General features: G+C 50.9%; 1 protein-coding gene and 1 long non-coding RNA gene across 2 annotated transcripts; both read left to right on the top strand.

The window, feature by feature from the left end:
• The first annotated feature begins 29,304 nt into the window (after nt 1-29,304).
• On the top strand, nt 29,305-38,588 carry LOC142269309 (uncharacterized). The gene is made up of 5 exons (XR_012734809.1): nt 29,305-29,492; nt 34,575-34,700; nt 34,784-34,862; nt 34,965-35,082; nt 38,469-38,588. It is a non-coding gene; the product is annotated as an uncharacterized LOC142269309 (long non-coding RNA).
• A 109-nt stretch (nt 38,589-38,697) lies between these two features.
• LOC142269308 (uncharacterized) lies at nt 38,698-48,783 on the top strand. The gene is made up of 9 exons (XM_075332404.1): nt 38,698-38,750; nt 38,853-38,970; nt 40,251-40,376; nt 40,461-40,533; nt 40,636-40,753; nt 42,034-42,159; nt 42,244-42,316; nt 46,419-46,488; nt 47,062-48,783. Exon 9 carries the CDS (start codon nt 47,079-47,081, stop codon nt 48,711-48,713), a length of 1,635 nt encoding a protein of 544 aa, XP_075188519.1. The 5' UTR covers nt 38,698-38,750; nt 38,853-38,970; nt 40,251-40,376; nt 40,461-40,533; nt 40,636-40,753; nt 42,034-42,159; nt 42,244-42,316; nt 46,419-46,488; nt 47,062-47,078; the 3' UTR covers nt 48,714-48,783.
• The last annotated feature ends 23,306 nt before the right edge of the window (nt 48,784-72,089 follow it).

Genomic DNA, 72,089 nt, shown 5'->3' with positions numbered 1-72,089 from the left:
AAAACCCGTAACGGAGTGGACTTGATTGTTGTAGGCCCACACTAGATCCGGGAGGAATTGGGGCCATTGGTCTTTCTTGTCATCGGCTAAGGTGCGGATCAACTGGAGTAGAGTCCGGTTAAAGCGCTCACACGCACCATTCCCCTGTGGGTGGTAAGGGGTGGTTCTGGACTTCTGGATCCCATACATCCGATGCAGCTCCTCGATAATTTGACCTTCAAAACAAGTCCCCTGATCAGAGTGCAACCTCTCCGGACACCCATAGACCTGGATGAACTGTCGACAGATGGTCCGCGCAGCTGACTCGGCAGTCTGATCTTTGGTAGCAACAGCAACTGCGAATTTTGTGAAATGGTCTACCATAACCAGACAGTATTGGTAGCCACCACTCACCGTCCCAATCGACAGGTAGTCCACCATCAACAGCTCAAGGGGCTGGGATGTCTCAACTGTTTGGACAGGTGCACGCTGTTCAGCGGACTTGTAAAGCTCACAGGTGCGACAGGCTTGGCAGACATCTTCAACCAGCTTGCGGAGTCCCGGACAGTAGATGGACTGTTGGACCCACCAGAAGGTCTTGTCTATTCCAAAGTGGCCGTTCCTCTTGTGTGCTTCTCCCATCATCTCACGGGCCATTTGGGCTGGCACTACAAGCTGTAGGCACTCCTCCAGCATGTGGGATAGGAAGATCCTCCGGTATAGCACTCCTTCTCTCAGAATCAGATGATCCCATTGGCTGAGCAGGGTCAGGGTACTGGTGGACAGTCGTGACCGCGTGTCAGAGGACAGCTTCTGCTGCTGCTTCACCCATTGTTTGAGTAGGGCACATTCAGCATTCCAGTCCTGGATTCTGCACCATTCCTGTGGGGACAGTGGGGACCCTACTGAAGTGCCAGCCTCATCCACAGCATACTGGCGGCAATCCATCATCTGCCGGGCTAATCTTGCGAAGTCAGGCATCTCGTCTCCTTCCAGCTCTTCGTCCTGGTCCTTAGTGGGCGAGGGGGATGTCTTTCTGGACAGGCTGTCCGCATTCTGATTTTCAGCCCCAGCTCTATATTTAATCTTGTAGTTAAACTTGGAGAGCCGAGCCATCCCTCGCTGCTCCATAGCCCCAAGTTTCGCATTTTCTAAATGGGCCAAAGGGTTGTTGTCCGTCAGGACTAGTACTTCTGTCCCCGTCAGATATCCGGCAAATTTCTCAGTCATTGCCCACATCAAGGCCAACAGCTCCATCCGGAATGAACTGTAATTGGTGGGATTCTTTTCACCTTCATGTAGGGACCTACTGGCATAGGCTACAACACGTTCCTTGCCTTCTTGTACCTGTGAGAGTACTGCCCCCAGACCCTGTAGGCTGGTGTCAGTATGTAATTGAAAGGGTAGGGTGTAATCTGCATATGCCAGGATGGGGGACGACGTCAAGGCACCCTTTAGAGCTTGGAAGGACTCTTCTTGGGTAGGCCTCCAATTGATGCGGCGTCCCCTGGGACTGTTGGTATTCCCTCGAAGCAGGTCGTGCACTGGTGCGGCAAGCCGGGCGAAGTTCTTGACGAACCGGCGGTAGTAGCCTGCCAGTCCCAAGAAAGCCCTGACCCCCTTGACAGTTGTGGGTTGGGGCCAGTCCCGTACGGCGGCTATTTTCTCCGGCGATGGTGGAACACCTTCGACCGAGATCCTGTGGCCCATGTAATCAATCTCCTGCTGTAGAAGACGGCACTTGCTGGGTTTCAACTTCAAGCCATGTTCCCTTAACCTCTGGAACACGCGGCCCAGCTTCTGTAGATGTTCTTCGAACGTGGCTGAATAGACCACAATGTCATCAAGGTAGATGACGGTGAAGTCTCCCAAGCAGCGCTCCATCTGCCTCTGGAAAGTTCTTGGCGCGTTGTTCAGGCCGAAGGGCATCCTGTCAAACTCGTACAGGCCCATGGGTAGGATGAAAGCGGTTTTTTCTCTGTCCTTTTTGCTCATGGGTACCTGCCAATAGCCGCTGGCCAGATCAAGGGAGGAAAAATACTTGGCTTTCTTCAGAGCCGTCAGGGATTCTTCGATCCTTAGCTAAGGGTATGAGTCCCGGGTGGTGCAAGCATTCAGGCTCCACACAGAACCTCAGGGATCCGTCTTTCTTTTTAACTATTACCACCGGTGCAGCCCAGGGGCTCTGGCTCTCTCGTACCACTCCGCATGGAGCATGGAATTCAGGAGGCTTTTCACTTCTTGGTATTGCTGGGGTGGTATCTGCCAGTATCTCTCACAGATAGGAGAAGCGTTACCCGTAGGGATCTCGTGTTCGATACTGGTGTTGCATCCAAAGTCGGTGTCATGCCGGGCAAAGGACGCCTGGTGTTCCTGTAGTAGTTTTTCCACCTGTGACACTTCCTGTTTAGAGTATTGGGGTGTATCCAGCTGACACTTCTCTAGCAGCTCTTTTCCAGCTTCAGTGTCATCTGTGGCGGTGGCCATGTCGGTGACAGTCACTGTCCAGTCTCCCTCTGTCGATGGGGCAAACTGGAGGGGGCCCCTGGGATTCACCTCTGTAGGTAGGGCGAGCTGTGTCCCCGCTTCTAGGTCGGCGCCTACACTTGCCGTATTGCTCAGATGGACAGGGATTCTTCCCCTCCTCACGACAGCCAGAGTGCGAGCGACTAATGGGTTCAGTTTTCCCTCCCTCGGGGTTCGCGGCTCAATCAGTACCTCCATGCCTTCAAGCGGCCTTGTGGTGCTAAGGGGTAGCGAGATAATTGTCTCCTTTTCAGCCGGTAAGGTGATCCTAGTGTGGCGAGGCACGGTGATAGTGTGGCGCCCTGGACAAGCCAGGTCGTCACAGAAACTACACCAACACACCCCACACCCCGGCTAGGCACACCGAAGTCAAACAAAAATCCTTGTTGCCTCCCTCCAGGGGCTGATGTCCACACCAGGGGGTGGGCCAGATCGAGGAGTTCACAGTCCTGGAGGCGGGAAAAGGAGTGAGAGGAGGTTAGTTTAGAGAGAGAGTTTGAAGTTGGAGGAAGTGAAGTGGTAGAGGAGCAGTCTGACGGCGTCCGGGTGTGTGGCCCGGACGGTACAGCAAGGTTGGCTGCAGGAGAGGCTAATTGGAGCGAACCGTAAGGACCGTGGATGGGCGGTGGCCCGATGGTACCGGATCGGAGAGCAAAGAGAAGCCAGCACCATTCGGCAGGGCTTACGGACCCCGACCAGGCTTGGAGTCGCCGTAAAACCGGTCAAATCCGTTAGCGAAGGGAACCTCCAGGGTTTCCCAGCAGTCAAGACCCGATTGAAGGCAACAGCTCAAAACCGTGAAGGGAAACACAGTCACCGCCAAGGCTACAGTTCCCAGGGCCAAAGCCTGCGGGCAAAAGGGGCTCCCTCAGCATCTATCCAAGCTGGGGAGCGGGTTACCGGTGGGAAGCTATCAGTACCAAAACATTCTACAGGTGCAGGGAAAGGCAGAAACCACCGCAGCCGTCAGTGGGCCCCGTCCATCCAGCCGTGTGTTTTACCAAGGACTTTGCCTTCGTCATTGGCTGAGTGAGTACTACCGTGCCGTGCGGCACAGCGCTGCCCCCGCGACCCTGCACCTCACCAGGCCCCGTAACCTGCCTGCCATCCCTAACCCTCACCGGGCCCGGGACAACCAACCCCCCTACCCACGGAGGGGAGAACCAACATCCGAGCTGCTCCCAGTCATCGCTCCTGGGATCCCCGTCCAGAACAGCGGTGGTGTCACAACCTCACCACAACCGGTGGTGTCACGGACAATCAAATCCCCAAAACCAATCCCCTTTTCACTCACGGGCGAGGAGCGCCGCTCGAGGCCCCGGTTCCGGCCCGCCGCTCGAGCCACCGAGCAGCGAGCAAACGAAGCAGTAGCCATGCCGGACCCGAGCAGTGGGTGAGCGCAGTGCCCTCCCCGCCTTCGACAATAGTGGCTATGGGCCATTGTTCCTCTGCCATTTGCTGTAGGCTGCAGGCCCGAACCACTCTTCGGAATGCTCGGCGGGTGGCCCCGTGTGTGGTAACTTCCTGCCAGTACTTGGGTCCCCGCTTGGTAAACAATACCAGGTCCAGGTCTTTCAGGATGTTCATCCCAATAATCATGGGCATTTCCGAACCGAAGCCTTCTTTGACCACGATTATCCCCCTCTTCCGGAGGTCCTGTCTACATATTTCGGTGTTCATCCAAGCTACTCCCGTTACTGGAATGGGTAGATTATTGGCCGCTTTGATTTTGATGACGGTATTCGGGTCATAGGCCGCCCGTGGTTGTAGATATTTCTCGTAAAACTGCTCTGAGATGGTGGACACCTGGGATCCAGTATCCATTAGTCCTTGGACAGCAACTCCCTCTAACATTACTTTCAGTGTAGGGCTGTTTGATGCAAGCTTGCTCCTTTGTTGGCTCCTTTTTCTTTGGCCTTCCCGGTCGGGTGAGCCTCCTCAGCCGGGGTGTCTAGTTTAAAGGTGGCTGCTGTTGAGAGGCACGGCTTGGCGGTTCTAGTGAATAGGCCTGGGGCTCCAACCGCTGTTTCGAGTGAAACTCCGCTTGCTGGGGTGTTTGAGAGTCCATTCGATGGAACGGCTGCGGATCGGGTTGGAAGGAGTTCTGGGGGAAACGGTTTGCTCTGTGACGGGGATCACCACATGTCCAGCACTTTCCCATAGGCCGGCTAGGTTGCCGTCTCACTTGCCCATCTGCCTGTCGGTTTAGTGTGAGCTGCAGCACCTGCTTCTGTAAGTCTGCTGTGGCGCCCTAGACAAGCCAGGTCGTCACAGGACTACACCAACACACCCCACACCCCGGTTAGGCACACCTAAGCCAAACACAAAAACCCTTGTTGCCTCCCTCCAGGGGCTGATGTCCACACCAGGGGGTGGGCCAGGCGGTTGGCCCCGCCCACCGAGGAGTTCACAGTCCTGAAGGCAGGAAAAAGGAGCAGTTTAGTTTTGGAGTTTGAGAAGTGAGGAGTGAAGTGGCAAGAGAGCAGCTGACTGACGGCGTCCGGGTGTGTGGCTCGGACGGTACAGCAAGGTTGGCAGACGGTGGTGACCGTCTGCAGGAGAGGCCGATTGGAGCGAACTGTAAGGACCGTGGACGGGCGGTAGCCTGACGGTACCGGACCGGCAAGCAAAGAGAAGCCAGCACCATCCGGCAGGGCTTACGGACCCCGACAAGGCTAGGAGTCGCCGTCAAATTTGTCAAATCCGTTAGCGAAGGGAACCTCCGGGGTTTCCCAGCAGTCAAGTCCCGATTGAAGGCGACAGCTCAAACCGCAAAGGGAAACACAGTCACCGCCAAGGCTACAGTTCCCAGGGCCAGAGCCTGCAGGCAAAAGGGGCTCCCTCAGCATCCATCCAAGCTGGGGAGCGGGTTACCGGTGGGAAGCCATTGGAACCGTAACACAACACAGGTGCAGTATTGGGACAGGGAGCCGACACCGCTGGGCCTGGAGATTGCTGAGAGGGAAAGAAGGAAGGCGGAGCTGGTGGCCCGCACCATTGAAGAAAAGGAGCGCCTCCGAAGAGCCACCTTCCGTGTGCGGGGCCCGAGATACGAGGGACAGGTCCGGCGATTTGATACCCGAAGGGGGTATGGCTTCATTTATGAACCGGGCCTGGAGGTCGAAGTTTTCGTGGCCCGGAGAGATGTGAATGATCAAATACCGGAAGACCATCCCAGCCGCAATCTGCTCCCCGGTGACCTCGTCAATTACACCCGACATTGTTGGGAGAGGGGATGGTACGCCCTGGGTGTCCGGTTGAGAGTAGGCCAGGGGCTTCAAGCGCCCGTTCAGCCCTCTACCCCGGTCGGCGAGCTGGATCTGAAGTGAAGTCGGCGGGTCCTCCGCCTAAAAGTTGTCCCCGTTGGGACCACCAGCAAAGCTGTGTGTTGAGAGTACCGTTTAGAAAGTTTTGAATGCTAAGATTGATTATCCGAAGATGTCACTTGATTGAGCTGTGATTGAACCGGTCATTGCCGGCAACTGTTGTCCCCGTGGGGACTGTTTACAACCATTGCATAGAAACTGCTACGGACAAGCCCGAGAACTAGCAGGGCAACCACGAACTTGTGGTATGTAAATAAATATTTGTTGGCTTGAAACCGTGACCGCCTCCGGAGAGGCAGATTGGAGGAAGGGCCCACAGTGGAGTAGGCTGGGGCCCAGCCACCACCGAAACCGGTGGCGATCCTCCGGGGGGTTCAGGGGTCCCCATGGACGTGGGTCCCCTGAAAGGGACAGAACCCGATCGGGCAACTTGGTGCTGGACTGGGGTGGTCAAGGGGTGCTGCCCATTTGCTTAGGGGCAGCATCAGGGCCAGGTTGTTTGGGTGGGAGAGAGCGGAAGCCATACTGTTTTAATAAAAATGTACCATTTTGCAACGTTTAAGAGATGCACCTCCCGATGTGGGAAGATTTGAAAATGCTTATGTTTACTGTTTTATCTTTTGCAGTTAACCAAAAATAAAACCGGTGATGGACGGGAAGCCCGCGGACGGTCTGCATTTTACTAAGGGGGAATGTGGCGCCCTGGACAAGCCAGGTTAGGCACACCTAAGCCAAACACAAAAACCCTTGTTGCCTCCCTCCAGGGGCTGATGTCCACACCAGGGGGTGGGCCAAGCGGTTGGCCCCGCCCACTGAGGAGTTCACAGTCCTGGAGGCGGGAAAAAGGAGCAGTTTAGTTTTGGAGTTTGAGAAGTGAGGAGTGAAGTGGCAAGAGAGCAGCTGACTGACGGCGTCCGGGTGTGTGGCCCGGACGGTACAGCAAGGTTGGCAGGCGGTGGTGACCGTCTGCAGGAGAGGCCGATTGGAGCGAACCATAAGGACCGTGGACGGGCGGTGGCCCGACGGTACCGGACCGAGCAAAGAGAAGCCAGCACCATCCGGCAGGGCTTATGGACCCCGACAAGGCTAGGAGTCTCCGTCAAATTTGTCATATCCATTAGCGAAGGGAACATCCGGGGTTTCCCAGCAGTCAAGTCCCGATTGAAGGCAACAGCTCAAACCGCGAAGGGAAACACAGTCATCGCCAAGGCTACAGTTCCCAGGGCCAGAGCCTGTGGGCAAAAGGGGCTCCCTCAGCATCCATCCAAGCTGGGAAGCGGTTTACCGGTGGGAAGCCATTGGAACCGTAACACAACACAGGTGTAGGGAAAGGCAGTCACCATCAACCTACCGGGAGCAGAAACCACCGCAGCCGTCAGTGGGCCCCGTCCATCCAGCTGTGTGTTTTACCAAGGACATTGGCTGACTGAGTACTACTGTGCCGTGCGGCACCGCGCTGCCCCCGCGACCCTGCACCTCACCAGGCCCCGTAACCCGCCTGCCATCCCTAACCCTCACCGGGTCCTGGGACCACAAAACCCCCTACCCACGGAGGGGAGAAATTAACAGCCAAGCTGCTCCCAGTCATTGCTCCCGGGATCCCCGTCCAGAGCAGCGGTGGTGTCATCAACCTCACCACAACCGTGGGTGGCGTCACGGACAATATCCCTAAACCCAAACCACCCCCTTTCACTCACGGGCGAGGAGCGCCGCTCGGGTCCCCGGGATCCGGCCCACCGCTCGAGCCACCACAGAGCAGCAGCAGCAGCCGGACCCGAGCGGTGGGTGAGCGCAGCGCCCTCCCCGCCCGCGACACCGCCACCATCTGCTTCAGTTCCTCCGTGTCGCTGTTCGGAGTATTTGTTTTGTACATGGATCTGCAAGTAGCGGTATAAGTCTCTGTTCCCGTAACAGGTCCCCTAGAATGTTCTATGGCTTCTTGTTTAACCTCAGCAAACATAAGGGCTGGATTCATCCTGAGTAAGTCCTGCAATGAGCGGTTGAGATACGGATCTCTCAGTCCTATTACAAATTGGTCCCTCAGCACAAGGTCGCGGGAGGATGTACCAGCTAGATTTTCTCCATTTTTGCAGGCTTGTTCCAGCAGTACTTGGAGGGCGTTCGCATATTGGGAAATGTCCTCCCACTCGAGCTGTGTACGCTGGAAGAACATGTAGCGCAGTTTTCCCAGGTATCTGGTCGGCCCATAGGTGTTCTCTAGCACCCGTATCAAGTCATCTAATGTACGTTGGCCCCTAACCGTCTCCAGTCTGATGGTCGTCCATGCCTCCCCCCCTAACGTCAGCATAGCCATTTCCACTAAGGTCTTAGGGTCAGCATTATACATTTCCCCCACTATCCTAAGTTGTTCCGCCCATTCAGGTACAGGGTAATTCCGTCCATTAAACTTTCTCACTTGATTTACAACAGACGCCGGAGGAGCTGTCTGACTATAAGCTACCACCAGGAGGGGATTTTGTTGGTCACAGATCCTGCCGACTACGCCAGATGAAGTGGCCTCGGGTAAGACCGCGGCTGAGTTCCCATAATCTGCGCCAACAAAATCCCCATGCTCAGATTTTATGCAAGGGTACATTTCTTTACTGGTAACCATCTCAATGTCACACGCAGTTGGCTTAGCAGCACACATAACCAGAGTTTGCTATCCGGATCTTTAACTTCAGACACACGGCGCAGAACACAAAAAAAACAGCAATGATAAACAAGAATTCTGTCCCCGACTTGCCCTATGGGTTATATTACCAGTCCAAAACACAAGGAGGGAGGGCTCCCACGTAGCAGGCCTGGACTCCAGGTAAACGACGGCGACTCCAAGGAGCAGAGATGGAGAAATCTTCAGCCCTCTCACCAGAGGACTAGCTTACAGTCTCTTGGAATGGAGGAAGGAGACGGTCCGGAGGTCCCTTGAGTCCAGTATCACGTCTGCAGCAGTTCTGGCAATCCCTCACACTTCAGCGATGAGGGCAGTCCGAGGCAGGTCTGTTCAGGTGCAGCTCCAGTAGCTCAGTGTCTTTTTTCCCGCACTTTTTTCCTGTACAACCCGTGCCTGGGGGAGGGGATCAGATTTTACAGCGTCCGCCCCTCGAGCAATTTCAGCACTTGTCCACAAGGTGGCAGCACCATCCTGTGTAATGTCAGTCTCCATGTCTTTTTCAGTCATAAAACAGTCAGAGCTGCTCGCCTCGTTACATGTGTATTGTAGATATGGTTTATGATATATTCTGTGTGCGGCCACTAGATGGCCACATGGGGTGAGCTACTTTCCTTGGTGCTCTCAGGCTAAGGAGAGCTAATGGCAGGGACGAGCTTGGTGAGTAAAAAGCCTAGGAAGGCAGGAAATGGGAGGAGAGTCCCAGAGAGCAGTGTAGAGAGACCCACACCTGTGGGAGGTGTGAGGAGAAGCCCCCAGGAGAAGTGATTTGACTTGTGTACCGCCCCGCGGCCTCGGCTGCGACCGCCTAGCCGCTCGGATCCGTGCTCACGTTCTGCGGGTGGTGGCTCGAGCCTCTCACGGACCCGGGAGTCACGTCGCTCTGCAAGGGAGGTTGGCGCTACGCGCGGGGGGATGCGGGTATTTGGTTTTAGGATGGTTATTCGTGACGCCACCCACGGGTTGTGGTGATGGTGGACACCACCGCTGCGGTGAAAGTACGGGACTCCCGGGCTTTGGTTCCTGTCGTACTTCCCAGGGCAACCGGTCTGATGCTTGCTGATCTTTGGGCCGTCCATGGCAAGCCTCCACGGGTCACTTCTCATAGGCATCTACAATGGGCTCCACCACCGATGTCGGGGGTAGGGATTCGGGTGGAGCGGTAGCAACGACCATTGCGGGCAATGGAGGAAGTGGTATGGTCGGCAGGAGCAGACTGGGTCCCTCAGCCGCAGCGGCCGGTCCCTCAGGGACATAGGGGCATGGGTCGCCTTCCCACCTTTCCAAAACCACCATCCTCTCGCGCGCCCGCACGGCGGCCGCTATCCCCTCCATCTCCACCGCCCAGTGCTCAAGCCAGAGGTGCACCTGTGTTTGGAGGCGGCAACACATCTCCGCGGTCCGGGCCTCCACCCACGCCGCTGTTACGGGCGCAGGCATCAGGGCTTCGGGTTGCTCGGACGGGGTGGACATGGTGCTGCACCTTCGGGTTCCATGAACAAAACGGGTCTAGAGTCCTGGCGTCCCTGCTTCTTATCCCCGGGATCACATGGGGCCAGCTCTTCACCCGGCCCCCTTGGTTTTCTTCGGCACTTCCTTCTTTAGGGGGCGGGGCTTCACTTTCGCACCTTCACTGCTCGGGGAAGACGACTCGAGCGGGAAACTTTCGCGCCCAATATGGCGGATCTTCAGATTTTTCAGCGGGACGCCACTGACGGGAACCACAAGGCGCACTTCTACTGGTAAGTAGACTGAGACGATACTGTTCGTGACACCAGAAGAGTCGATGTGTACCGCCCCGCGGCCTCGGCTGCGACCGCCGAGCCGCTCGGATCCGTGCTTGCGTTCTACGGGTGGTGACTCGAGCCTCTCACGGACCTGGGGGTCACGTCGCTCTGCAAGGGAGGTTGGCGCTACGTGCTGGGGGATGGGGGTATTTGGTTTTAGGATGGTTATTCGTGACGCCACCCACGGGTTGTGGTGATGGTGGACACCACCGCTGTGGTGAAGGTACGGGGACTCCCGGGAGTGGTGTACTGGTGCAGCTAGGTGTTGACCCCTCCGTGGGTAGGGGCAGTTGGTCCCGGGGCCCGTTTGGGGAGATGCAGGGCGTAGTGCTGTGGTGTGGCGCGGTGCCAGAGGGCACAAGTGTACTCACGATTGAATCACACAGAGTCACTGGTAAACCAAACGGAGTGATGGATGGGGCCCGCAGCCGGCTGCAGCTTCCTAGTCGGGTTGGCAATGTCCGCCTTTCTCCTGCACCTGTGTTTGTAGTTTGACCACTGTGCCTGAGCACTGGTAGTCCGCTCCCCGGCGTGTATATGTCATAGGAGCCCCTTTGCCCACAGACGCTGGCCCTTGGATCTCTGGCCTTTGGCGGTGGCTACTATCCGGACGGGTGGAGCTGTTGCCTTCAATCGGGACTTTGGTGGGAATGAACCCCTGAGGTCCAGACCGCAATCAGTTAATTCGACTATGGTGGTGGCATATAGCCTAGTTCAAGGTCTGAGTACCCTTCCTGGTGCTCCGGTATCCTGTTGGCTCCCCGGTTCGGTTCCAGCGGGCCGCTACCCTGTCCCGGTCCCTTACGGTTCCACTGGTCGTGTTCCCGGTCTCCTGCAGGCGGCCACTGCCGTCTGCCTGCCTGACTGTTTGGGGGGTCCTAGGCTCCAACCCAGGCCCCGCGAAGAACTGTGCTTCACTACTCTCCACTCCACTGCACTGTACTCCACCAACTTTGTACTGTTTTCCTGCCTCCAGCCAGCAGACTCCTCGGAGGGCGTGTCTTTCTGCCTGACTCCGCCCACCTGGTGTGCCTGTCTGACTCTGAGGGAGGCAATGAGGTCTTTGTGGTTGACGGGTGGTACCTTCCTAGTGTGGGGGGGTGTATGTGGTGAATGTAGTGATCTGTGACCCCTGGATGTCCAGGGTGTCACACTCGCTGGGTCATATCCCGACACCAGACACATGGGGCCCTGGTGAGAGGCGGGCTGACCGAACCATGTCCCAAAAGCATACCTCCCAACCGTCCCGGATACAGCGGGACTATCACGCTTTGCATTGTTTGTCCCGTTGCCACGAGCGGGACGGCCGTCTCCCGGGCTCCGCCCACCCACTCTCTCCCCGCCTCCCTGCTTTTCCCTCCTACCATCCTAACACGTGAACAGAGAGGAGCGCGCTGCCCGAAACTAGTCTCTGTCTCTGTGCTGCTGCTAACGTATGTAGAATCTCCCCAGCGCTGATTCCCCTCCCCTCCCCTCCCCTCCCGGCCAGAGCCTCTCTGTGCGGTCGGCCGGCCACCTGTCTGTGCGTGCGGCCGGCCGCCTGTCTGTGCGGTCGGCCGGCCGCCTGTCTGTGCGGTCGGCCGGCCGCCTGTCTCTGTGGGCTGACGGCCGCCTCTCTGTGCGGGCGGCCCGCCTTCTCACTGTGCGTGCGGCCGGCCGCCTCTCTGTTCGGGCGGCCCGCGCCTGTCTGTGCGGGCGCCCCCAGCCGCCTGTCTGTCCGGGCGCCCCCCTCCGCCTGTCTGTGCGGGCGCCCCCCGCCGCCTGTCTGTGCTGGAGGCCCGCCGGCTGCCTGCGTGTCCCTGCTGGAGGCCCGCCGGCCGCCTGCGTGTCCATGCTGGAGGCCCGCCGGCCGCCTGCGTGTCCATGCTGGAGGCCCGCCGGCTGCCTGCATGTCCATGCTGGAGGCCCGCAGGTTGCCTGCGTGTCCATGCTGAATGGGTGTGGATGGGGAGTGGAAATGGGTGTGGTTAGGGGGCGTGGCCTAAAAACGCGCGCCGCAAACTTTGTCACTCTTTTCCTTCTTTAAAAGTTGGGAGGTATGCAAAAGGGTAAAGTCCGGATGGATTGGGTGGTGGCTGCCCCCTGGCGTATACCCAACAAACTCCCTGTCCAGGCTGAAGGTCAGTGGGCTCCGCAGGAGGAGTAGATCCTGATAAACTGGGACAATAGAATGCCATCCCCAGGGACCCCTGTCACGACTTATAGCTATCTCTGTGGGTGGGAGAAGGACCCCCGTACGGACCATATGAATCTGTCTGAAAGTATGAAGATGAGGGAGTGGATGAGAAGCTCTAGGAACAGAGAACCAGGGAAGTGGCTGGCCGGTAAATTGAGAGTAACTCCGGTTGCTAATGGTGACCACAGTGAAGAACCGGAGTAGAAATCCAGAGGACTGTGTAATTTGAAGTGTCTACCCGCTGTAACAGAAATAAGATGTGCCTGCCACTGGCGAGATGAACAATCAAAAAGACTGCTGGAACACCATTTCAAATGTGAACAGGGTGCTAGCTAAAAAATACACAATCTACAGTACAGATCAAAAGTTCTAGAGATGAAAAGGTGTGTCCAAACAACTGTTAAGAGGAGACTGTGTGCAGCAGGCCTTCATGGTAAAATATCTGCTAGGAAACCACTGCTAATGACAGGCAACAAGCAGAAGAGACTTGTTTGGGCTAAAGACCACAAGGAATGGACATTAGACCAGTGGAAATCTGTGCTTTGGTCTGATGAGTCCAAATATGAGATTTTTGGATCCAACCACCATGTCTTTGTAGAAAAGGTTTCTACATGGCTGGTTCCCACAGTGAAGCATGGAGGAGGAGGTGTGATGGTGTGGGGGTGCTTTGTTGGTGACACTGTTGGGGATTTATATACAATTGAAGGCATACTGAACCAGCATGGCTACCACAGCATCTTGCAGCGGCATGCTATTCCATCCGGTTTGCGTTTAGTTGAACCATCATTTATTTTTCAAAAGGAAAATGACCCCAAACACACCTCCAGGCTGTGTAAAGGCTATTTGACTAAGAAGGAGAGAGATGGGGTGCTACACCAGATGACCTGGTCTCCACAGTCACCAGACCTGAACCCAATCGAGATGGTTTGGGGTGAGCTGGACCGCAGAGTGAAGGCAAAAGGGCCAACAAGTGCTAAGCATCTCTGGGAACTCCTTCAAGACTGTTGGAAAACCATTTCCGGTGACTACCTCTTGAACCTCATCAAGAGAATGCCAAGAGTCTGCAAAGTAGTAATGAAAGCAAAAGGTGGCTACTTTGAAGAACCTAGAATATAAGACGTATTTTCAGTTGTTTCACACCTTTTTAAGTATTTCATTCCATATGTTTTAATTCATAGTTTTGATGCCTTCAAAGTGAATCTACAATTTTCAGAGTCCTGAAAATAAAGAAAACTCTTTGAATGAGAAGGTGTGTCCAAACTTTTGGTCTGTACTGTATATAAAGTGAAATCTGCACACCAAATTCAGAGAAATATGAATAAGCATAACTGCTCTATAATACATAAAGAAATGAAAAACACAATTAGCCATATGAAAAACTGGAAAAATTGAAAAATATGACTTTGCATGACTGCTAAGGATTATTTGAAAATAAGAGATATTTTGCAAATATATTGATCAATTTGTTACTGCCCGATACCACTTCATGGTAATCTCAGAGGTAACATTTGGTTAGGGACCTGATAAATAAGAGATTACCGTGAAGTGGTGATTTGGCAGTAATGAATTGATCAATATATTAGCAAAATATCTCTTTTTTTTTCAAATAATCCTTAGAAGTTATGCAATGTCATATTTTTCAATTTTTCCAATTCTTCATATCGCTAATTGTGTTTTTCATTTCTTTATGTATTATAGAGCAGTTATGCTTATTCATATTTCTCTTAATTTGATGTGCAGCTTTCACTTTATAAAGCTGGCGAGATGTAAGACCGTTTATGACTATGTTCAGTAAAGAGAAAGTTTTGGTTCAGAAGAATCTCGTCTGTGTGTGGTGTTTGAGGACACTGGGGCCTGCTGCAGTCGGCAGCTGTGAGACGGCCCCGAAGAAGCTAAAACCAGTCCTGGCCTTTGGCCTGGAAGTGGGTGTCCCGCACCACAGGTCCCAGCAACCCTTCCCCTGTAGTGGAATGGAGTGGAAAGTGCTGATCCAGGGCTGCGCAGCGGCCATACAGCAGTACCCGCTGCGACCACCCCCGCACCCCACCGTCCCTTCTACACAAGTATAGGAATTTACTTTATTTTTTTACCTATCAGATCCCAGAGCATAATAAGGGACATTAAATTTGCTGATAATTTTTTCAAATTGTGCCTGATGCGCTCATCTTTACCTTATACAGGTATTTTGGTGATAGACAACTACCGGTTATGATCCAGCACTGTCTTGATTAATCTGCCTGGTCCAGGTCCTGGATTTTGATAACATATTAATTCAGGTCATCGATTTCAGATCAGTGGGGTCCGACATCAGAGACCTCCAGTGGTCAGATGTTAGTAGGTCCCTGATAGCAGAATTCATTCAGTGTATGGAGCTGGAGCAGCACAGCTCCGCACATTGTGTAGTAGCCGTTCATATTCTGATGGTCAAGTAATCGGTTTTGCATGTGAATTTCGGATTGCAATTCTGCCACAAAGACTATACTTAAAGGGCTGGTTCACCAATATTTATTATTAGCCACATTGATATTATGTTGAGAAACAATGTTTCTCTCAAATACCTTGTGTTGCCAATAATGTCTGTGAGTTATTGTGCTCCACTCACCTCCTTCGTGTGACTCCCGGGGTCCGTGACCTCTGGGATCCGGGGATGTCACGTCAACTGAGGCCGGCCGCAGTCTCCGTTGGTGACTGGCCTGTGGGCGAAGTTTCACTGCTCAGCACAGCTCAGCGTCACAGCCCATCATCTCCCTGTCCTCTCCTCCTCCACAGCAGTGCCCTGCAAGCAGGAGACACAGACCAGTGATTCACGGAGACTGGAGCCGGCCGCGGTGATGTCACATGATCAGGAAGTTGACGTGACCTCACCTGATCTCAGAGGTCACGGAGCCGGGGGTCAGGTGATAGGGTGGAGCGGTCTGCAGTAGCGCCACTCACAGGCACTATTGGCAACACAAGGTATTTGAGAGAAATCTTGATTCTCAACATAATATCGATGTGGCCAATAATAAATATGGGTGATCAAATTATGTGAGCCTATCTGTCAATAACAAGTCAATCTCTTCAGATGGGATCCTACATTAACAGACTTACCATATTTTTTGGACTATAAAATGTACTTTTTTCCCTAAAATTTGATTATTAAAGACCGGATGTACCTGGCTAGCTGGTCGGGGGTGAGCGGTCTTGACAACGCAGCGGGGTAATAGACTTGTATGGGGCACCATTCACACGTTTCCTCTTTTTGGTGCTATTTTTTATATCAGTATACCGACTCGCAAGACATGAGGGACCTTTGGCGTTGGGTTGCGAGCTTGTGTATTTTGGCCAAAAAATTAACCACTACCTCATATATTTTTTTGCACATTATATTTTATACGCGATGCAGCCAGGCCCTTTAATACAGGCCTTGTAAACTGGGGTCTCTGTTCCTGGGTAGTGCACTTGTGACGCCCTGGCCTATCAGGTCGTCACAGGGTATTGTGCAATCTGCCCTTCTGCAAAGTATCCACCCTCCTTGGTTACGGGTCCTGGTCCTTTGGTGTTGCCAACAGCTGAGCCAATCAAAATCCTAGAGACACTTTACACTGTACCCACCAGACACACCATTGGGGGGCCTGAAGGGAATAGGGCCGCCCATATGGGGGGTTGGTAGGGGAAAGTGGAAAAAGTGAGAGTCGAGCAGAAGGTGTCGAGCAGAGCAGAGTGAAAGGAGAGGTGGAGGAGAGTGACCCTCGTGAGGAGAGGTCAGGGAGCAGGGCTCCTGTAGTTACTAGGTGGCAGACGTTGGTCTGGGCCTGGTAGGAGCTGGAACCCTGGTCGCAGGGGATTGTGTCAAGGGGCACGGACTGCCGAGGACAGCCGGTGGCCTTGAGCTATCACTGGGCAGGGGCCAGGGCACGATGGGGTACGTGGACCCTAGGCCGGGAAGTAGCTTCACGCGTCCTGGTAATTTACCCGACGGGGGGTGAAGACTTCAAGTGTCATCCCCAACCCGCTCCAAAATCGGGGTACTAGCACACCGATGGGATAGGACTTTCCCAATACAGTCCAAAGAAATCCTACGTGTGAACCCTGAGAGCAAGCTCACTCCATTAGCCATATGGGTGAGCGGGACCTGAAAAATTTCAGACTTGAGGGTCCAAAGAGAAACAGAGCTGCCAAGGAAAGGGCCACAGACTAACCGCAACACCAAGGACACAGACCCAAGCGTGCTCCCTCTAAGCTGCAGTGGTGCTCAGAACTCTGGTTTACAAGCTGTCGGTGTGGTTATTGCTGTACTGAGTGAGTATGTGACGCCCTGGCCAGCCAGGTAGTCACAGATAGGGCCCCACACTACACCGTTCCATAACAAGGTGTCAGCAGCCAAACATTTAAAACCCTAGTCAATCCCCCCAGTGCTTGATGGACACACCAGGGGGCGGAACCAGGCGGTTGGAAGATGCCCAACAAGGAGTCTCAGACAGCCTGGGGCTGGAAAGTTTAGTCTAGTCCTAAAGTTCAAGTCTAGAGGTCAGGATGAGAGGTGCGTGGGCTGGAGCTGTGTGCAGCCCCAGCACAGCAGTGACCCAAACTGAACCGGTGCCAGGGTAGGAGCCCTGGTACTGCTGGCTAGGAGGCAGACGGAGGCCTCTGTCTGCAGGAGCCGGGAAGACGGCTCGGTGGAACCAAGGTGGACCGGGACAGGATAGTGGCCCGCCGGTACCGACCCGGGGAACCGACCCGGAAACCGGAGCACAAAGGGGGGTACTCAGAAACTGTAGCTAGGTCCAGCAGCTACTGGGGGCTAGCTAATTAACTGATTGTGGCCAGGACTAGAGGTCCTGTCCCACCCAAAGTCCCAACTGAAGACAACAGCCCAACAAGGGCGATAGAAAGCTACCGCCACGACAGAGAGATCCCACGGGCCAGCATCTGCGGGCAAAGGGCTCCTAAGGCAACCACAAGCTGGGAGCGGACTCCTGAAGTTGCAAGCGCAGGTAGTCCACCATCACAAACAGGTGCAGGAGAAAGACAGAGCCCACCAGCCGGGTGGGGATCCAGACTGCAGCCGGCTGCGGGCACCGACCACCATCACCTTGATTTACCACAGACTCGTGTGTGTTTACTAATCGTGAGTACAACAGTGCCCTCCGACCGCCCTTCTCCCTGCACCGCCAACTACCCCCCAACGGGTCCCGGGGTCAACATCCCTGCCAACGGAGGGGTTAACAACTTGCTGTGCAACATTTCCTCCGGGTGCCCCGTAACTGCAGCAATGGTGTTCACATTCACCACATCCCGTGGGTGGCGTCACAAACTTAAAACATGGCTCCGGCCGTTCACCTACATCCCCGAACCGCCAATCCCCTTTTTGATCGACGTGACCGCAGGACCCACGGGTCCGGAGACCCTCGAGCCACCCACTGAAGGTCCAAATCCGAGCGGCTCGGCTGCTGAGCCCGTGGCGGCACACCTCGATTTCTGGCGTCACGAACAGGATACTTACCCATCCACTTACCTTGTGGAAGTGCGCCTTGAAGTGAAGTCAGCGGTGATCCGTTGTAAAGTTTTCAAAATCTGCCATCTTGCCGCCATCTTTTGGCGCGAAGATTCCCGCCAGAGTCTTCTTCCCCGCAAAAAGAGTGCGAAAGCTGAGGCCCCGCCCCCTGGGAACACGGCCGTAAAGGAAAGCCGGAAGTCGCAAAACGAAACTTACCGGCCGGCCAGAGGAGTGCCGCGAAAAGACCAAGGGGGAGAAGCAGGAAGATGTCCGCACCTAACCCCGACGGTGGAGCGGCGCCGGCTGCGAGAGCGGCGGCGCCTGCGGATGCGCTTGATGATGGGAATGTGGCGGCGGCCACTCCGGTCACACAAGCGGGAGAGGCCGTGGCTCCGTGGGTCACCCAGGTAATGCCAATCTCCTTGCCCTACGTGCCCGGTGCTGCCTGGCTACCCTAGTACGATGGGAAGCCTGATGCTTTGCAGGTGTTCCGGAAGAAAATATGCACGATCCTCGATTTATATGCCATGACCGGCAAGCAGCGTGCAGCGGTAGTGCTGGGGCAGCTGACCGGCGCCGCCGAGCAGGAGGTGGAGACCTGGGCAGACGCGGACCGGGCCTCGGTAACCGCCATTTTTTAAAAGCTCCAGATCGCATTTGAAACCCACAAAGAAGCAGAGTTGCGGATGCAATTTTATCACTGTCGGCAGCGGCCGAAGGACAGTATCCAAGACTATGCCTTGCGGCTGCAGACGGCCTTGCATACACTGAGGCAGGTGGACCCCATCAACGAGACTGACAGTAACAAAATGCTAGTAGAGCAGTTCCTGCAGAGACTGGGGTCCGCTGAAGATCGCAAACAACTGCGGCTGTGGTCTCTAGAGCACGCCGACCTGGACTTTGCAGTACTCAAAGAGCGGGCCATCAAAGCCCTACAGGCACCGGATGTTGGTGCCCCCGATCCACCATCCTGGCTGGCTGACACCGCTCCCGTCTCGGTAGTGCCCCCCTTGTTGGCCCTGCCAGCCCCTGCTGCAGCCACCGGAGCTCCGGAAGACCTGTCGTCGCAAGTCCGGTGCCTGAACGATGATGTCACCAGGATCCTCGCTGCCCTGCAGCTATCGACGAAAGTCAAGCCAGCGGAGAAGATACAGTTCGCCGACAGCCCGGAGGACATCCCCTGGATGCAGCGGAGGAGGAACGATTCTCGGTATGGACCGCCTGTTTGCTACAAATGTAATAAGACCAGCCACTACTCCAGACGGTGTCCGTTAAACGAGCAACCCCTGAGGCCAAGGGCCAATCCTCAGGAGTAGATCCTCAAGGCCCAGCTGATTGGCGGGATCAGTATGTTGGAGGTCGCCCCATCATCTTCCTGACGGTGGATGGTATCCCGACCGTGGCCCTTCTCGACACCGGATCGCAGGTAATGACTATGACTTACATGTTGTACCAACGGTATTGGTCTGATAGAGAACTTGCCCCTCCGGACGATAGTTTAACCATTATTGCAGCCAATGGACTCCCTATGACCCAGGTGGGGTTGAAGGAAGTGACTTTGACCATGGGGCGAACGGAGCTGAAACATCAGGGGATGATTGTAGTGCTGAATGATTCCAGTGATCGTAACCCAAAGGTGGTCCTTGGGACCAACGTGATTGAGAACTGCATGGGGGAGGTGTTGAGCCTGTTGCAATTGTTTGCCACTGCGGAAGGGGGTCAGCAGAGGGCTCTGCAACGTGAAATCCGGGCCCTCCTTCAGCGGTAGCAGGTGAACATGACAGATGGAGAAATTGGTGGCGTACGGGTGATGGACGCAGTGCTTTTGGTGGTACCGCCGTGGAGCAAGATGATGATTTGGTGTAGGGCAGCAGTAGGTCCCCAGGATTACCCGGCGATGATAGAGCCCTTGCCTTCGGAGCATTGGCCCACAGTAATGGCAGCCAGAGGGGTGATTGATGTCAAGAAGGGGAGAGTGGCTGTGAGAGTGATGAATTGTGGAGAGGAAGAGGTCAGGCTCCCCCGCTACGCCACCATAGCCAAATTATTCACTGTAGAGGCACATGCTATCCACGAAACAACCCCCACGACCACCACATCACTTTTGGGAAGCGACCCTCCACCCAAACAGTTAGAGGAGAGGTGCCGGGAATTGCATGTCGGCACCGAGTCCACACCCTTGCATCACAAGGAAGGGGTATACCGGGTAGTGCAGGAGTACAGGCAGGTTTTCAGCAAGCACCCGTTAGAATTTGGGAGAGTTAAAGGGGTTCAGCACCACATCCCCACGGGAACACATCCACCCATTAAAGAGAGGTACAGGCCAATCCCACCTGCACACTACCAGTGCGCCAAGGACATGTTGAGGAACATGAAGGAGGCAGGGGTCATCCGGGATAGTTATAGTCCCTGGGCAGCTCCGTTGGTGCTGGTGAAGAATAAGGATGGTACCATGAGAATGTGTGTGGATTACCGGAAGATTGACCAGATAACGCATAAAGATGCATACCCTGTCCCCCGCATTGAAGAGTGACGGGCTGCGCTGAAGACTGCTAATTATTTCTCTACCCTTGACCTTACTAGTGGCTACTGGCAGGTGGCGGTTGCAAAAGAAGACCGCAAGAAGACTGCATTTGCTACTACAATGGGACTCTGCGAGTTCAACAGTATGCCGTTTGGGCTGTGCAATGCCCCGGGGACCTTCCAGAGGCTCATGGAATGCTGTTTGGGACACCTCAACTTCGAGACTGTTCTGCTGTATTTAGACAACGTGATTGTGTATTCCAAGACATATGAAGCTCACCTGGAGCACCTGCTAGAAGTGTTCGCGGCCCTCTCCACGTACAGAATGAAATTTAAGCCCTCTAAGTGCCACCTGTTGAAACCCAAAGTGCAGTACCTCGGGCATGTGGTGAGTGCGGAAGGCGTGGCCCCGGATCCCGAATAGATTACCATTATCCAGAGCTGGCCGCAGCTGACCACCGTGAAGGAGGTGAGACAGTTCCTGGGCCTGGTGGGCTACTACCGTCGCTTTATCAAGGGATACACGAAGATGGCCGCGCCCATGCAAGACCTCCTGGGACAGACCAAGAATGGTAGGACTCCTGGCCCCCCGTTTGTCTGGGGTGAGAAGCATGAGGAGTCCTTCCAGCAGCTGAAGTCGGCCCTGACAGGAGAGGAAATCTTGGCTTACCCTGACTATGGCCTTCCGTTCATTCTTTATACTGATGCCAGCAATGTGGGCCTAGGTGCGGTCCTGTCCCAGGTACAAGATGGAAGGGAGAAGGTGATCGCCTACGCCAACAGGAAGCTCCGACCGACGGAGAGGAATCCCGAGAATTATAGCTCCTTCAAGCTGGAGTTCTTGACCCTCGTTTGGGCAATAACAAAAAGGTTTAAACATTACCTAGCGGCGGCGAGGTTCACTGCTTACTCGGACAACAACCCATTGACACATTTGGACACGGCCAAGCTGGGTGCCCTGGAGCAGCAGTGGATGTCTCAACTATCCAACTACAACTTCACCATCAAATACAGGGCTGGCCGTAAGAACACCAACGCGGATGCACTGTCTTGAATGCAACAGTTGCCCGATGAAGGAATAGAGGAAGACGGTCTGGAGGAGATTGAGCTACCCAAATTCCATCATCCAAAGGACGAGAAACCCTGTGTTGGCCAACAGCAGGCGAACCTTGACCCGATGCACAGCCAGGGGTGGCAAGAAGCCCAGGACCAGGAGCCCGCAATTCAGCTGGTCAAAATGATGATTGCCCAAGGCTCTTCCAGGCTGGACCCTACAGCCCCCTCTGAAGCTCAGCGGTTGTGGAAAGAGAGAGACCGCCTCTACCTGCATCAAGGGAAGCTTATAGGGGGTTAGTCAACCCGATGACACACGAAAAGTCCGATAGCTGGTGGTGCCCCAGGCCTGTGTGCCCAAGGTCCTGCAGGCCTACCATGACGGCGCAGGACACTTCGGCTGGAAGAAGCTAGAGATGCTGCTGAGGGAGCGCTTCTACTGGAGTGGGATGCGGGAGTCCGTAGAAGCCTGGTGCCGAGAGTGTGGTCCCTGTGCGCTGAAAAGACGGGACGAAACCAGTCAGAAGGAAACGCTGCAGCTGATTGTCAACCACCAGCCGTTGGAGTTGGTCGCTCTGAACATGTCAAGCTCACGCCCAGTCGGAGCGGGTACACCTACGCCTTGACCATTGTAGACCACTACTCAAGATTCATGGTGGTTGTCCCCGTCAAAGATTTAACATGCTGCACTGCAGCCAGGGCCTTCCAGGCCTACTTTTGCCGGCCGCATGGCTACCCAGAGAAGGTGCTCACAGATCAGGGTCTAGCCTTTGAAGCAGAGGTGTTTCAAGAGTTCTGTCACTTTTACGGGTGCAAGAAGATCCGGACCACAGCCTACCATGCCCAAATGAATGGGATGTGTGAGAAGATGAACCATCTGGTCCTTAATCTCCTCAAGACACTACCTTTGGAAATGCGGAATTTGTGGCCTGAGAAGCTGCCCGACTTGGTGGACATGTACAATAACATCCCCTGAAGCTCCACCAAGTGCACACCTACGTACCTGATGAGAGCTCGGCTGGGGCGGCTGCCAGTGGACCTAGAAATGGACGTAGAGGTACCTGAAGCTCTTTCCCACACTGCCAATTGGGATGCCAAGCGACAGGCGCAGTACCGACAGATCCAAGAGTATGTGGAAAGGAATCTGCGTCAAAGCCGGGAGAGGTAAGAACAGCGCTTCAACAAGCGGGCTCAGGCTGCCCCTTTCGGACCTGGATATGTGGTGCTGAAGCGTAAAAGGAGGACGCACAAGCTCGACGATCAATGGGAAAGGACCCCCTACGTCATACCGCCTACCGGATGGGAAAATGAGAAGACATATCTGATTAGTCGCGACCAGGGGAAGACCACAGCCACCCTTTCCAGGGACCACCTGAAGAGATGCCCAGGTCCCCTGAAGCTGACAAACGAGGTCCCCGTTCCCACGCCGAGCGTGGAAAAGAAGAAAGAGGTGATCGATACATTGATGGGTGACTTTCTAGCTGACTGGCCTATGCAGAATGGCGCGGTGATTGTTTTCGTGATAATGTTCCCACAACCCGTGGAAGAAATGGAGCCAGAGGTGTCTGTCAGCGAGCCACTCGAGCAAGCGCCCAGGGATGCACCTATACCACGCCCCCGCAGGTCTCTGCCCGCCATACCTGACGATCGGGAAGAGGGACCTGTCGTCCCCTCTGCCCCATTGCCCCCACCTGAGAGTATTGGGCCCAGGAGGTCCACACACCCTAATCTAGGTCAGCCCCCGCTTAAATACAGGGAGACCGCAATCTAGGGGTGTTGCATGTTGACTGTGTACATATGCGTGAATGAATGCCAATTAACCGAGATTCTCACCTGATTAAGAAGAAGACTGCTGAATAGGTAGTGGTTCCCAGCTACCTTCCTCCTGCCCCCATTGGGACCTTGTTGATTCCTGTTGTTTACCCCCATTTATACAAAAAGAGAAGGCCGAGAACTTGCAGGCCAACCCCAAAAACTATTGGGCTTTGTAAATACTCCCTGACCACCCTTTTTCATTGTCCTGCAGTCTCCGGAGAGGCTGGTTGGAGGAAGGGCCTGCGGGAAATTGAAGGCCGAGGTCTTGTCACCATTGAGACTGGTGACTTACCTCCAGGCCAGAGGTCCCCTGGACGTGGGGCCTCTGAGAGAGACTGCCGGGTAAGGAACTTATTACCCGGCCCGTGTGGGCAACACCCGGACCCGAACCCGTTTCCTGGACTGGGAAAAAGGGGTGCTGACCTGGTTTTTAGAGGCAGCATCAGGGCTAGGTTTGCTTGGGTGGGCAAAATGGAAAGGGTTCCGGTCCCGTCCCGTTCCCGGTTAATAAAAATGTTTTTCATATTGCAACGTTCAAGCAACCAGCCTCCCGCAAGGGAAGAAATCTAAAATATGCTTGATTGTACAAATGTTATTATGCTTGTAAATATGTTCTTATCTTTTTGAGTTAAAGCAAAAATAAACCGGTGGTGGTTGAACAGCCCGCGGACGGTCTGTGGTTAACCAAGAGGGAGTGTGACGCTCTGGCCAGCCAGGTAGTCACAGATAGGGCACCGCACTACACCGTTCCCTAACAAGGTGTCACAGCCAAACATTTAAAACCCTAGTCACCCCCCCAATGCTTGATGGACACACCAGGGGGCGGAACCAGGTGGTTGAAAGACGCCCACCAAGGAGTCTCAGACAGGCTGGGGTGGGAAAGTTTAGTCTAGTCCTAAAGTTCAAGTCTAGAGGTCAGGATGAGAGGTGCGTGGGCTGGAACTGTGTGCAGCCCCAGCACAGGAGTGACCCAAACTGAACCAGTGCCAGGGTAGGAGCCCTGGTACTGCTAGCTAGGAGGCAGACGGAGGCCTCTGTCTGCAGGAGCTGGAAAGACGGCTCGGTGGAACCGAGGTGGATTGGGACAGGGTAGTGGCCCGCCGGTACCGACTCGGGGAACCGACCCAGAAACCGGAGCACACAGGGGGGTACGCAGACCCTGAAGCTAGGTCCAGAAGCGACTGGAACTGGTTAATTAACTGATTGAGGCCAGGACTAGAGGTCCTGTCCCACCCAAAGTCCCGATTGAAGGCAAAAGACCACCGAGGGCGAGAACAGGTCACTGCTAGGGCTCAGAGATCCCACAGGCCAACATTTGCGGGCAAGGGCTCCTTAGGCCACATCCAGCTGGGAGCGGACTCCTGAAGTTGCAAGCACAGGCAGTCCACCATCACACAAAAGTGCAGGAGAAAGACAGAGACCACCAGCCGGGTGATACTGATACTTACTGAAGTGACCCTTGGCCCGGATCTGAGTACCCCTATCCCTGGGCGGCACACAGCGGAAATGTGCCTGCGGGGCAGCCGTACGAGCCACGTCACAGCGAGGCCCTCCACTGCCGAAGGTGCTCCATATTGGGAGCGGCAGCAGCGCCAGCTGGGCCGAGAAATTGCGGCCCGTGAAAAAAGAAAAGCGGAAGTCCTATCCCGAACCATCCAGGAGAAGGACAATCTTAGGAACGCCACCTACCGGGTGAGGGGCCCCACACATGAAGGCCAGGTCCGGCACTTTAACCCCCGAAGAGGATGGGGTTTCATCTTTGAGCCGAGCATGGAGGCCGAAATATTTGTGTCCCAGAGGGATGTATACCCACACCTGCCCGTCGGCTATCCCGACCAGGACCTGGAGCCTGGAGAGCTGGTGACCTACACACGGCACTGCGGCGAGAGGGAGTGGTTTGCCCTGGATGTAAGAAGAAGGGTGACCATGGGAGCCCAGCTACACGTCCGCCCCTCTCCGCCATCCTCTGGTCCTAAGTTTGATTCAGAATGTTAGAGGTAGTGGTTACCGGCTACCTTTCTGCAAGTCCCCGTTGGGACCCTGTTGATGTTCCCGTTTTAGTTACACTTAAAACTTAAAACTTACCCTAGATCCACCACCCCCAAACCCTATTCATTCGGAGTGTCCGCGGCATTCCTCGTGTCCGGAGACCCTCAAACCACCCACCGGAAGGCCCGGACCCGAGCAGCGGCAGGCTGTGGGCATGGGGGCGGCACACATGAATTCTTAAAGGTGTTGTCCACTACTCAGACAACCCTTCTCAACCCTATATGTGCGCCATTACAATAATAACACTTATACTCACCCCTAAATGCCAGGGCCATTCCAGTAAAGTCTCAGGACTCGCGATGGGATAAGTAGGTTATCACGACACTCAGATGCATGAAATATGGCATTTATTGAAACAAAAGCTGCAGTATATCTGTATAGGTAATGAGGCCAACGTTTCGGTACACAAACCTTGTTCACGGCCTAGAATATAGAAAGAATGAATATAACAAAATGTATAATAAACAAATTCCAGATATACATTTCTACTGAAAAGTTTACACACCCTGGCAGATTTTTTGCTTTCTTGGCTTTTTTTCAGAGAATATGAATGATAACACAATCTTTTTCTTCCACTCATGGTTAGTGGTCGGGTGAAGCCATTTATTGTCAAACTACTATGTTTCTTTTTTAAAATCATAATGACAACCAAAAACATTCAAGTGACACTGGTCAAAAGTTCACATATCCCAGTTCTTAATACAGTGTATTGCCCCCTCTAACATCAATGACAGCTTGAAGTCTTTTGTGGTAGTTGTGGATGAGGTTCTTTATTTTCTCAGATGGTAAAGCTGCCCATTCTTCTTGGCAAAAAGCCTCCAGTTCCTGTAAATTCCTGGGCTTTCGTGCATGAACTGCACACTTCAGTTCTCTCCAGAGTGGCTCACTAATATTGAGGTCAGGAGACTGAGATGGCCACTCCAGAACTTTCACTTTGTTCTCCTGTAGCCAATGACAGGTCGACTTGGCCTTGTGTTTTGGATCATTGTCATGTTGCAAATGTGGCGCCCCTGACCTGGTCAGGCACCACTGAGTATTGCACCCATGCTGGGAGCAGTACAATACAGGTAATCCAGAAGGCTGACCGAGGTGTGATTACACAGGCGCATAGTAATCAGGTCTCCCACATGGACCTTTGAGTGGACCCCTGGGGAATCCAGGAGGGGGCGAGGCCTTCATCTCCACTCAAGGGGTGTGGTAGAGAGCCTGGTTGCTATGTTGCTTAGGCAGGCACAGTGGGGAGGAAGTAGTGGGCCAGTCTGAAGTGGAGTTCAGGGAGAGCAGACGCAAAGAGGAGACCTGAGGCTGCGACTAGTCAGACAACGTACATGCAGTGACTATCGACGGGGGAAATCACCTGGTAGTGCCACCCGAAATTCACCCAAGGCGAGAGAGAGCAAAGGGGTGGCTGAGTACGGGGACTGCCATGGAGGTACCAGGTCCGTAAGGGTAACAGTTCCCAGTGCAGAGATTCATTCAGTTTTCCCTGCCACACCTGCCGGAGGGGGCATTTCAGACCCTCACCATAACACAAGAGTCCGCAGCCACGTAGCAAAGAGAGGGCCCATAGCTCACAGGAGGCAAGCAGCCGGAGTGACCTGGTCCAGGCTACAAGCAAACGGGCCGAAAAGAGGGGAGAGTAAGCAGCAGCAACTTCCCTGGGCGACCCCAGCAGGAATACAAGTCGGGGTCACCCCAAAGACACCAGGGCTAGGAAGGCGAGTCGGTAGTCACCCTCAACAGTCAGCCTGAAGGAGCCTGGTTTCCTCTGGTTAATCCTAGCTACGCCCGGGGACTCACCCTGCCATCAATTGTGAGTAAAAACCCTGAAAGACTGTTTGGACTGTGCCTGAGTCATTCTGCGACTTGTGGTTCCACACACTTACACAGGGCCATGGGGCCTGCCTCACTCTCGGGAAGCCACTACATCTAGCTGCATTCAACATCAGCCCTAGGGGTCCCCTAATCTGCAGTGGCGGTCACCCTGACCGCAATACCGAGAGTGGCGTCACGAATCCTAAGAAGACAACTTACCTGTGACCAGACTGTTCCTCCACGTGGAGTCCCTGAAGGTAATGCACCACAACATAACACCCGTGGGGCTTCACACAATGTCCTAGTACGTCGCATGTGCAGCTTCCAGGCTGATAAGTGCAAATTTGCCTCCAGCATTTGCTGATAACCTGCTGCATTTATCTTTCCTTCAGCTTTGATCACGTTTCCTATGTGTAATTACTCTATATAATATATAATAAACACGTGAAATAGATCCGTGTGTAATGACTCTATATAATATATAGGAATAGATCCCTCTGTGTGTAATGATTCTATATAATATATAGGAATACATCCCTCTGTGTATAATGACTCTATATAATAGATGTGTTTCCCTTTTTGTATTGAATTACTGAGATAAATTAGCTTTTTGATGATATTCTAATTTATTGAGATGCACTTATATATATATATCATGACCTTGGTAGGTTAAGATACTGTGTAATCGGCTATAGTTACCACAGCAGGATATAGGGACAAATTTCTATGATGTGGTACAGTCTATAATTTTATTAATCACGTGTATGTTCACAATTTTCTAGGATTTTAGGAATTAAAAGGTATATTTTAATTATCACATTTTTTGCTTTTGTGTGCCTTGTAAAGGGACAGGAAGTAAGAGAGAAAGTGTTGGTGATTACGCTGTATTGTGACATCATTACTTTCCATATATGGAAGCACACAGTGATGTCACACAGGTGAGTGATGTCACAATGGAGTGCAGCCTATTAACATTCCGTCACATCTCACTGGATCAGACTTCTGCATTTTCTTAACATCATTGACTGTAGAATCTTCTATATTTGGAGGTAAGTCTGTGTGCTAAAACTTGTACAAAAAATGTGTAATCTCCAGCAACCAAATTCCTTAAAACCTTGAATTTATTTAGAAAAATATAAAATCACAGCATTCAATGCGCAGAATAAGCCCCGTCGGGCACCTGGTCAGCAGACATGTTTTGGACTCCCTTGCTCTTAAGCAGGCTTTACACACAGCGACATCGCTGGCGATGTCACTGGTGAAAGGACCCGCCCCCTTCGGTTGTGTGTCACAGACAAATCGCTGCTCGTGGTGCACAACATTGCTTACACCCGTCACACGTACTTACCTGCCTAGCGACGTCGCTGTGTCCAGCGAACAGCCTCCTTTCTAAGGGGGCGGTTCGTGCGGCATCACAGCGGCGTCACTAAGCGGCCTCCCAATTGAAGCGGAGTGGCGAAGATGAGCGGGCCGAACATCCCGCCCACCTCCTTCCTTCCTCATTGCCGGCGGCGGCAGGGACGGTGATGTTTCTCGTTCCTGCGGTGTCACACGTAGCGATTTGTGCTGCCACAGGAACAACGAACATCCTACATCCTGCAACAGCAACTATAATCGGGATTAGAACGACTCGTCAACGATTAGGTGAGTAATTTTGATCGTGTAATGGTCGTTCGTGCGTTTCACACGCAACAACGTCGCTAACGTGGCCGGATGTGCGTCACGAATTCCGTGACCTCAACGGCATCTCGTTAGCGATGTCGTTGCGTGTGAAGTCCGCTTTAGTCTTTGCCTAGTCGATAACACCTGCTTACATCCTTTAATCTACTCCCTCACCTTCCGCCAAAGGTAGGGGTTAATTGGTACAATATGTTACATCAAAAAACTGCATTGTTATATTTTGAACTGTTTACATAGGACATATTAGCTGAAATTCAAATCACAATGATTATAATACATTACATGAAAAAAACATTGCCATATATGGAAGCACACAGTGATGTCACACAGGTGAGTGATGTCACACAGGTGAGTGATGTCACAATGGAGTGCAGCCTATTAACATTCCGTACTTTCTCACTGGATCAGACTTGGTATTTGTTTGTCTCCTGACAGCACGTACTTAGATCTTTTGCTTGTGGATTAGCGATTTACTTGTGTATTACTTGTGAATTAGCAGTTTACTTGTGGATTATTTGTGAATTAGCAGTTTACCTGCGGATTACTTGTGAATTTGCAGATTATTTCTGCATTTTTTTAACATCATTGACTGTAGAATCTTCTATATTTGGAGGTAAGTCTAATTTGGGCTGTTTTGTATAAAACTAGAAGTTTTTATCCTATTACTATTTTATCATGTATTCTAATGTATGGGAAGCCGCCATTGCCCCTAGAGATGAGTAACTCGTCCTGCACAAATCCTGGCACAATACAACAGATAAATCGTTTTCATGAATTTTGCTTCTTAATTACAATTCATGACACAAATCCGGTCCTCAATGATCCGATATTAAAGTAGAAATCCAGGGTAGCAAATATCAATGTCAGGTTTAGGGGAGAATTAGACACCATTTTATTTTATTTTCTGTAAGATCCGGCCCGCTGGGTCTGCTTTTCATTAATTTTTGGTCAGAATGTTCATTTTTACCGTCCATGTATCATCAAATTTTCTCAAATGGAAAAAAAAAAATTAATGAAGGTTTCCGAAGCTTCTTCAGGTGTCCAGTCAGCGAAACACTGACAGCACCCAGATGTGAGGAGGATGGCGGCACGTGTGGTCACTGAGCCATTCTCTGAATGGGTGAGCTTTGTCCATGAAACAGACCAGAATAAGACACGTCTTTGTGTGTTTTCTGCCAACCATCAGTAATTATAAAAAACTAGAAGGTGGCCCGATTCTACGCATCGGGTATTCTAGAATTTACGTATTGTGTAGTTCATGTATGATTTTTGTTATATATATATATATATATATATAGATGTTGTTGTGTGTAGTTACCAAGTGTTTGTGTAGGGCGCTGTACATGTTCTGGGTGTTGTCTGGGTGTGGCGGGGGGTGAGAGCGGTGTTGTATGTGTGTTGCGTGTGTTGCGTTGTTTGTGGAGCGCTGTGTCTGTAGCGTTGTGTGTGTGTGTGTTGCGCGGTTTGTGTGGGTGTGGTGTGTTTTGGGGGGAGGTATGTTTTGTGCAATGTGTGTGTTGTGCGGTATGTGCGTATATTTATGTATGCCACGGTGTTTGTGTGTTGGGTGTTGTGTGTGTGCGGCGTTGTCTGTGTGTGGGGGTGTCTGTGTATGGCGGTGTTTGTGGTTCCCAGTGTGTGTGTGTGGTGTGTTGGGGGGAGGTGTGCACCTCCCATCGTGCTCCATCCCCCATGCTGCGCACCCCCCATCGTGCCCCATGCTGCGCACCCCCCATCATGCTCCATCCCCCATGCTGCCCACCCCCCATCGTGCTCCATCCCCTATGCTGCGCATTCCCCATCGTGCTCCATCCCCGATGCTGCGCACCCCCCATCATGCACCATCCCCCATGCTGCGCACTCCCCATCGTGCTCCATCCCCCATGCTGCCCACCCCCCATCATGCTCCATCCCCCATGCTGCGCACTCCCCATCGTGCTCCATCCTCCATGCTGCGCACTCCCCATCGTGCTCCATCCCCCATGCTGCGCACCCCCCATCGTGCTACATCCCCCATGCTGCGCACCCCATCGTGCTCCATCCCCCATGCTATAATAGTTCTCCTATTATACTCAGAGAGGAGTATAATAGGAGGAATATAATAGGAGGAGTAGTCCTGGGGGGAGAGGAGTATAATGCCGGCTCCTTGCACATGTGTACCGGGAGCCGGTGTACACTGGTAACTATGATACACATCGGGTAACTAAGGGACCTTAGTTACCCGATGTGTATAATGGTTACCATCGTTCACCGCTCCGTCAAGATCCCAGCATCGCAAGGTTATGTCTGGCGCTGCTGGGATCGTGACGGAGCCGGTGTACACTGGTAACTATGATACACATCGGGTAACTAAGGGACCTTAGTTACCCGATGTGTATAATGGTTACCAGCGTTCACCGGCTCCGTCAAGATCCCAGCATCGCAAGGTTATGTCTGGCGCTGCTGGGATCGTGACGGAGCCGGTGTACACTGGTAACTATGATACACATCGGGTAATTAAGGGACCTTAGTTACCCGATGTGTATAATGGTTACCAGCGTTCACCGGCTCCGTCACGATCCCAGCAGCGCAAGGTTATGTCTGGCGATGCGTGCGGAGGGCCGGAGCGAGTGTCCAATCCATGCGAAGGGCGGGGCCAGGCCGAGGCGAGAGACCAATCCGTGGGGGGGGCGGAACCGAGGCGAGGCGAGCTGCCAATCCGTGCGGGGGGCGGGGCCATGGCGAGCCCAGTGGCCAATCAGCTTTGTGTCACCGTAAGAACACAATTTTGGAGCAAGACAGACAGACAGACAGAATAAGGCAATTATATATATAGATAGGAGTCACTGTATTTAGCTGAGTAATATCATATGTATGGCATAAGTGATGAGCAGATGACATCCCTCACTAATGGCTGCTGGAGGGGGGGCACACAGCGGTATTCATACAGCAGCTTCACCATAAGTTTAATGTGCGTCCAACTAAAGTGGAGGTGGAGAATTTGCAAAAAGTGCATCCAGCTATTCATAGGGGGGACAGGGGGGACACTAATGAGCAAAGGTATATCCAGCTATTTACAGGGGGGACACTAATGGGCAACATGTAAATCCAGCTTTTTACAAGGGGTGGGGATAATGAGCAAAGGTATATCCAGCTATTTTATATATGTATGTGAACCCTCTGCAAATGTACCACACTCTGAAATTAAAGAGGCGCCATGTATTATGGCAATATGTGCAACATTAAAACACTTGGCACCATGTAAGGCACATGTCTCCATGTATTGTGGCTCCATGCAATATGTCTCCATGTATTACGTCTCCATATATTACAGTGCCTACAAGTAGTATTCAACCCCCTGCAGATTTAGCAGGTTTACACATTCGGAATTAACTTGGCATTGTGACATTTGGACTGTAGATCAGCCTGGAAGTGTGAAATGCACTGCAGCAAAAAAGAATGTTATTTCTTTTATTTTTTTATTTTTTTTTAAATTGTGAAAAGTTTATTCAGAGGGTCACTTATTATTCAACCCCTCAAACCACAAGAATTCTGTTTGGTTCCCCTAAAGTATTAAGAAGTATTTCAGGCACAAAGAACAATGAGCTTCACATGTTTGGATTATCTATTTTTCCAGCCTTTTCTGACTAATTAAGACCCTCCCCAAACTTGTGAACAGCACTCATACTTGGTCAACATGGGAAAGACAAAGGAGCATTCCAAGGCCATCAGAGACAAGATCGTGGAGGGTCACAAGGCTGGCAAGGGGTACAAAACCCTTTCCAAGGAGTTGGGCCTACCTGTCTCCGCTGTTGGGAGCATCATCCGGAAGTGGAAGGCTTATGGAACTACTGTTAGCCTTCCACGGCCTGGACAGCCTTTGAAAGTTTCCACCCGTGCCGAGGCCAGGCTTGTCCGAAGAGTCAAGGCTAACCCAAGGACAACAAGGAAGGAGCTCCGGGAAGATCTCATGGCAGTGGGGACATTGGTTTCAGTCAATACCATAAGTAACGTACTCCACCGCAATGGTCTCCGTTCCAGACGAGCCCGTAAGGTACCTTTACTTTCAAAGCGTCATGTCAAGGCTCGTCTACAGTTAGTTTGCTCATGATCATTTGGAGGACTCTGAGACAAACTGGTTCAAGGTTCTCTGGTCTGATGAGACCAAGATCGAGATCTTTGGTGCCAACCACACACGTGACGTTTGGAGACTGGATGGCACTGTATACGACCCCAAGAATACCATCCCTACAGTCAAGCATGGTGGTGGCAGCATCATGCTGTGGGGCTGTTTCTCAGCCAAGGGGCCTGGCCATCTTGTCCGCATCCGTGGGAAGATGGATAGCACGGCCTACCTGGAGATTTTGGCCAAGAACCTCCGCACCTCCATCATGGATCTTAAGATGGGTCGTCATTTCATCTTCCAACAAGACAACGACCCAAAGCACACAGCCAAGAAAACCAAGGCCTGGTTCCAGAGGGAAAAAATCAAGGTGTTACAGTGGCCTAGTCAGTCTCCTGACCTTAACCTAATTGAAAACTTGTGGAAGGAGCTCAAGATTTAAGTCCACATGAGACACCCAGAGAACCTAGATAACTTGGAGAAGATCTGCATGGAGGAGTGGGCCAAGATAACTCCAGAGACCTGTGCCGGCCTGATCAGGTCTTATAAAAGACGATTATCAGCTGAAATTGCAAACAAGGGTTATTCCACAAAATATTAAACCTAGGGGTTGAATAATAATTGACCCACACTTTTAACTTCAAAATGTATTAAAATTTAACTGAGCAACATAACTTGTTGGTTTGTAAGATTTATGCATCTGTTAATAAATCCTGCTTTTGTTTGAAGTTTGCAGGCTCTAACTTATTTGCATCTTATCAAACCTGCTAAATCTGCAGGGGGTTGAATACTACTTGTAGGCACTGTATGTCTCCATGTAATATGGTTCCATGTATTATGGCTCCATGTATTACGGCTCCATGTATTATGGCTCCATGTATTACGGCTCCATGTATTATGGCTCTATGTATTATGGCTCCATGTATTATGGCTCCATGTATTACGGCTCCATGTATTACGGCTCCATGTATTATGGATCTATGTATTATGGCTCCATGTATTATGGTTCCAAGTATTATGCCTCCATGTATTATGGCTCCATGTATTACGGCTCCATGTATTATGGCACCCAAGAATTATGGCTCCATATATTATGGCTCCATGTATTACGGCTCCATGTATTACGGCTCCATGTATTACGGCTCCATGTATTATGGCTCTATGTATTGCTCCAAGTATTATGACTCCATGTATTACGGCTCCATGTATTACGGCTCCATGTATTATGGCACCCAAGTATTATGGCTCCATGTATTACGGCTCCATGTATTACGGCTCCAAGTATTATGGCTCCATGTTTTATGGCTCCAAGTATTATGTCTCCATGTATTATGGCTCCAAGGATTATGGCTCCATGTATTGGCTCCAAGTATTATGTCTCCAAGTATTATGACTCCATGTATTATGGCTCCAAGTATTAGGACTCCATGTATTATGGCTCCAAGTATTATGGCTCCAAGTATTATGGCTCCAAGTATTATGGCTTTATGGCTCCATGTATTATGGCTCCATGTATTATGGCTCCATGTATTATGGCTCCATGTATAATATCTCCATGTATTATGGCATTAATATTTTTTTTGTCTTTTTCAGATTTAATCCTGATTTTTCCTGGTTGAGGATCACCTCCCAGAGGGGAAGTCAGTGGACGCCCTGCACCAGCTGAGAAGAGACCTCCAGCGTGTACGGGATCGGAGCAGAACACCAGACATCTTTCCAGTGAGTAGAATGGCCGAGGCGCGGGCTCCTGGGTCCTTTTCTTCCTTCCATCTAACGACTATCAATATCATATTATATTATAGGTTGGAATAAACACTCCACTGTGTGACCGGTGTCACAGTTCTGTTTGTATTGGAGCATTCACCAGCATTCACTATTAGTGTGAGTATTCTGAGTGTAATATAATAACACGTCCTGTATAAAAATACAAGAATAAAATCTGACTGATCCATCGTTCATTATAACATTATTAATCTATTACAGAGCTGAAATCGTGACCAGAAGAAGATCCTTTCTGTTACTGAGATACGAGCTAAATCCTCTAGTATTACTATTGAGAACAGATTACTGGGATCAACTAGAAGAGTAAAGTAGGAAAAGGGTAACTAGACTTTTATGTGACATTTAGGAATAAGTTGTACTGTGTGTATGATGTGAGGAGCGGCGCTATTTCTGCCCATTACATGGTATTTTGCGTCATTTTCCAGTTTTCTCCCTACAGGCACTATGTGTAATTTGCCGTTGGCTTTGATCCAGTGTCTCCCATACAATAAGTATTTTCAGCTCTTTCCTTAGTCAGCACAGAGGCATGGAGGAGATTATACAGCAGTACTGAGCATTGTAGCTGTGACTGCAGCTCTGGTATAAGCGAATACACCTGCTAGAAACCTGCAGGACCATGTTTCTGTGCTTACTCCGGGCCGCGCTCCTCCTCTCACTCCTAACTTGTGATATCTCTGTGCTGAGCAGTTTATTCAGAGGTAATGAGGTCAGGAGACAAAGGCTCCATGTATTACTGCTCCAAGTATTATGGCTCCAAATATTATGGCTCCATGTACTAAGGCTCCAGGTAATATGGCTCTCTGTATTATGGCTCCAAGTATTATTGCTTCATGTATTATGGCTCTAAGTATTATGGCTCTATGTATTATGGCTCCATGAATCATGGCGCCAAGTATTATGGCTCCATGTATAATGGCTCCAAGTATTAAGGCTCCAAGCATTATGGCTCCAAGCATTATGGCTCCAAGCATTATGGCTCCAAGTATTATGGCTCCAAGTACTATAGCTCTATGTATTATGGCTCCAAGTATTATGGCTCCATGTATTATGTATCTCTGTATTATGGCTCCAAGTATTATGGCTCCATCCATGTATTAAGGCGCCATGTATTATGGCTCCATGTATTATGGCTCCATGTATTATGGCTCCATGTATTACGGCTGCATGTATTATGGCTCCAAGGATTATGGCTCCAAGTATTATGACTACATGTATTACGGCTTCTAGTATTATGGCTCCAAGTATTATGGCTCCATATATTAAGGCACCATGTATTATGGCGCCATGTATTACGGCTCCATGTATTATGGCTCCAAGTATTATGGCTCCATGTATTAAGGCGCCATGTATTATGGCGCCATGTATTACGGCTCCATGTATTATGGCTCCAAGTATTATGGCTCTATGTACTAAGGCTCCATGTAGTATGGCACCATGTAGTATGGCACCATGTATTATGGCTCCATGTATTAAGGCGCCATGTATTAAGGCGCCATGTATTACGGCTCCATGTATTATGGCTCCAAGTATTATGGCTCTATGTACTAAGGCTCCATGTAGTATGGCACTATGTATTATGGCTCCATGTATTAAGACGCCATGTATTAAGGCTCCAAGTAATATGGCTCTCTGTGATATGGCTCCATGCATTATGGCTCCATGTATTATGGCTCTAAGTATTATGGCTCCATGTATTATGGCTCCAAGCATTATGGCTCCAAGTATTATGGCTCCAAGTATTATGGCTCTATGTACTAAGGCTCCATGTAGTATGGCACTATGTATTATGGCTCCATGTATTAAGGCGCCATGTATTAAGGCTCCAAGTAATATGGCTCTCTGTATTATGGCTCCATGCATTATGGCTCCATGTATTATGGCTCTAAGTATTATGGCTCCATGTATTATGGCTCCAAGCATTATGGCTCCAAGTATTATGGCTCCAAGTATTATGGCTCCAAGTATTATGGCTCCATGTACTAAGGCTCTATTTAATATGGCACCATGTACTATGGCTCCATGTATTATGTCTCCATGTATTAAGGCGCCATGTATTATGGCTCTAAGTATTATGGCTCTATATATTAAGGCTCTACGTATTATGGCTCCATGTATTATGGCTCCAAGTATTATAGCCCCAAATATTATGGCTCCATGTATTAAGGCTCGATTTAGTATAGCACCATGTACTATGGCTCCATGTATTATGTCTCCATGTATTAAGACGCCATGTATTATGGCACCATGTATTATGGCTCCATGTATTCTTGCTCCATGTACTATGGCTCCAAGTAATATGGCTCTATGTACTAAGGCTCCATGTAGTATGGCACTATGTATTATGGCTCCATGTATTAAGGCGCCATGTATTAAGGCTCCAAGTAATATGGCTCTCTGTATTATGGCTCCATGCATTATGGCTCCATGTATTATGGCTCTAAGTATTATGGCTCCATGTATTATGGCTCCAAGCATTATGGCTCCAAGTATTATGGCTCCAAGTATTATGGCTCCAAGTATTATGGCTCCATGTACTAAGGCTCTATTTAATATGGCACCATGTACTATGGCTCCATGTATTATGTCTCCATGTATTAAGGCGCCATGTATTATGGCTCTAAGTATTATGGCTCTATATATTAAGGCTCTACGTATTATGGCTCCATGTATTATGGCTCCAAGTATTATAGCCCCAAATATTATGGCTCCATGTATTAAGGCTCGATTTAGTATAGCACCATGTACTATGGCTCCATGTATTATGTCTCCATGTATTAAGACGCCATGTATTATGGCACCATGTATTATGGCTCCATGTATTCTTGCTCCATGTACTATGGCTCCAAGTAATATGGCTCTATGTATTATGGCTCCATGTATTATGGCTCCATGTATTATGGCTCCATGTATTATGGCTCCATGTATTATGGCCCCATGTATTATGGCTCCATGTATTATTGCTCCATGTATTATGGCTCCAAGTAATATGGTTCCATGTATTATGGCTCCAAGTATTATGGCTCCATGTATTATGGCTCCAAGTATTATGGCTGCATGTATTACGGCTCCAAGGATTATAGCTCCAAAGATTATGGCTCCAAGTATTGTGGCTCCATGTATTATGGCTCCAAGTATTATGGCGCCATGTATTGCGGCTTCTAGTATTATGGTTCCAAGTATTATGGCTCCATGTATTATGGCTCCATGTATTATGGCTCCATGTATTACGGCTTCTAGTATTATGGTTCCAAGTATTATGGCTCCATGTATTATGGCCCCATGTATTATGGCTCCATGTATTATGGCTCCATGTATTATGGCTCTAAGTATTATGGCTCTATATATTATGGCTCTAAGTAATATGGCTCTATGTATTATGTCTCCATGTATTACGGCTTCTAGTATTATGGTTCCAAGTATTATGGCCCCATGTATTATGGCTTCATGTATTATGGCTCCATGTATTATGGCTCCAAGTATTATGGCTCCATGTATTATGTCTCCATGTATTATGGCTCCATGTATTATAGCTCCATGTATTATGGCTCCATGTATTATGGCTCCATGTATTAAGGCTCCATGTATTATGGCTCCATGTATTATGGCTCCATGAATTATGGCTCCAAGTATTTTGGCACCATATATTATGCATCTATGTATTATGGCTCAATGTATTATGGCATTCATTTTTTTTGTCTTTTTCAGATTTAATCCTGATTTTTCCTGGTTGAGGATCACCTCCCAGAGGGGAAGTCAGTGGACGCCCTGGACCAGCTGAGAAGAGACCTCCAGCGTGTACGGGATCGGAGCAGAACACCAGACATCTTTCCAGTGAGTAGAATGGCCGAGGCGCGGGCTCCTGGGTCCTTTTCTTCCTTCCATCTAACGACTATCAATATCATATTATATTATAGGTTGGAATAAACACTCCACTGTGTGACCGGTGTCACAGTTCTGTTTGTATTGGAGCGTTCACCAGCTATTAGTGTAAGTATTCTGAGTGTAATATAATAACACGTCCTGTATAAAAATACAAGAATAAAATCTGACTCATCCATCGTTCATTATAACATTATTAATCTATTACAGAGCTGAAATCGTGACCAGAAGAAGATCCTTTCTGTTACTGAGATACGAGCTAAATCCTCTAGTATTACTATTGAGAACAGATTACTGGGATCAACTAGAAGAGTAAAGTAGGAAAAAGGTAACTAGACTTTTATGTGACATTTAGGAATAAGTTGTACTGTGTGTATGATGTGAGGAGCGGCGCTATTTCTGCCCATTACATGGTATTTTGCGTCATTTTCCAGTTTTCTCCCTACAGGCACTATGTGTAATTTGCCGTTGGCTTTGATCCAGTGTCTCCCATACAATAAGTATTTTCAGCTTTCCTTAGGCAGCACAGAGGCATGGAGGAGATTATACAGCAGTACTGAGCATTGTAGCTGTGACTGCAGCTCTGGTATAAGCGAATACACCTGCTAGAAACCTGTAGGACCATGTTTCTGTGCTTACTCCGGGCCACGCTCCTCCTCTTACTCCTAACTTGTGATATCTTTGTGCTGAGCAGTTTATTCAGAGGTAATGAGGTCAGGAGACAAAGGCTCCATGTATTACTGCTCCAAGTATTATGGCTCCAAGTATTATGGCTCCATGTACTAAGGCTCCATGTATTATGGCACAATATATTGTGGCTCCATATATTATGGCTCCAAGTATTATAGCCCCACGTATTAAGGCTCTATGTATTATGGCTCTATTTATTATGGTTCTATGTATTATGGCTCCAAGTATTATGGCTCCAAGTATTATGGCTCCAAGTATTATGGCTCCATGTGTTATGGCTCCATGTGTTATGGATCCATGTGTTATGGATCCATGTGTTATGGATCCATGTATTAAGGCACCATGTATTATGGCTCCAAGTATTATGGATCCATGTATTAAGGCACCATGTATTATGGCTCCAAGTATTATGGCTCCATGTATTATGGCTCCATGTATTATGGCTCCATGTATTATGGCTCCAAGTATTATGGCTCCATGTATTATGGCTCCATGTATTATGGCTGCAAGTATTATGGCTGCAAGTATTATGGCTGCAAGTATTATGGCTCCAAGTATTATGGCTCCAAGTATTATGGCTCCAAGTATTATGGCTCCAAGTATTATGGCTCTATGTATTACGGCTCCAAGTATTACGGCTCCATGTATTACGGCTCCATGTAATATGGTTCCATGTATTATGGTTCCAAATATTATGGCTCCAAGTATTATGGCTCCACGTATTATGGCTCTATGTATTATGGCTCTATGTATTATGGCTCCAAGTATTATGGCTCCACGTATTATGGCTCCACGTATTAAGGCTCCATGTAGAATGGCACCATGTATTATGGCTCCAAGTATTATGGCACCATATATTATGCATCTATGTATTATGGCTCCATGCATTATGGCATTAATTTTTTTTGTCTTTTTCAGATTTCATCCTGATTTTTCCTGGTTGATGATCACCTCCAAGAGGGGAAGTCAGTGGACGCCCTGCACCAGCTGAGAAGAGACCTCCAGCGTGTACGGGATCGGAGCAGAACACCAGACATCTTTCCAGTGAGTAGAATGGCCGAGGCGCGGGGCTCCTGGGTCCTTTTCTTCCTTCCATCTAACGACTATCAATATCATATTATATTATAGGTTGGAATAAACACTCCACTGTGTGACCGGTGTCACAGTTCTGTTTGTATTGGAGCGTTCACCAGCTATTAGTGTAAGTATTCTGAGTGTAATATAATAACATGTCCTGTATAAAAATACAAGAATAAAATCTGACTCATCCATCGTTCATTATAACATTATTAATCTATTACAGAGCTGAAATCGTGACCAGAAGAAGATCCTTTCTGTTACTGAGATACGAGCTAAATCCTCTAGTATTACTATTGAGAACAGATTACTGGGATCAACTAGAAGAGTAAAGTAGGAAAAAGGTAACTAGACTTTTATGTGACATTTAGGAATAAGTTGTACTGTGTGTATGATGTGAGGAGCGGCGCTATTTCTGCCCATTACATGGTATTTTGCGTCATTTTCCAGTTTTCTCCCTACAGGCACTATGTGTAATTTGCCGTTGGCTTTGATCCAGTGTCTCCCATACAATAAGTATTTTCAGCTTTCCTTAGGCAGCACAGAGGCATGGAGGAGATTATACAGCAGTACTGAGCATTGTAGCTGTGACTGCAGCTCTGGTATAAGCGAATACACCTGCTAGAAACCTGTAGGACCATGTTTCTGTGCTTACTCCGGGCCACGCTCCTCCTCTTACTCCTAACTTGTGATATCTTTGTGCTGAGCAGTTTATTCAGAGGTAATGAGGTCAGGAGACAAAGGCTCCATGTATTACTGCTCCAAGTATTATGGCTCCAAGTATTATGGCTCCATGTACTAAGGCTCCATGTATTATGGCACAATATATTGTGGCTCCATATATTATGGCTCCAAGTATTATAGCCCCACGTATTAAGGCTCTATGTATTATGGCTCTATTTATTATGGTTCTATGTATTATGGCTCCAAGTATTATGGCTCCAAGTATTATGGCTCCAAGTATTATGGCTCCATGTGTTATGGCTCCATGTGTTATGGATCCATGTGTTATGGATCCATGTGTTATGGATCCATGTATTAAGGCACCATGTATTATGGCTCCAAGTATTATGGATCCATGTATTAAGGCACCATGTATTATGGCTGCAAGTATTATGGCTGCAAGTATTATGGCTGCAAGTATTATGGCTCCATGTATTATGGCTCCAAGTATTATGGCTCCAAGTATTATGGCTGCAAGTATTATGGCTGCAAGTATTATGGCTCCAAGTATTATGGCTCCAAGTATTATGGCTCCAAGTATTATGGCTCCAAGTATTATGGCTCTATGTATTACGGCTCCAAGTATTACGGCTCCATGTATTACGGCTCCATGTAATATGGTTCCATGTATTATGGTTCCATGTATTATGGTTCCAAATATTATGGCTCCAAGTATTATGGCTCCACGTATTATGGCTCTATGTATTATGGCTCTATGTATTATGGCTCCAAGTATTATGGCTCCAAGTATTATGGCTCCACGTATTATGGCTCCACGTATTAAGGCTCCATGTAGAATGGCACCATGTATTATGGCTCCAAGTATTATGGCACCATATATTATGCATCTATGTATTATGGCTCCATGCATTATGGCATTAATTTTTTTTGTCTTTTTCAGATTTCATCCTGATTTTTCCTGGTTGATGATCACCTCCAAGAGGGGAAGTCAGTGGACGCCCTGCACCAGCTGAGAAGAGACCTTCAGCGCGTACGGGATCGGAGCGGAACACCAGACATCTTTCCAGTGAGTAGAATGGCCGAGGCGCGGGGCTCCTGGGTCCTTTTCTTCCTTCCATCTAACGACTATCAATATCATATTATATTATAGGTTGGAATAAACACTCCACTGTGTGACCGGTGTCACAGTTCTGTTTGTATTGGAGCATTCACCAGCTATTAGTGTAAGTATTCTGAGTGTAATATAATAACACGTCCTGTATAAAAATACAAGAATAATATCTGACTGATCCATCGTTCATTATAACATTATTAATCTACTAGAAGGTGGCCCGATTCTACGCATCGGGTATTCTAGAATTTACGTATTGTGTAGTTCATGTATGATTTTTGTTATATATATATAATGTTGTTGTGTGTAGTTACCAAGTGTTTGTGTAGGGGCTGTACATGTTCTGGGTGTTGTCTGGGTGTGACGGGGGGTGAGAGCGGTGTTGTATGTGTGTTGCGTGTGTTGCGTTGTTTGTGGAGCGCTGTGTGTCTGTAGCGTTGTGTGTGTGTTGTGCGGTTTGTGTGTGTGTGGTGTGTTTTGGGGGGAGGTATGTTTTGTGCAATGTGTGTGTTGTGCGGTATGTGCGTATATTTGTGTGTGCCGCGGTGTTTGTGTGTTGGTTGTTGTGTGTGTGCAGCGTTGTCTGTGTGTGTGGGTGTCTGTGTAGGGCAGTTGTTTGTGGTTCCCAGTGTGTGTGTGTGTGTGTGGTGTGTGGTGTGTTGTGCAGTGCGCGCTCGTGCGTGCGTGTGTGTGTGTGTGTGTGTGTGTTGGGGGGAGGTGCGCACTCCCAAACGTGCTCCATCCCCCATGCAGCGCACTCCCCATCGTGCTCCATCCCCTATGCTGCGCACCCCCCATCGTGCTCCATCCCCTATGCTGCGCACCCCCCATCGTGCTCCATCTCCCATGCTGCGCACTCCCAAACGTGCTCCATCCGCCATGCTGCGCACTCCCAAACGTGCTCCATCCGCCATGCTGCGCACTCCCAAACGTGCTCCATCCGCCATACTCCGCACTCCCCATCGTGCTCCATCCCCCATGCAGCGCACTCCCTATCGTGCTCCATCCCCTATGCTGCACACCCCCCATCGTGCTCCATCTCCCATGCTGCGCACTCCCAAACGTGCTCCACCCGCCATGCTGCGCACTCCCAAACGTGCTCCATCCCCCATGCTGTGAACTCCCCATCGTGCTCCATCCCCGATGCTGCGCACCCCCCCATCATGCTCCATCCCCGATGCTGCGCACCCCCCCCATCGTGCTCCATCCCCCATGCTGCACCAGCATCAGCCTCTCTGCCCCCAGCATCAGCTTCTCTGCCCCCAGCATCAGCTTCTCTGCCCCCAGCATCAGCCTCTCTCCTCCCAGCATCAGCCTCTCTCCTCCCAGCATCAGCCTCTCTCATCCTAGCATCAGCCTCTCTCCTCCCAGCATCAGCCTCTCTCTTCCCAGCCTTCCCCAGCATCAGCCTCTCTCCTCCCAGCCTCCCTCCTCCCACCCTCCCCCAGCATCAGCCTCCCTCTACCAGCCTCCCCCAGCATCAGCCTCTCTTCTCTCAGCCTCAGCCTACCTCTCCCAGCCTCCCTCAGCATCAGCCTCCCTCTCCCAGCCTCCCCAAGCATCAGCCTCCACCAGCCTCCCCCAGCATCAGCCTCCGCCAGCATCAGCCTCTCTCCTTCCATCCTCCTCCAGCATCAGCCTCCCTCTCCCAGCCTTCCCCAGGATCAGCCTCTCTCCTCCCAGCCTTCCCCAGCATCAGCTTTCCCCTCCCAGCCTCCCTCAGCATCAGCCTTCCCCAGCATCAGCCTCTCTCCTCCCAGCCTCAGCCTCTCTCCTTCCAGCCTCCCCCAGCATCAGCCTCTCTCCTTCCAGCCTCCCTCAGCATCAGCCTCCCTTTCCCAGCCTTCCCCAGGATCAGCCTCTCTCCTCCCAGCCTCCTTCCTCCCAGCCTCCCCCTCCCAGCCTCCCTCAGCATCAGCCTTCCGCTCCCAGTCTCCCCCAGCATCAGCCTCCCCAAGCATCAGCCTCCACCAGCATCAGCCTCTCTCCTTCCAGCCTCCCCCATGATCAGCCTCTTTGCTCCCAGCCTCCTCCAGCACGCCGTGCTCCTCTGCCGACACTCACACACCCGATCGCATCCACTCACACACACCCGATCGCATCCACTCACACACACCCGATCGCATACACTCACACACACCCGATCGCATACACTCACACACACAGACACTGACGATATCGCACATACGCGCTCACAGTCACAACATCCGGGAGATATCACATGCTTCTGGCCATGTGATCCTCCGGCAGGTCCTGGAAGCTCACAGCACAGTATCGAGGCCGAGAAGCAAGCGATATCGCCGGATGCTGTGAGTGTGTGGATGCGATGTGTGTGTGAGGTGTGTGTGAGGTGTTTGTGAGAGTGAGTGCGATCTGATGTGAGTGATGATCTGATGATGCGTGTGTGTGTGCTGTTATGTTTGTGCGTGTGGAAGTCCCGCCGCTGCAGGACCTTGATTTACTGGTAACTATGCAAGCATGGTTACCAGCGCAACACGTCCCCCGCTCGCACGGGAGCCCACACCAGCATACGGCGGCGTACGCTGATGTGGGCTCCCGTTGGTGAGGGGGGAAAGGGGGGGGAGTACAGTACTCACCTGGGATCCGTGGCTCCGTGACCGTGTCAGTTTGGGCAATGCGGGGGGGGGGGGGGCGAGAGCTAACGTCTATTGCGTGAGGGGGCGGGGCGTGGCGTGGGCGAGTTGCCAATGCCTGCAGGGTGCCGGGGCGAGAGGCCAATCTGTGGAGGGGGCAGAGCCTGGGCGAGCGGCTGGCCAATCCGTGTGGGGGCGCAGCCGGGGCGAGAGGCCAATCCGTGTGGGGGGGCGGGGCCATGGCGAACCCAGCGGCCAATCAGCTTTGTGTCACCGTAAGGACATGTCACGGTGACACAATGTCACCGTGACACAATTTTGGAGCATGACAGACAGACAGACAGAATAAGGCAATTATATATATAGATTACAGAGCTGAAATCGTGACCAGAAGATCCTTTCTGTTACTGAAATACGAGCTAAATCCTCTAGTATTACTATTGAGAACAGATTACTGGGATCAACTAGAAGAGTAAAGTAGGAAAAGGGTAACTAGACTTTTATGTGACACTTAGGAATAAGTTGTACTGTGTGTATGATGTGAGGAGCGGCGCTATTTCTGCCCATTACATGGTATTTTGCGTCATTTTCCAGTTTTCTAACTACAGGCACTATGTGTAATTTGCCATTGGCTTTGATCTAGTGTCTCCCATACAATAAGTATTTTCAGCTCTTTCCTTAGCCAGCACAGAGGCATGGAGGAGATTATACAGCAGTACTGAGCATTGTAGCTGTGACTGCAGCTCTGGTATAAGCGAATACACCTGCTAGGAACCTGCCGGACCATGTTTCTGTGCTTATTCCGGGCTGCGCTCCTCCTCTCACTCCCAACTTGTGATATCTCTGTGCTGAGCAGTTTATTCAGAGGTAATGAGGTCAGGAGACAAAGGAAGGGAAGAATCGACTCCTGAGGATACAATGACGTTGATTTCTCTGATAAGATATATAGGGTGCTTTACACGCTGCGACATCGCTAACGATATATCGTCGGGGTCACGTCTTTAGTGGCGCTCATCCGGCGCCGTTAGCGACATCGCAGCGTGTGACACCAAGGAGTGACGATCAACGAGCGCAAAAACATGGAAAATCGTTGCTAGTTGACACGTCGCTCCTTTTCAAAATATTGTTGCTGCTGCAGGTACGATGTTGGTCGTCATTCCTGCGGCAGCACACATCGCTACGTGTGACACCGCAGGAACGACGAACATATCCTTACCTCCGTCCACCGGCAATGAGGAAGAAAGAAGGTGGGCGGCATGTTCCGGCCGCTCATCCCCGCCCCTCCTCTGCTATTGGACAGCTGCAGTGTTACGTCGCTGTGACGCCGCACGAATCGCCCCCTTAGAAAGGAGGTGGATCGCTGGGCAGAGAGACGTCGCAGGGAAGGTAAATCCGTGTGACGGTTGTTAGCGATGTTGTGCGCCACAGGCGGCGATTTGACCGGGACGCACAACCGACGGGGGCGGGTACGCTCGCTAGCGATATCGGTACCGATATCGCAGCGTGTAAAGTACCCTTAAGACAAAGCTACTTATAGTCACTTATACTATTGATTTATGCGCTTTGTTGGAGGTAGAGGTCTCATGTAGTGAATACTTTCTCTAAATTCTGCTGTTTCAGGTTGTCCTCCTGCTTTATCAGCTCAATCCTGTCATACGACTTATTGTGACTATTACCAGGAACAGATCAGGTTAGAGGAGTTTTATTTTACTAAATCTCTTACTTTTGGCCTATAACTAATACATGAATGTCTGGATTTAGGAGTCCAGGTTGATTATTAATTTTTTGGGGTGGAGAGGGGGCTGATTCAGACTTTTGTTTTGGGTCTTGAAAGTTATCTCCATCTTCAGGAATGTTGTACATTGACGGGCAATGGCATAAAAAGGCTAAACCACCTCAGGACTTACCTTACCCGGGACGGTGACACCCCCAGTGCCCATGGGTAACATATGTAAAAATAAAAGCGCCATCTGTTTTCCACAGTTGAAGATAACAGCAGATTCTCTGTATCTGAGCCATGGACACCCTTTTTTTCCTTGTGTTACCCATGGGCACCGGTGAGACCACCCTGTAGGGTCCGGTGCCGTCAGTCCTGGAACATCTGAGAGTTCCTTAGGCCATTACACATCAGTATAAAAAATTACTGAAATTTGAGGACTGTAATTCTGTAATTTGAAATATAATTTTATTTTTTTGCATTTATCTTCTATTACTTATAATTTACCTGATGTTTCCTCTAATATCATTTTGAATTTTTTGGCAGATTACGTCTGATTATTTATGATGAATCATTGCATCATGGTATCCAGCGATCGCTGTAAACATTGCAGCATGGGATCCAGCAATCGCTGTAAAAAGCTGTTGGCCTCGCTGGACCTGCTCAGTGTCCCTCTTCTGGAGGACAGTATTCCAGGCATTGTCTCATCATTTGAGCTTGGAGTAATAAAGACAATGACCAGCGATCTAATCAAACATCTGCGTGATCTGGATGGACAGGATTTGATGAATGCCCTCCTGTTCTTGTCAACTGTAAGCTCTGTCGGAGTGGAGACTGCCAGCTTTCTGACTAGTGAACTTATCGATCAGACCTACCGCCACATGCGGAGAGCGGAAAGTAAGAGACAACCCGGAATAACTGGCGCAGCTATGACGCTCCTGGCTAATATTGCAATTTATAGCGGTGAAGAAGTCATGGAGCGTTTGGAAAAGGATGAAGAGCATCCACCAAGCAGCTCGTTCAAGGTATTGGACCTGATTTCCACCAAATCCAGCAGAGACTGGAAAGAGAGAAGCTATGATTTTTTCTATCACCTTCTGCACCCCATGTATGGGTTCAGAAACTACCAGGATGACTTTGTTCTCTTCCATGACACAGACACTACGCAGGCTGCGATGTGTCATTATATTACTTGTGTCTTAACTGATGAGGAAAGGAGGAAACTCATCCCTTACCTGCGTATACCAATGAGATATTCATTCAGAACAAGCAGAATCACCAGTGTCATGTTCGTCTCGGAGCTCCTACACCATCCTAACCTGGAGAAGAATGTGGCAAAAAATTTAATCTCATTAATGGCTTTAAAAACTTACAGCTCGGATGAGCTTGAGGTCTGCCATGTTACAGAAGCTATTGGTAATGCTTGTAAAGGTGCCCCTACCGAGGTGCATCAACTGAAAGACTTCATATTTGACTGCCTGCGCAGGAAATTATATGGTTGTAAGAATCCAAAAGATATCATCAACATCTTACAAGTCCTGTCAAAATTAGTCACCTTGCTGAAAAGATCAAAACTTGGTAATACTTTTGGGGAGATTGTCAATCTTTGTACTTGCTATCTAAACCACTCGAACCCTCTGGTCCAGGTATACGCCGCTTCACTATTTGCTGATCTCGCCAAGAACTGTAACCAGAGCAAGAAAGACTTCAGCCAACACATCAGGAGTTACCTAGCAGCCTTACTGATAATGTTACACAGCAAAAACCAGCAGGTTAAGGCAGCCAGTATTGCAGCCTTGTTGCATTGTCTTCCTTACGTCGGATGTAAAAATGTAGAAGAGCTGTTAAATAGAGGAAAATACTGCAAGATATATGAACAACTTGGGCAAAAAGAACCGGTTTATCTGGTGAAGATGATATTCACTTTTTTTAAATTACTGTTTATGGTTCATGATTTGGACGCTCTCCTGGAGCACCTCACTATGATAAGAGACGCTTTACCCTATGAAGAACTCTATCCGACGGCATTATGTCATGTGTTTAAAGAGTTGAGGGCCCTCACTAAATTGCATCAACGGTATCCTCCGAAATTGAAGGAGGCAATTAACCGTGCCATAGACATCCTGGCTAAGAAGTGGAAAAGCATTGGAACTGTTAAAGTGGTTAAAAAAGGTACCTACATAAAAACCGAAGAATAGAATCAATATTTCACGAGTAGTGTTGAGCGGGGTTTGAGCAGCGCTCTCTCTCTCACCTAAATTCATAGAACTGCAATAAAGATTAATAAACAAAACTCCTACTCTATTTTGTTTTTTGCTGTTAGTAACTGGCGGTACATTTTTCGCATTTCTAAACACTTCCCATACTGGAGCTGAGCGAATACATTCAAATGGAATTCTACTGGAGTTCGCCAAAAATTTACATTCACCAAAATGCAGACTTTTTATATTTCACTTCCACACGTATTAAGCAAAATGTCCATCAAAATTCTAAAATAAAAATCCTTATACTCACTTTATCGCTCACATCTCCAGCTCCTCCACTCCTCACAATCACTCTTCCAGTCCTCGTCACATCTTCAGATCAGCAACTCTTGCAATTAATTCCTCGGGAATCTTCAGTGCATAAATTCTAGATTTTGGCATATACCATGACGTCATGACACACACTTGCGAATAACCTTCCAAGGACTCATTAGACCACGAAGTCCTGGCCCAACATGAGAGACCAAATGAATTCAACACAAATGGTGGCAATCTGAAGATGCAACGAGGAGCAGATGGGTGACGGTAAGGAGGTAGTGGCCGGAGAGGTGAGCGGTGAGGCAACTGTAAGGGGGTGTAAGGCTCTGCCGCCCAAGACCTGCAAATCCCGTGCCTGTAAATGTACTGTTTAATGTTGATATAATACTGTAGATACGGTTTATGATATATTCTGTGTGCGGCCACTAGATGGCCACATGGGATAAGCTACTTCCCTTGGTGCTCTCAGGCTAGGGAGAGCTAATGGCTGGGAGGAGCTTAGTTAGTAAAAAACCTAGGAATACATGAAATGACAGGAGAGTCCCAGAGAGCAGTGTAGAGAGACCCACACCTGTGTGAGGAGAAGCCCCCAGGAGAGGTGATTCTGACCCTCTGGGTCGTATCCCGGCACCAGACACGTGGGACCCTGGTGAGAGGTGGGCTGACCGAACCACGTCCCAAAAGGGTAAAGTCCGGATGGCTTGGATGGTGGCTGCCCCTGGCATATACCAAACGAACCCCCTCTCCAGGCTAAAGGTCAGTGGGCTCCGCAGGAGGCGTAGATCCTGATAAACTGGGACAATAGAGTGCCATCCCCAGGGACCCTTGTCACGGCTTATAGCTATCCCTGTGGGTGGGAGACGGACACCCGTGCGGCAATATGAATCTGTCCAAAAGTATGAAGATGAGGGAGGGGATGAGGGGCTCTAGGAACAGAGTACCAGGGAAGTGGCTTGGCGGTAAATTGAGAGTAACTCCGGTTGCTAATGGCGACCACAGTGAAGAACTGGAGTAGAAATCCAGAGGACTGTGTAATTTGACGTGTCTACCCGCTGTAACAGAAATAAGATGTGCATGCCACTGGTGAGATGTAACAATCAAAAAGACTGCTGGAACATCATTGCAAATGTGAACAGGGTGCTAGCTAAAAAATACACAATCTATATAAAGTGAAATCTGCACACCAAATTCAGAGAAATATGAATAAGCATAACTGCTCTATAATACATAAAGAAATGAAAAACACAATTAGCCTTATGAAAAATTTGAAAAATTGTAAAATATGACTTTGCATGACTGCTAAGGATTATTTGAAAAAAAGAGATATTTTGCTAATATATTGATCAAGTCATTACTGCCCGATGACCACTCCATGGTAATCTCATAAAGGTAACATTTGGTTAGGGACCCGATAAATAAGAGATTACCGTGAATTGGTTATTGGGCAGTAATGATTTGATCAATACATTAGCCTAACTGCTCTATCTAATATATAAAGCTGAATGTGTGTGTGTGTGTGTGTGTGTGTATGTCCGGGATTGGCATCTGCACCGTCGCAGCTACAGCCACAAAATTTTGCACACTCACACTTCTGGACCCCGAGAGCGTGATAGGCTATGTTTTGAGGGGAAATTTTAACCCCGCGCTTTACAGTTATTCACCAAACAACCTGTCTCCATTAAAGCGAATGGAGCTGGGAGATACAGTGCAGCCAGAACATAAGAAGAATGCGCAGCCACGCCCTTAAATGGAATGTTGGCGTGTCACAATGCAGCCAGTGAAACAGACAGACACAGACAGGGTAAGAGACAGACAAAAAGAGACAGACACAGAAAAAGAGACAGACTGACAGGGAAAGAGACAGACAGGGAAAGAGAGAGACAGGTTAAGAGACAGACACAGACAGGTAAAGAGACAGACACAGGGAAAGAGACAGACAGGGAAAGAGAGGGAAAGAGACAGACAGGGAAAGTGACAGAGATAAACAGACAGGGAAAGAGATAGACAGACAGGGAAAGAGATTGAGACAGACGGAGAAAGAGACAGAGACAGTCAGAGACAGACAGACAAAGAGACAGACAGACAAAGAGATAGAGAGAAAGACAGAGAGATATAGACAGAGAATGGGAGAGAAACAGAGAGACAGTTACTATCCCAGGCGTTAATACATTCTATTTATTATACATTCTATCCCGGGAATGTTAATACATTCTATTTTGTTAACAGCAGTTATTAACCCGGGCAAAGCCGGGTAGTACAGCTAGACCAAGAGATATATACAGAGGGGGAGACAGACATTATAATTACATTTAAATCTATTTGTTTTGTGGTTTTTGTGTGCAGAATACATTTGTGTTAATACATTCTATTTTGTTAACAGCAGTTATTAACCAGGGCGAAGCCGGGTAGTATAGCTAGTAATACATAAAGAAATGAAAAACACAATTAGCCATATGAAGAATTGAAAAATATGACATTGCATGACTGCTAAGGATTATTTGAAAAAAAGACATATTTTGCTAATGTATTGATCAAATCATTACTGCCTGATGACCACTTCATGGTAATCTCTTATTTATCGGGTCCCTAACCAAATGTTACCTCTATGAGATTACCATGAAGTGGTTATCGGGCAGTAATGAGTTGATCAATATATTAGCAAAATATCTCTTTTTTTCAAATGATCCTTAGCAGTCATGCAATGTCATATTTTTCATGTTTTCCAATTTTTCATATCGCTAATTGTGTTTTAATTTCTTTATGTATTATAGAGCAGTTATGCTTATTCATATTTCTCTTAATTTGGTGTGCAGCTTTCACTTTATATAGCTGGTGAGATATAAGACCGTTTATGACTATGTTCAGTAAAGAGAAAGTTTTGGTTCAGAAGAATCTCGTCTGTGTGTGGTGTTTGAGGACACTGGCGCCTGCTGCAGTCGGCAGCTGCGAGACGGCCCCGAAGAAGCCAAAACCAGTCCTGGCCTTCGGCCTGGAAGTGAGTGTCTTGCACCACAAGTCCCAGCAACCCTTCCCGTGGAATGGAATGGAAAGTGCTGATCCAGGGCTGCGCGGCGGCCATACAGCAGTACCCGCTGCGACCACCACCGCAACCCACCGTCCCTTCTACACAAGTATAGGAATTTTCTTTATTTTTTACCTATCAGATCCCAGAGCATAATAAGGGACATTAAATTTGCTGATAATTCTTTCAAATTGTGCCTGATGCGCTCATCTCTACCTTATACATATATTTTGGTGATAGACAACTACAGGTCATGATCCAGCACTGTCTTGATTAATCTGCCTGTTCCAGGTCCTGGATATTGATGACATATTAATTCAGGTCATCGATTTCAGATTAGTGGGGTCCGACATCAGAGACCTCCAGTGGTCAGATGTTAGTAGGTCCCTGATAGCAGAATTCATTCAGTGTATGGAGCTGGAACTGTGTGCCGCCCCCGCGACAGCCGACGGGCTGCTCAGACTGGATCCACAGTGGCTCGAGGGGTCTCCGGATCCGAGGCGGGGTCGCGCGGCTACCCGGAATAAAAAGGGGGGATTGTTTGTGGATAGTGAACGGGATAATATTCGTGACACCACCCACGGTGCGTGGTAACGTGAGGGACCACCGCTGCTGTTTGGGGAGCCCGCTGGCGATGGTGTGGCAGCTAGAGATGTTAACCCCTCCAAGGGCAGGGGAGTGGTGTCCCGGGACTCGCTGATGGATTGAACAGGGGGACCCGTCGGGAGTAGAGGGATATCAGGTACTTACACAGTCCAAAGTCACTGACGCTGACACCAGGTAAACCAAACTCTTGTATGCTCCGTTGCTGTTGGACGAGCACGCTGGGTCCGTGCCCCTTTGGTGTTGCTGGTTTGTCTGAAGCCTTGTTCCTTGGCACAGTGTGTCTCTTAGGTGGATCCCTTTCGCCTAGAACTACTCAGGTCCCGCTCACCTGCGTGACTAGCAAGGTGAGCTTGCGCTCAGGGTTCACGCTTGGGATTTTCTGGACGGTTTTGGGACGTCCTATCCCCCTCGTTGCACTAGTACCCCGATTCTGGAGCGGCTGGGGAACGGTTCCTGAAGACACCTTTCCCATCGGGTGAATTACTGGGCTGCGTGAATCTTCTTCCCAGCCTAGGGTCCACGTACCCCGTCGTGCCCTGGACTCTGCCCGGTTGTAGTACAAGGCAGCCGGCCTGCTCTCTGTAGCAGCACCGTGCCCCCTGTCACTACTCCCTGCGACCAGGGTTCCAGCTCCTACTGGCGAGGCCAACATTTGGCACCTGGGACGGGTACAGGAGCCCAGCTCCACAGCGTGACCTGTCCTGTCACCGCTGCTCAACTCCTCCACTCAACTGAACTGTACTGACATCTCTGACCCCCCTCTTCCATCCCCCCATCTGGGTGGCCCTATTCCCCTCAGGCTGCCCAATGGGTGACTGGTGGGTGTGGTGCAGAGTGTTCCTCAGGATTTTTGTATACCTGTTGGTAGCAACACCAAGTTGACAGGACCTGTAACCAAGGAGGAGCGGGTACCATGCAGAAGGGCAGATTGCACAGCACCCTTGTGACGACCTGATACGCCAGGGCGTCACAGCAGCACAGCTCCACACATTGTGTAGTAGCCGTTCAAATGCGGAGGGTCAAGTAATCGGTTTTGCATTTGAATTTCGGATTGCAATTCTGCCACAAAGACTATAGTTAAAGGGGTGGTTCACCCATATTCATTATTAGCTACATCGATATTATGTTGAGAAACAAGGTTTCTCTCAAATACCCCGTGTTGTCAATAGTGCCTGTGAGTTATTGTGCTCCCGGGCTCCGTGACCTCTGGGATCTGGTGATGTCACGTCAACTGAGGCTGGCCGCAGTCTCCGTGAGTGACTGGGCTGTGGGTTAAGTTTCACTGCTCAGCACAGCTCAGCATCACAGACCATTATCTCCCTGTTCTCTCCTCCTCCACAGCAGAGTGCTGCAAGCAGACGACACGCTGGGCTGTGACGAGCGGTGAAACGCTGCCCAAAACCCAATGACTCAGAGACCGGGGCCGGCCGTGGTGATGTCAGGTGAACAGAAAGTTGACATGACATCACCGGATCCCAGAGGTCACGGAGCCCGGGGGTCAGGTGATGGGGAAGAGTGGAATAGCGCCACTCACAGGCACTATTGACAACACAAGGTATTTGATAGGAACCTTGATTCTCAACATAGTATCGATGTGACCAATAATTAATATGGGTGATGAAATTGTGTGAGCCTATCTGTCAATGACAAGTCAATCTCTTCACATGGGATCCTATGTTAACAGACTTACCATATTTTTTGGACTATAAGATGTACTTTTTCTCTAAAATTTGAGTATTATAGACCGGATGTACCTGGCTTGCTGGTATGAGGGAGCGGTCTTGGCGACGCAGCGGGGTAATAGACTTGTATGGGGCACCATTCACATGTTTCCTCTTTTTGTTGCTATTTTTTATATATCAGTATACCGACTCGCAAAACATGAGGACCCTTGAGTCAAGGGTCAGCTGCTGGCTCATATCGTTAGGGTGGTGGGCTCCCCATAACGTGACGCTCTCCATCCTGACAATACCAGCCTCCAGCCATGTGGCTTTATCCTGGCTGGTAACGATATTGGGGGAACCGTATTTTTTTTAAATTTATTTATTTATTTTACTGCACGATATAGACCCGCCCACCGGTGGCTGTGATTGGTTGCAGTGAGACAGCTGTCTGACTGCAACCAATCATGGGTGCCGGTGGGCGGGGAAAGCAGGGAATACCAGATTGAATAATGAAGTGGCAGCCATTTTCAAAAGAGGAAAAGCCGCCGGAGCTTTGTGACAGCCGTGCAGCGAGGCGCCCGTGATCGGTGAGTAGGAGAGAGAGAGGGATTGTGCTGGGGACTCAGGACGCATGCAGATACGCAACGTGCGCACATAGCCTTACTGTGAAAAGCCACGCTTTTCGTGATCGAACAGTTATCGAACATAACTCGAACTGCCGAAGTTGAAGCAAATCGTTCGAGTTCGTCGAACGACTCGAACACCGACCAAAATCACTCGAATTTGAAATTGGCGAACCGTTCGAATCGAACATCGCTGAACTCTACCCTTGACATTGGGCTGCGAGCTTGTGTATTTTGGCCAAAAAATTAACCACTAACTCATATATATTTTTCTGCACATTATATTTTTATACATGATGTAGCCAGGCCCTTTAATGCAGGCCTTGTAAACTGGGGTCTCCGTTCCTGGGTGGTGCACTTGTGACGCCCTGGCCTATCAGGTCGTCACAGGGTATTGTGTTATCTGCCCTTCAGCACAGTATCCACCCTCCTTGGTTACGGGTCCTGGTCCTTTGGTGTTGCTAACAACTGAGCCAATCAAAACCCTAGGAACACTTTACACTAAACCCACCAGACACACCATTGGGGGGCCTGAAGGGAATAGGGCCGCCCACAAGGGGGGTTGGTAGGGGAAGTGAAAAAGTGGCAGCTGAGTTGAGTTAAGGGAGTTGAGAAGGGAGGTGGTAGAGGAAGGAGGTGAAGTGACTCTCGGGAGGAGAGGTCACGGAGCAGGGCTCCTGTGTACTAGGTGGCAGACCTTTGGTCTGGGCTTGGTAGGAGCTGGAACCCCGGTCACAGGGGATAGTGTCAGGGGGCACGGACTGCCAAGGAGGGCAGCCGGAGGCCTTGAGCTATCACCGGGCAGGGGCCAGGGCACGACGGGGTACGTGGACCCTAGGCCAGGAAGTAGCTTCACGCGTCCTGGCAATTTACCCGACGGGGGTGAAGACTTCAAGTGTCATCCCTAACCCACTCCAAAATCGGGGTACTAGCGCACCGATGGGATAGGACTTTCCCTACACAGTCCAGTCCACCCCTACATCACCATCATCGGGCTCCCGGGGCAAACCCCCACCCACCCACGGAGGGGTTAAAACACCTTGCTGCCACACCATCGCCACCGGGCGTCCCCAACAGCAGCAGTGGTACCCTAACTTACCACACACCGTGGGTGGCGTCACGAACTTTCCTAATCTCGTGTATATGTGTCGCCCTGGGCAAGCCAGGGGTCACAGGTCACAACACCACCACACCCCACACCCCAGGTAGGCACACCTAAGCTGAACCAAAAATCCTTGTTGCCTTCCTCCAGGAGTCTGATGATGCACACCAGGGGGTGGGCCAGGCGGTTGGCTCCGCCCACCGAGGAGCTCACAACTCTGGAGGCGGGAAAACCAGGCAGTTTAGCCCGGGTAGGGCAAGAGTGAACAACGGAGTTGAGTGAGGAGCAGATAAGAGAAGTGAAAGTGAAGGAAAGAAAAGTTGAAAAGGAGGAAAGCAAGAAGTGGTGACAGAGCAGAGAGTGTGCAAAGCCTGAGAGCCCAGCTTTGTGTAGGGCCAGAACAGCAAGGTCAGCGACGGCGGTGACTGTCCGGAGGGGGACCGTTTGGAAGTTCCTGGAAGGACCCCGTTGGCTGTGTGCCCGGTGGTCTGGAGCAGTGTTCCGAAGGACAGTCAGCACCAGGGCAGGGGCCTCTCGGACCCCGGAAAGGCTAGGAGTCGCCCAATTTGCCGAATCCGTCAGTGAAGGGGACGTAGATTCCCCCAACAACCAAGTCCCGATTGAAGGCAACAGCCCAACCCGTAGAACAGAGGCACCGCCACCGCCAGGGCACCAGTCTCTGAGGGCCAGCGCCTGCGGGCAAAGTGTAGTGCTCCTCCGGCCCAGCTTGAAGCCGGGGAGCGGGTTACCGGTGGGGACCCATCGCAACCAACCGTACATACAGGTGCAAGGAAGAGGGACATTACCGTCACCTACCGGGGAAGCGAAGCAGCCGTCTGTGGGACCGTCCTACCAGCCGTTTGGTTTACCGTACAAACTGTGTCCACGTCTCAGGCTGAGTGAGTACCACAGTGCCGCAAGGCACAGCGCTGTCCCCGCGTCCCTGCGCCCACCAAGCCCTGCACCTCCCAAGCCATCACCGGGCCCCGGGATCACCAACCCCTACCCACGGAGGGGCAACACAACACCTGGCTGCTCCCCATCACCATCCCCGGGATCCCCGCATTAAGCAGCGGTGGTGCTACACATCACCACAACCGTGGGTAGCGTCACGGACATTATCCCAACATCCCAAACCCCCCTTTCACTCACGGGCGAGGAGTGCCGCTCGAGAAAAACCCCCGGGATCCGGCCTACGGCTCGAGCCACCACTGAGCAGCTGCCAGACCCGAGCAGAAGGGGTGAGCGTGGTGTGCTGACACCCTCCTCCCCGCCCGCGACAACTTGGCGTCACGAACAGGATCCTACCGCTCTGCCGTCTGGTAGAGGTGCGCCTTGTTACCGCCGGAGGTGTCCGGCAGAAAAATTGCAGAAGCCGCCATCTTTGGCGCGAAAAGTTCCCGCTCGAGCGTCTTCTCGAGCAGTAGAGGCGCGAAGGCCAGAACCCCGCCCCGAGAGAGGAGGGGCCGGAAAGAGCTAAGGGGGACGGAAACAAGATGTCTGCGCCCGACGGAGCCGCTGGAGGAGCGGTGGTCGCAGCCGCAGCGGCACCCGCGGATGGGAATGGGCCTGCCCAGGTCCCGGCCGTACCGGCGGGAGGTGCCGCGGCCCCCGCGCTCGCTCAGGTCATGCCGTTTTCCTTGCCCTATGCGCCCGGAGCTGCCTGGCTACCGCAGTATGACGGGAAACCGGATGCCCTACAGGCCTTCCGGAAAAAGCTTAACCCGTTGCTAGAGCTGTACCCCCTGACTGATAAGCAACGTGCAGCGATAGTGCTAGGCCAGTTAACCGGTGCGGCGGAGCAGGAAGCGGAGACCTGGGCCGAGGGGGACCGGCTCTCTGTAGCCACCATCTTTGAGAAGCTACAGACTGCCTTTGAGACCCGGACTGAAGCCGAGCTGAGGATGCAGTTTTACCAGTGCCGGCAACGAGCTGGGGATAGCATTCGGGACTACGCTCTACGTCTGCAGACCGCCCTCCGCACGCTGAAGCGGGTGAACCCTATTAATGAGGCGGATAGCAACAAGATGTTAGTAGAGCAATTTGCGCAGGGGATGAGGTCCCCTGAGGATCGTAAACAACTCCGGCTGTGGGCCCTGGAACACCCTGATGTGGACTTTGCTGTGTTAAAGGAGCGGGCCATTAAAGCACTACAGCCTCCAGCAACCGAAGTTCTGGAACCCGCCCCGTGGCCCGTCGAGACGGCTCCCGTTATGGCGGCCTCAGCCAAATCTACCTCTCCAACACCTGCAGCCCCGAGCAGCACAGTGGAAGAACTGGCAGCCCAGGTCCGTCGCATGGACGGAGACCTTGCCAAAATCCTGGCTGCCCTACAACCTCTGACCAGACCTCAGCCTCCGGCGCAGATACAGCTTGCTGACAGTCCCGAGGACGTTCCCTGGATGCAGCGGAGAAGTGCCGACAACCCGCGGAGCAGACCCCCAATCTGCTACAAGTGCCATAAGCCGGGTCATTACTACCGACAGTGCCCGTTAAACGAGCAACCCCTGGGGCCCCGGGCCAATCCTCAGGAGTAGAACATCGTGGCCCCCCGGACTGGCGAGACCGATATATCGGGGCCCGCCCTATCATCCCCGTGGCTGTGGACGGCATACCAGTGATGGCTCTCTTGGACACTGGATCACAGGTAACTACCATACCGTACACGTTGTACCAGCGGTACTGGGCCGTAGACGAACTGGCGCCCCCAGACAATAGTATAACATTGATTGCCGCTAATGGACTCCCATTGACCCAGGTGGGGTATAAGCAAGTGGCTATGACAGTGGGGCAAGCCGAACTGCAACACCAGGGTATGATTGTGATCATGAATGAGCCCAGTGATCATAACCCGAAAATAGTGCTGGGAACCAATGTGATGGAGCACTGCATGGCTGATGTGTTAACCCTATTACAACAGCTAGCCGCCACCGCAGCAGGGAGCCGGCAGAGGGCTGTGCAGCGTGAGATCCGAGCCCTGATGTACCGCCAGCATGTAAGCTCAACAGGAGGGGAGATTGGTGGAGTAAGAGTGATGGATGTTGCTCCATTGACTGTGCCCCCTAGGAGTGAGATGATGATCTGGTGTAGGGCAGCAGTAGGGCCTCAGGGGCGTGACTACCCTGCGATGATGGAGCCCATGCCTTCTGAGCACTGGCCCACTGTGATGGCCGCCCGAGGGGTGGTGGATGTGAAGAAAGGGAGAGTGCCTGTGAGAGTGCTGAACTGTGGAGAGGAAGAAGTCAGGCTTCCCCGGTATGCCACCATTGCCAAGCTGCTCACCCTGGACCCTCACACTATCCATGAAGCCAGTCCATCCACACTTCCACCTACCACCAGCACTTCCCCACTCCGGGAGGAGACAAAGGAGTGGCATCAACAGCTACACGTAGGCACTGATGATACCCCTACACATCACAGGGCAGGGGTACACAGGGTGGTGCAGGAGTACGAACAGGTTTTCAGTAAGCACCCCCTAGACTTTGGGCAGATCAAGGGGGTCCAACACCACATTCCCACAGGTGAACATCCCCCTATCAAGGAGAGGTATAGACCTATTCCCCCTGCACATTACCAGTGTGCCAAAGATATGTTGAGGAATATGAAGGAGGCAGGGGTTATTCGGGACAGCTGTAGTCCCTGGGCCGCTCCGTTGGTACTGGTTAAGAAGAAGGATGGTACCATGCGGATGTGTGTGGACTACCGGAAGATCAACCAGATAACCCATAAAGATGCCTATCCATTACCTCGTATTGAAGAGTCTTTGGCTGCACTGAGAACTGCAAACTACTTCTCGACCCTTGACCTCACCAGCGGATACTGGCAAGTGGCCGTGGCCCCCGAGGACCGGGAGAAGACCGCCTTCACCACCCCGATGGGGCTCTGCGAATTCAATAGCATGCCGTTTGGGCTGTGCAATGCCCCCGGGACCTTCCAACGGTTGATGGAGTGCTGTCTGGGACATTTAAACTTCGAGACCGTCCTGCTGTATTTGGATGATGTGATTGTTTATTCCCAGACGTATGAAGCCCATCTGGAGCACCTGGCCGAGGTGTTCGCGTCCCTTGCCAAGTTCGGGATGAAGTTGAAGCCCTCAAAATGCCATCTGTTGAAACCCAGGGTGCAGTATCTAGGGCATGTGGTGAGTGCGGATGGTGTCGCCCCTGACCCTGAGAAGATCACTGCCATCCAGAGCTGGCCGAGACCAACTACAGTGAGGGAAGTAAGGCAGTTTCTGGGTCTGGTGGGGTACTATCGGCGCTTTATAAAGGGGTACACGAAGATGGCTGCCCCCATGCAAGATCTCCTCATGGGACAGACCAAAGGTGGTAGATCCATTGGAGCCCCACTGTCGTGGGAGGACAAGCATGAGGAGTCCTTTTGTCAGTTGAAGGCGGCCTTGACCGGAGAAGAGGTCCTGGCGTACCCTGAATATGGGCGCCCGTTCATCCTCCACACGGACGCCAGTAACGTGGGGCTAGGAGCGGTCCTATCCCAGGTCCAGGATGGAAAGGAGAAGGTGATTGCCTACGCCAGCCGAAAACTCCGGCCGACCGAAAGGAACCCTGAGAACTATAGCTCCTTCAAGCTCGAGCTATTGGCGTTGGTGTGGGCTATCACGGAGCGGTTCCGCCACTATTTGGCGGCGGCAAAATTCACCGCGTTTACGGACAACAATCCGCTGACTCACCTAAACACGGCCAAGTTGGGCGCGCTGGAGCAGCGGTGGGTAGCCCGGCTAGCCAACTATGATTTCACCATAAAGTACCGAGCTGGTCGTGTCAACATAAATGCTGATGCACTCTCCCAGATGCCCCATTTGTCAGAAGAGGGGTGCGAGGACGACGACCTCGAGGAGATCGAGTTGCCTGCGTTTCACCAGCCGCCTACTGAGAGGGTACAAGTATGTCAGCAAAGGGTGGATCTGGACCCGCGGCCCAGTCAAGAGTGGCAGGACGCCCAGGACCAAGCACCGGCTGTCCGCCTTGTCAAGACTCTGGTGGAACAAGGTGCTATGGGAATAGACCCTGCCGCTCCAGCCGAAGCCCAACGCTTGTGGAAAGAACGGAAACGGCTTTACCTACACCAAGGGAGGCTGTACCGTGAGCTGATCAACCCGAAGACCCATGAGAAAATATGCCAGTTAATCGTTCCTCAAGCTGATGTCGCTACTGTACTGCGGGCATACCATGATGGTGCTGGCCACTTCGGGTGGAAGAAGCTGGAGATGCTGTTGAGGGAGCGGTTCTATTGGAGTGGGATGCGTGAATCGGTGGAAGCCTGGTGCCGAGAGTGCGGTCCTTGTACGCTGAGGAGAAAGGACGAGACTAGCCAGAGGGCACCGTTACATCCCATAGTCACCCATCAGCCGCTGGAGCTGGTCGCCCTAGACCATGTCAAGCTTACCCCTAGCCGAAGTGGGTACACCTACGCATTGACCATGGTAGACCACTACTCAAGATTTATGGTGGTAGTCCCCGTTAAGGACCTGACTGGTCGAACCGCTGCTCGAGCGTTCCAGGCTTATTTTTGCCGACCCCATGGGTACCCCGAGAAGGTACTGACTGACCAAGGCCCGGCTTTTGAAGCAGAAGTGTTTCACGAATTCTGTCAGTTGTACGGCTGCAAGAAGATCCGGACCACTCCATACCACGCCCAAACCAACGGCATGTGCGAGAAAATGAATCACTTGGTCCTGGGGCTCCTCAAGACGCTGCCGCTGGAAGAACGGAACATGTGGCCGGAAAAGTTGCCCGACTTGGTCGACATGTACAATAATATCCCGTCCAGCTCGACGAAGTGCACCCCAGCGTATCTGATGAGGGCTCGGCCTGGCCGCCTGCCGGTGGATCTGGAGATGGGGTTGGAGGCCCCGGAAGCACTCCCTTCAACGGCAGAGTGGGAAAGTCGGAGGAGGGCACAGTACCGGCAAATCCAGGAGTATGTGGAGAAAAACCTCAGTTGAAGTCGAGAACAGCAAGAGCACCGGTTCAATCAGAAGGCGCCCGCAGGTCCTTTCCAGCCAGGAGATGTGGTGCTGAAACGGAAGAGAAAAGCCCACAAGCTGGATGATCAGTGGGAGCAAGTCCCTTACGTCATACAACCCACAGAATGGGGAGATGGGAAGACCTATCAGATCAGTCGTGACCAAGGGGGCACCCTGGCCACAGTTTCCCGGGACCATCTAAAAAAATGCCCCCCAGCGTTGAAGGCAGAGGCTGAAGTACCGGTTCCTCCACCCGTGGAGAAGGCAGCAGAGGTAATCCACACTGTAATGGGTGACTTCCCAGCAAACTGGCCTACACAGAACGGCGCGGTGATACTTCCAGTGATACTGTTCCCACAACCCGTGGATGAAGAAGTAGTGGAAGCGGTTAACCGTGAGCCAGAACCAGTGCCAGTGCCCAGGGATGAACCTGTACCCAGCCCCCCTACACCTCCGCCTGCTCCACACTATAGCAGGGAGGAGGAACCGCTTGTTACCTCTACCCCACTGTCTAGCAACACTGACACCGGGCCCCGAAGGTCCACCCGTTCTAACCTAGGTAGACCCCCACTTAGGTACAGGGAGACCGTTCTATGAGTAAAAGGGGTCCGCAAATGTGAAGGAGTTGTTGTTTGTTTGAAAGTTCTACTGAAGTTGAAAATGATAAGTGAAAATGATCCGAAGTTCACCTGATTCACCGTGTGATTTGCAACCGGCTGGAGCCGGCACCGTTGTCCCTGTGGGGACCGTTTAAAATGCATGGGAACTATCCATGGACAAGCCCGTGAACTTGCAGGGCAACCACAGACGTTAGTGGCTTGTAAATATGTTGGTTACCGTTACCGTTTTCCGCAGTGCCGCCTCCGGAGAGGCAGGTTGGAGGGAGGGCCCTGAGCAGAGCAGGCCAGGGCCCAGCCACCAAAGGAACCGGTGGCTACCCTCTGGAGGGAAAGGACAGATCCCGCTCGGGTACCGTGTGCTGGACTGTGGGTCAAGGGGTGCTGCCTGGGTTTTAGGGGCAGCATCAGGGCCAGGTTACTTGGGTGGGAGAGAGCGGAAACCGTGACCGTAAACCGTTGCAACGTTAAAAGTAAATGTGCCTCCCGTCTTGGGAAGAAGTTATTAAAAATGTTATTTATGTTTGTTTAACCCTGTTATCCCCTTTTTACAGAAAAATAAAACCGGTGTAAGACGGCAGCCCGCGGACGGTCTGCATTTTGCTAAGGGGGAATGTATCGCCCTGGGCAAGCCAGGGGTCACAGGTCACAACACCACCACACCCCACACCCCAGGTAGGCACACCTAAGCTGAACCAAAAATCCTTGTTGCCTTCCTCCAGGAGTCTGATGATGCACACCAGGGGGTGGGCCAGGCGGTTGGCTCCGCCCACCGATGAGCTCACAACTCTGGAGGTGGGAAAACCAGGCAGTTTAGCCCGGGTAGGGCAAGAGTGAACAACGGAGTTGAGTGAGGAGCAGATAAGAGAAGTGAAAGTGAAGGAAAGAAAAGTTGAAAAGGAGGAAAGCAAGAAGTGGTGACAGAGCAGAGAGTGTGCAAAGCCTGAGAGCCCAGCTTTGTGTAGGGCCAGAACAGCAAGGTCAGCGACGGCGGTGACTGTCCGGAGGGGGACCATTTGGAAGTTCCTGGAAGGACCCCGTTGGCTGTGTGCCCGGTGGTCTGGAGCAGTGTTCCGAAGGACAGTCAGCACCAGGGCAGGGGCCTCTCGGACCCCGGAAAGGCTAGGAGTCGCCCAATTTGCCGAATCCGTCAGTGAAGGGGACGTAGATTCCCCCAACAACCAAGTCCCGATTGAAGGCAACAGCCCAACCCGTAGAACAGAGGCACCGCCACCGCCAGGGCACCAGTCTCTGAGGGCCAGCGCCTGCGGGCAAAGTGTAGTGCTCCTCCGGCCCAGCTTGAAGCCGGGGAGCGGGTTACCGGTGGGGACCCATCGCAACCAACCGTACATACAGGTGCAAGGAAGAGGGACATTACCGTCACCTACCGGGGAAGCGAAGCAGCCGTCTGTGGGACCGTCCTACCAGCCGTTTGGTTTACCGTACAAACTGTGTCCACGTCTCAGGCTGAGTGAGTACCACAGTGCCGCAAGGCACAGCGCTGTCCCCGCGTCCCTGCGCCCACCAAGCCCTGCACCTCCCAAGCCATCACCGGGCCCCGGGATCACCAACCCCTACCCACGGAGGGGCAACACAACACCTGGCTGCTCCCCATCACCATCCCCGGGATCCCCGCATTAAGCAGCGGTGGTGCTACACATCACCACAACCGTGGGTGGCGTCACGGACATTATCCCAACATCCCAAACCCCCCTTTCACTCACGGGCGAGGAGTGCCGCTCGAGAAAAACCCCCGGGATCCGGCCTACGGCTCGAGCCACCACTGAGCAGCTGCCGGACCCGAGCAGAAGGGGTGAGCGTGGTGTGCTGACACCCTCCTCCCCGCCCGCGACATATATACCCCCCCACTTTTTGATTCGAGTGTCCGCGTGGACCCCACGGGTCCAGAGACCCCTCGAGCCACCGCGACTCCGGATCCAAGTGGCTCGGCTGCTGCTACGTAGCGGTACACACTTATATAGTGCTGGGCATCCCACCTAGTCTAATAGTATGGGCATCATCAATAGGCTGTAAGCCACGCACTGTGCACCTACATATGTAAACAGCAGTCTATACAAGCCATTTGTGTGCAATTTTATCCAGAAGCAACCCCCACCTCCATGCATTGGCAGTGTGTGTGGTTACTTTATTAGTGTTTTGCACCTGTGATATCTATATCTTAATTGGGGGCTTTGCTGCATCCTGTCAGTACATTAAATCCTTTGGCCTGGGAAGGTTAAAACTGTTGCCCTCTTGTTTCTGTAAGTAATTGTTGAATTTTTGGGGGAAATTATATTCCTCTTTTTGTTGCTTTTTTTTTGATAAATACCGTATTTTTCGCTTTGTAAGACACACTTGTAGAGCCCCACGGGGCAGGTGTTTTAACCTACTCTCAGCCGGGCTGGGGGTGCAGATCCTCTGCGTCGTGACGGGGGCCTTGGCCTGGTTCCGTTGCCCCAAGGCGTTCAGGAAGGGAAAGATGGCGGTGGACAGGAGGCAGTAATGGAGGATGGGGGTGGTAGTGACTGTTAGGAAAGTCTTTTTAGGATGATCGTGACGCCACCTGTGGTACGCGGCCAGGGATGGGCCACCGCTCCAGGATCTGTCACTGGGGCAGATGTTGGGGTCCAGCCGGGATGGTGTCGCTGTCCACAGGCGGAGCAGGATTACCCTGGGGAGGATGGCGGGGTGGTGTTAGTCCCCGTTGGTGCCGCAGCGCTGGGCAACGACGCCGAAAAAGGAGAGGCAGAGACAGGGGCTGCAGTTTCAGGTCTTTTTACTCACAAGTCTTTCAGATGCTACCCAGGGTACTGTTCTCTGCCACGATGGGCTCCAGCCGATCCTGGATCCGTGAAAGGTCAGGTCCGGTGTGTGTGTGTCAGCCTGTGAGCCCTTTCCTCCTTTGATGCGCTAAGTATTGGACCCCCTTGGCATGAAGCCCTTGAGGGATCCGGTGTCAGTAAAGTGTCCCATTCTGTATGCTGATAGCATGGTTCCGTTATGGGGCCGGTCCTCAACCCCAGATCCTATATGCTATTTGCTGCAGAACTCGTGGGACGGGTCCAGTAACTGTTCTAGCCATTCCCCGTGACCCTTGCAGAGTTGGTAGGCAACGTGAAGTATGCCTGCCCTAGGATTCTGTATCCCGACAGCACCGGTCCTGTGGAAGCAGCTTCCCTGCTTCTCCCCAGCGACTGTGTTGAACGCCTTGGCCCACAGAGCCGCTTGTGTCACATCCACTCTGCTCTGTGTCTGAAGCTGTTCTACTCTCTGGTTGTTGTGTTGTGTGTTCCAAGCTATTGCCCCCAGTCGCTGCCACCGGCTGGTTCACTACTCTCACTAGGTCAACCTGCTCTTCCCACTGTGTGCTCCTGACTCTCCCTGATGGTTGCTTCTCCCTGTCCCTGAGTCCCCAGTCCAGTGGATCTGGGGAGCGCCTGGTGCGGTGGCGTCCTGTAAACCCACTGCTGTAGTAACCCTCTACTGTGATCCCACCCTGGCCTGGTCCCCATTGGGGAGGACAACCCAGTGTTACTGTATGTTTGTGTGGGTGAAAACCGGTACTGACCTTCCCAGAACCCAAGAAAAGTACTACACCCTAATGCGGGTGCAGTACCCTGTGGCGCCACACACTTTTTTCCCCAAAACTAGGGATAAAATGGGGGTGCGTCTTCCAAAATGGATATGGCTTACTGGCATGGCAATGATCGAGTGGCGTCATAGGAGATAAGCTCTCAGGACGCAATTAGGGGTATTGCAGCAGGCGGCATTGATCTGCAGGTGGGTGGGCTACAACGGTTTCTCGGCGGCGGGTGTGTTGATCTACGGGTGGTCTGCGAGGCTGTCTTGCTGGCAAGTGCATTGAGCTGACTCCCTGCTCAATTGAATCGCCCTCGGTTGACGTGATGAACTGCAAGAAAATGGCCGTGGAGGCGGCGCGTGCTCAGATAGGACTCCGCAGCCATTTTCTTGAAGTCCATCTTGTCAACCGCGGGTGATTCAATGGAGCCAGCAGTGAGCTCAAAGCGCCTGCCACCGAGACACCCTCACAGTCCGCCCAACCGCTAATCAATGCACCCGCCACCGAGAGACCCTGTGCTGTGACACCTCCACAGACTGCCCACCTGCAGATCAATGGCGCCCACCACGACACCCCTGAGCGTGTCCTGTAATCTGCCTCCAATGACCCAGCTCCACCACCGTCGCCCTGGTAATTCATACCCGGGTTATACAATTGTGCCCGCCACTACCCCCCGAGCCCGCAGTATCGCTGACCCTCCTGAACTTCAGCATCGCCTACCCAGCCTTCTGTGATCTTCCTGAGCCGCTCCACCACCGCTTGTCCCCCTTGGTGAGCATTGGGATTAAGACGCACTAGGATTATAAGACGGACCCTCATTTCAACATTAAAAATTATTTTTTCCTATATTCCTCCTCTAAATTTGGGGTGCGTCTTATAATACAGTGCGTCTTATGAAACGAAAACTATGGTACTTGGGGAAATGTTAACTCTAAAGGAAGCAGATAGTAATTACCCGGTCATCCATGCAATCGGCAACCGTCCACTGTGCAAGAACTTCACCAATTAGAAAACTCATATTTACCTGTTAATATGTCGATTCCACAGCCCCAAAAAATTCTTAAAGGTGTTGTCCACTACTCAGACAACCCTTCTCAACCCTATATGTGCGCCATTACAATAATAACACTTATACTCACCCCTAATGCCAGGGCCATTCCAGTAAAGTCTCAGGACTCGCGATGGGATAAGTAGGTTATCACGACACTCAGATGCATGAAATATGGCATTTATTGAAACAAAAGCTGCAGTATATGTGTATAGGTAAAGAGGCCAACATTTTGGTACACAAACCTTGTTCATGGCCTAGAAAATAGAAAGAGCCTCCAGTTCCTGTAAATTCTTTGGCTTTCGTGCATGAACTGCGTGCTTGAGTTCTCCCCAGAGTGGCTCACTGATGCGGTCAGGAGACTGAGATGCCACTCCAGAACCTTCACTTTGTTCTGCTGTAGACAATGACAGGTCAACTTGGCCTTGTGTTTTGGATCGTTGTCATGTTGGAACGTCCAAGTACCTCCCATGCGCAGCTTCCGGGCTGATGAGAGCAAATTTGTCGCCAGTATTTGCTGATAACGTGCTGCATTCATCTTTCCTTCATCTTTGGTTAAGTTTCCTGTTCCTTTGTAGCTCACACATCCCCACATCATCAGCGATCCACCTCCGTGCTTTACAGTAGAAATGGTGTTCCTTTCGTCATAGGCCTTGTTGACACCTCTCCAAATGTAAAGCCTGCTTTACACGTTGCAATTAGTTGTACAATCGCATTTGCGATGTGACACGCCCAGGTTGCATACGGGATCCTATGAGATTGCACGTAGGTCGTTCATTTGCTGTCACACGTGCGTTAGTAGTCTATGTTAAATTGATCAATTTTGTGTGCGATACTTTAGATCATGTGTTCTGTGACGTATGCATTGGGCACCTTTTTTTTTTTTATTTATTGACTTGACAAGCGTGTGTAATGTGTAGGGATGCGTTTTTACTATGTCATCTGCCATTCAGCTCTGCTACATGGCCGCTGACAGCAGACACAGACAGCCATGCAGCAGAGCTGAATGGCAGATGACAGCAGACACAGACAGAGCCGCACTGTCAGAATGAACTCGGGTGAACTTCACCCGACTTCATTGTCATGCTGCGGCTCTGTCTGTGTCGCGTCCTGATTAGCGGTCACCCCTGAAGGACTCACCGGTGACCGCTAAACTCCTGAGTAACTGAATTGAGAGGCCCTCTCTCATATACTCACCGATCCCCGATCCCCGGCGCTGCACGGCGTTCACACTGCTCCGGCGGCTTTTACTATTTTGAAAAAGCCGGCCGCCCATTAAACAATCTCGTATTCCCTGCTTTCCCCGCCCACCGGCGCCTATGATTGGTTACAGTGAGACACGCCCCCATGCTGAGTGACAGGTGTCACACTGCACCCAATCACAGCAGCCGGTGGGCGTGTCTATACTGTGTAGTGAAATAAATAATTAAATAATTAAAAAAAACGGCGTGCAGTCCCCCCCCCCAATTTTAAAACCAGCCAGATAAAGCCATACGGCTGAAGGCTGGTATTCTCAGGATGGGGAGCTCCACGTTATGGGGAGCCCCCCCAGCCTAACAATATCAGCCAACAGCCGCCCAGAATTGTCGCATACATTAGATGCGACAGTTCTGGGACTGTACCCGGCTCTTCCCGATTTGCCCTGGTGCGTTGGCAAATCGGGGTAATAAGGAGTTTTTGGAAGCCCATAGCTGACAATAAGTCCTAGATTAATCATGTCAGGCGTCTATGAGACACCCTCCATGATTAATCTGTAAATTACAGTAAATAAACACACACACACCCGAAAAAATCCTTTATTAGAAATAAAAAACACAAACATATACCCTGGTTAACCACTTTAATCAGCCCAAAAAAGCCCTCCATGTCCGGCGTAATCCAGGATGGTCCAGCGTCGCTTCCAGCGCTGCTGCATGGAGTTGACCGGAGCTGCAGAATACACAGCCGCTCCGGTCACTTCCACACAGCAACTGAAGACAGCCGCGCGATCGGCTGAGCTGTCACTGAGGTTACCCGCTGTCATTGGATCCAGTGGTGGCCGCGGGTAACCTCAGTGACAGCTCAGCTGATCGCGCTACTCACCGCCGCTCCTCTCACCTCCACGCAGCAACTGAGGTGAGTAGCGCGATCAGCTGAGCTGTCACTGAGGTTACCCGCGGCCACCGCTGGATCCAGTGACAGCAGGTAACCTCAATGACAGCTCAGCTGATCGCACGGCTGTCTTCAGTTGCTGTGTGGAGGTGACAGGAGCGGCGGTGTCTTCTGCAGCTCCGGTCACCTCCATGCAGCAGCGTTGGAAGCGACGCTGGAGCATCCTGGATTACGCCGGACATGGAGGGCTTTTTTGGGGCTGATTAAAGTGGTTAACCAGGGCATATGTTTGTGTTTTTTATTTCTAATAAAGGATTTTTTCGGGTGTGTGTGTGTTTATTTACTGTAATTTACAGATTAATCATGGAGGGTGTCTCATAGACGCCTGACATGATTAATCTAGGACTTATTGTCAGCTATGGGCTGCCAATAACTCCTTATTACCGCGATTTGCCAACGCACCAGGGCAAATCGGGAAGAGCCGGGTACAGTCCCAGAACTGTCGCATCTAATGTATGCGGCAATTCTGGGCGGCCATTGGCTGATATTGTTAGGCTGGGGGGCTTCCCATAACGTGGCGCTCCCCATCCTGAGAATACCAGCCTTCAGCCGTATGGCTTTATCTGGCTGGTTTTAAAATTGGGGGGGACCGCACGCCGTTTTTTTTAATAATTTCATTATTTATTTCACTACACAGTATAGACACGCCCACCGGCTGCTGTGATTGGGTGCAGTGTGACACCTGTCACTCAGCGTGGGGGCGTGTCTCACTGTAACCAATCATAGGCGCCGGTGGGCGGGGATAGCAGGGAATACGAGATTGTTTAATGGGCGGCCGACTTTTTCAAAACAGTAAAAGCCGCTGGAGCAGTGTGAACGCCGTGCAGCGCCAGGGATCGGTGAGTATATGAGAGGGGGATAGACTGACATGGACAGAGAGTGAGGGACAGAGATAGTGACCGACTGACAGAGATTAGTGAATGACAGACATTGTGAGGCGCTTCAGAACGCAGCTTTTCAGCTGCGCTGTGAAGCGGACCTTTTTTAAGCTGCGGTGCAGAGCGCACACCTGCGCACATAGCCTCAGACATCAAAATCGTATGAGGGATGTCACACGTTACAATTCACTAGGTTCGTGCAACAAAACGCTCAATTCTAGACAAAGATACGATGTGTTTGCGATCAACAGTTTTGCGTTCAATCCTGATCGCATGTAGATGTCACACGCAGATACCTCACAAACGATGCCCGATGTGCGTCACTTACAACTTGACCCTAACGACGGCTTGTGAGATATATTGAAGCGTGTGTAGCGGGCTTAACGTTTATGGTTTTGGTGAAAAAGTTCAATTTTTGTCTCATCACTCCAAATTACCTTGTTCCAGAAGTAAATTTTCTTGTTCCAGAAGTTTGGAGGCTTGTCTCTGAGCTGTTTGGCATAATGTAGGTGGATACTTTGTTGTATTTGCACAGTAATGGCTTTCTTCTGGTGATTCCACCATGCAGCCCTTTTTCTTCAAGTGCACCACACCGCTAGTTTTCAGTGAGTCCTGTATTTCAACTAATGTTATTTGTGGGTTCTTGTTATGATTCAGTGACCGAAAAGGATCCGAAAAAGGACAAAAACTAGGAAACCCAGAATGTTACAAGAGTGGTTGGAATCTCAGCAAACTGCAGACGTAACACTAACACACAACTAGAAGTAGCCTTAGGACGTGCCTACGATGACCTTCTCGCCTTGACACAGCCGGAGAACTAATTATTTCTACAGAGAGAAATACAGGAAAGGCTAATTTGCCTCGGAGCAGTTCCCAAAGATATAGATAGCCTCTCACATATATAGATAACTGTGATGTAAGAAAACACTATACACAGGAAAACAGATTCAGCAAAGATGAGGCCCAAAATCTCTAAATAGGAAAGGACAGAAAAGCACACTGCCTGCAGCCGTGCAATACCCTAGAAAAAAAAACAACACGCCTGATATGGAAAAATACTGAGCCCACATGGACTCTCCCCCACTATATCAGTACTTCGGTATTACTGGGATCCAAACAAAACGCATATAGTGGAGGAACTGAAATTAGTACCAAGCATGACAAAACAAAATACATAGCAGAATATGGAGCAAAGTACACAGACATTCCCAGCAGGGAATGATCCAACTCCTCCCAGAACTCCACACAGGGAAAATAGAAAATAAGACTTAGTACCTAAACAGAAAAAACAACAAGAAGGTAGAAAACACCAGGAGAGGTACAAAGACCAAACTTATCTGAAAGGAGTTCTGGTAGACACAGAAGCAAGGGCTGGCTTCAGAATGTCCTTAGCACAGAGGAAACAACATTGAGCACCGGCCAGGAACAAGAGAACACTACTCAGTTATATAGGCCCTGTCAGAATAACCTGATTGCCAATCATCCCCAGCTGTCTGGTTTCTATTCAGCAAGCAAACTTCACTACCAGCACTGACCACAAGAAGGAGCCCCAAACTGGAACCTAGTCCAAATGTATTCACAACAGGTTCTTCTTTGTATCCAGAACAATTTTCCTGGCAGTTGTGGCTGAAATTTTTGCTAGTTTACCTGATCATGGTTTGGTTTTTACAGAGCCCCTGATTTTCCATTTGATAATCACAGTGTGAACACTGCTGACTGGCATTATCTTTTTGTATCCCTTTCCAGTTTTATACTGTTCAACTATCTTGTCCCAA

Source organism: Anomaloglossus baeobatrachus, unplaced genomic scaffold (assembly GCF_048569485.1).
Source record: "Anomaloglossus baeobatrachus isolate aAnoBae1 unplaced genomic scaffold, aAnoBae1.hap1 Scaffold_3183, whole genome shotgun sequence".
NCBI classification, from domain to species: domain Eukaryota; kingdom Metazoa; phylum Chordata; class Amphibia; order Anura; family Aromobatidae; genus Anomaloglossus; species Anomaloglossus baeobatrachus.
The sequence above is the reverse complement of the archived record's forward strand: the minus strand, read 5'-3'. Positions and strand labels throughout refer to the sequence as shown.

Bases quoted from the DNA above. Each gene is read 5' to 3' on its own strand.
- LOC142269308 (XM_075332404.1), top strand. From the start codon at position 47,079: ATGATGAATCATTGCATCATGGTATCCAGCGATCGCTGTAAACATTGC.